Source organism: Camellia sinensis, chromosome 12 (assembly GCF_055761805.1).
Source record: "Camellia sinensis isolate YWXY chromosome 12, ASM5576180v1, whole genome shotgun sequence".
Lineage (NCBI taxonomy): Eukaryota > Viridiplantae > Streptophyta > Magnoliopsida > Ericales > Theaceae > Camellia > Camellia sinensis.
In genome coordinates this window covers 113,443,301-113,515,389 of record NC_138972.1, presented here as the reverse complement: position 1 = coordinate 113,515,389, position 72,089 = coordinate 113,443,301, and the positions used below count along the sequence as shown (strand labels likewise).

At 36.7% G+C, this 72,089-nt stretch overlaps 1 protein-coding gene across 1 annotated transcript; it reads right to left on the bottom strand.

Moving 5' to 3' along the window:
* Positions 1-33,877: 33,877 nt before the first annotated feature.
* Positions 33,878-45,763, bottom strand: LOC114277961 (cysteine-tryptophan domain-containing zinc finger protein 7). The gene is made up of 14 exons (XM_028219918.2): positions 44,948-45,763; positions 43,973-44,045; positions 43,737-43,867; positions 43,204-43,602; positions 41,753-43,092; positions 39,969-40,414; positions 37,971-39,874; positions 37,721-37,881; positions 36,913-37,073; positions 36,526-36,686; positions 35,490-36,180; positions 35,229-35,382; positions 35,076-35,137; positions 33,878-34,153 (listed from the first exon to the last, which is right to left on the bottom strand). The coding sequence occupies exons 1-11, from the start codon at positions 45,104-45,106 to the stop codon at positions 35,986-35,988; spliced, it is 5,130 nt and encodes a 1,709-aa protein (XP_028075719.2). The 5' UTR covers positions 45,107-45,763; the 3' UTR covers positions 33,878-34,153; positions 35,076-35,137; positions 35,229-35,382; positions 35,490-35,985.
* Between the last annotated feature and the right edge of the window lie 26,326 nt (positions 45,764-72,089).

The following is a 72,089-nucleotide window of genomic DNA, read 5'->3' as shown; positions in this document are numbered from 1 at the left end:
AGATATTTATTCAATTCAAACTAAACAAAATTTGATAGGTGTAACAGTACTGCACTAAATAATACTTTAGAAAGCACTTAGACATTTTTTACCATCAACTTAACCAATACTAACCTCAAGGTTTTGCCAGGTGAATAAGGCTGGGATTTGAGGATTTGCTCTCTTTTAAGGTTTTATAAGGTTTTATGTTTGACTGCCCTTGTTAGTATACAAAAACTTTTAGGTCGTGTTTGTTTAGCAAGGTAGGGGGTCGGAATGGATTAGTATGAGTGGGGTCCCACCTACACATTGTTTGGTGATAATTTGAGAGAGGGATTAACAGTGTGAGGGGCTTAGTAATCCCCCTCAAGAGAAGTATTAGTTTGGTTAGATTTTAAGTAGGATTAGAAAAACACTAAGTTGATTGAGTCTATTTTATATATAAAAAAAAATTAAAAATATTTTTTTTTTTATCAAGTGCACTTGTTTATTTTAATATTTGTTTTAGTTTTGTTTTTATATATAGAAATATTTTATTTATTTATTTTATATAAAAATAATTTAGCAATCTCATCACTAACCATTTGCTACACTATCATCAAAACAAACACATTTTTACTTAATTCCCTCACTAACAATCCTCACATTAATAATCTATTTACTAACCATCCTTTCATTAACAATCTCATCCAACCTAATCTGTCAGACAAACATAACCTTCGGGTCATAAACACTTTGCAAGGTGAAACTTAATATGGTGTAAAAAAATTTGATCATTAATATGGTGTAAATTGATCCAGAATATTCTATTTATAAAAGGGCAAATTACAAATAAAACCCCAATATTTAGCGTGTTTTGCAAATTAAATCCCAGGTTTTTAATTTTGACAATTAAAACCCTGGAGTTTATTCCGTGTCACAATGTAAGCCCCCTCGCCCATCTCCGTTTCATGAAGTAATGAAAAAAGCCATTTTTGCCGCCTAAACCAACCCAAAACGACATCGCTCCTTATTAGACCCATATAAAAGGCCCCAAATCCTTAATTTCACCGATTAGGGCTACAATTTGCCCTAATTTCTTTGATTTCATCAATTTAGGGCAAAGGGGGTTGTTGCAATTTGGAAGAAAATCTAGACCAAGGTTTGAAGTACTGCTGCTTACTGTTATTTGAAGTGTTGGTAAGTGATTTATATGATTTCTTTTGTTTCTTTCTTCTTGTAATTTGTGTATGAAGTTTTGTTTTTTCTTTTTCTGATTCTGTGAATAAAGTAATGGCAAACTCTGTGTTTGTATATTACTTTATTGCATGGATATGTGTGTGTGTTGATTACTTTATTGTCTTGGATACTTTATCAGATTTTTTATCTCCATTGATGGACCACTGCATTGACTGAGTGGTTGGACCACTACATTGACTAAGTGATGGACCAATGAATTATCAAATTTTTATCTCTATTGTTGGTCCCATGCCACATGTTCAGTCCACTGATTTTTTATGCATTTTTGTTTGTTTGTGATATATTTGTTTATTTGTGAATGCAACAATGGATGATATAAATATGAAATTGGTTTTACATCATAATGGGTACTTTATAGATAGTGATGGTGGGCCTAGGAGTTACTTTGGGGGTAAAGTACATGTGTTTGATACTATTGATGTTATTACCTTTTCTGTGCCTGAGCTGATATTTATGGTCAAGAAGTTGGAGATATGTGATTACAAACAGTTTTTTTTATAGGATTCCCACAGAAGATCTAGTTAAAGGGTTAAGAAGATTAGGTACTGAACAAGATGTTTTAGAAATGTTTCAATATCTGGGTTCTGCAAACACCTTAGAATTATTTGTTAAGCATCATGTGTCACACAATGTAAACACCCCTTATCCTGTTTTGTTCCTTACTGATGTCCCTGTAAATGAGGATGAAAATGCTCAACATCCTCAGTATCATGACTATGAAGATGAAGCAAACAGTGAAGATGAGGAAAATGATGACTCCTCAGATAGTGATTTCTTAGCTAGTAGTGAGGATAAGGATGACCCTATTGAGGATGATATCATGTTTGATGGTAATGTAGAGAAGGAACCAAATGGAGAAGGAGGCAATGCATTTGAGGAATGTGTGATGAATGATGGGGATTCATCTAAGAAAGAATTACTAACCCCTGAAGGATCTAATGAGGAAGGTAATGGGAAGCCAAAGTACCCTGAATTTAGGCTTAAGGTTGATATGGCTAAGTTTGAATTTAAAATTGGAATGTTGTTTAATAATGCCATTGAATTTAAAGATGTTGTGAGGAAATATGCAGTGAAAGGGGGTTATGATGTCAAATTCACAAAAAGTGAGACATGGAAGGTTCAAATCAATTGTAGTGATGAGTGTGAGTGGAGGCTTTATGGCTCTAAGATGAGTGGAGAGAACACATTATAGATTAAGACATACAAACCTACACATACTTGCAATAGAAGTTACAAGAACAGACAAGTAACTAGTGCATTTTTGGCATCTAAGTATGTGAACAAATTCAGGACCACCCCTACCTGGAAAATAAATGAGTTTAAGGACACTATGAAAGATGATTGTGTTGTAGAAGTATCCAAAATGAAATGTTACAGAGCTAGGAAACAAGCATTGGTGCAACTTGAGAGAACAAATGCCGAACAATATACAAATTTGTGGGATTATGCTACTAAGTTGATAAGGACCAATCCAGGTTCAAGAGTTGACATCAATATATAGAGGCCTCAACTTGAAATTAAGCCGAGGTTCCAAAGAATGTTTGTGTGCCTTGATGGAATCAGAAGAGGGTTTTTAGTGGTGTGAGGCCATTGATTAGCTTGGATGCTTGTCATTTGAAAGGACCTTGTCAAGGACAATTGTTTGTCACTGTGGGATGGGATGGAAACAACATGATTTATCCAATTGCTTATGTAGTGGCTGAGAGTGAGAATAAAAAAAGTTGGACTCGGTTTGTAGAGAATTTGTTTGAATGTATTGGCACGAGTGCAGAGCATGGATGGACCTTCACCACTAATCAACAAAAGGTATATTTATGTTTAATGGTTTTTTCATTACTCTGTTATGTTTCTTAATGTTTTTCATTAGTCATGGTTTTGACATTTATGTTTTGCAGGGACTGGTCCCAACTCTTAAAGAATTATGCCCTGAAGGCAATTATAGGTTTTGTTTCAGACATCTTTATGCAAATTTTAAAAAGGAGTTTAGAGGGAAGGAGCTAAAGAGTTGTCTATGGAAAGCTGCAAAGGAATATACAAGGGTTGATTGGAAGAAGCATATGACTAAGTTGCATAGTGTAGACAGTAGACAGTAGAGCATATGATTGGATGATGAGACTTAATCCAGCTCAGTGGTGTAGGCATGCATTCAATCCCAAAACAAAGTGTAATAGATTATTGAACAATATTTCAAAGTCTTTTAACAATTGGGTCTTACCAGCTAGAGATAGATCCATCCTTACCATGTTAGAGTGGATCAGGGTGGCTTTGATGGTGAGGCTACATGAATGTAGGGACAAAATGATCAAGTACCAAGGGCCAATATGTGCAAATATACAAACTAAGATTGAGAGGTCAAAGGTAAAATCTAGAGTATGGATACCTACTTGATCAAGGGGTGCTCTATTTAAAGTTAGATATGGAGTAAGTGCTTATGTTGTCAACTTAAAGAATAGGACATGCACTTGTTTCAAGCGGGATCTAACTGGAATCCCTTGTCCTCATGTTGTGCTTGCTATTTTCTTTCAAAAAGAGAGAGTTAAGGATTATGTGCATGTGGATTTCAAAAAAGAGACCTACTTGAGAACTTATGAGGCACTCATAAATCCACTAAATGGCCAAGATCAATGGCCTAAGACAGGTTGTGACTCTTTACTTCCTCCTAAGTTGAAAAGGCCAACTTGTAGGCCTCAAAAGCAAAGAATTAGAGACCCAAATGAGCCTCATAACCAATTCAAGTTGCAGAAGAAGTGTACCAGCCTGAAATGCTACAAGTGTGGTGTACATGGTCATAATCAAAGAACATACAAGGGGCCTGTCAAGGGTAAAAAGGATGGAGCTGCAAGTTCATCAAAGAATGTAAGTAATGTATTGGTATACTCTACTTATAATTGATCTCCATGTATGCTCAAATTGTGGTTTAACAATTTTTTGTTAACAAGTGAGGAGTCGACAAACTTTCATAGGATTCAGATCAGATACAATATCTAGGGAAGCATCAACTGGTGGACAACAGAAGCAACCACCACAGAGGGCATCAACAAAGAGGACATCAACACCAGTAGCAACCATGAGAAAGGATGAAGTTGAACAAGTCTTAGGTAGTCAGGTTAGTGTTAATAGAGACATAGTGAACTGAATGTTGTAATTATGATTTTTTTTTTTTTTTTTTTTTTTTGTAATGGTCATGTGACCTGAAAACATATTATGGATGGTGAACTGCTTATTTTTGTAATGGTGAAAGATGTATAGTGGTTTGGAGCAATATATGGATGGTTATTATTCATGCTTGACATCAATGATGTACCCAATTGGATGGTTATTATACATGCTTGGAATGTGTTGTATATTGGTTTGGAGCAGGTTGAACAATGGCTTCTAATCTATTTTTACATACTTGGTTTTTTACATGCTTGGAACAAGTTGAACAGGTGGAACAGGCTGGCCAATTGAATGGTTATTATACATGCTTGGATTGTGCTGTATATTGGTTTGAAACAAGTTGAACAATAGCTTGTAATATGTTTTTTACATGCTTGTAATTTGTTTTCCCTTCACTTGGACATTCTGTCAAACACATTCAGAGCATTGGCAAAACAAATGCATCAAATTCATTACAAAATGTATACAACCAAACAAACATTACCACAATCTAAACACACATTAAAAACAAAACAAGGATTTATCATTTCATTCAAAATTATACATTAAGTTCAAATTGGCAAGTGCATAGTTGCATTACATTTCCTAAACCAGAAACGCTAACTAACTAACTAACTAACCTACATTCCCTAACTGCTCACTGTTAACATTCCAATTACAATCACTGCAACAATTAATCCACATACAATCCATTTTGGTCTACAGTGATAAGTTTGTACATCTTCCTCCAATCTTGCAATCTCAGTTACCATTTCCTCCAAGATTGCAACCTTGTCCACCAATTTCGGGAACACTTATCTACCACGAGAACAAGTTGGTGGATCATACCCAAGAGAAGAAGCCACAAGCCCCATTTTTTTGAAAAAACAAAAAAAAAAATACATAAATAAATTACAAAATACTAATCAAAGCCAAGTTTTAGGGAACAATAATAAACACAAATTTCATATTATTCACGGGAGTGGGAAACTTACTCCACTTACTCCATAATTTGGACAACTAAGAAACCTCCTAGCTGAGTTCGCATGGGTCCATGAAGTTCGGATTTTTACTCTCATTCCATAACCGCAACGAGTCGATTCACCCTAATTGTTTCCACCCCAACTGTTTCCTTCACTCATATTTTGCAATGGCTAAAAATGGAGCTTCGTTCAGCAAAGGATTCGTCGTTCGTATTGCCCTAAATCGACGAAATCGAAGAAATTAGGGCAAATTATAGCCCTAATCAGTAAAATGAAGAATTTGGGGCCTTTTATATGGGTCTAATAAGGAACGACGTCGTTTTGGGTTGGTTTAGGAGCCAAAAATGGCTTTCTCCATTACTTCATGAAACAAAGATAGAGGGGGGGCTTACATTGTGACACGGAATAAACTTCAGGGTTTTAATTGTCAAAATTAAAAACTTGGGGTTTAATTTGCAAAACATGCAAAACTTTAGAATTTTATTTGTAATTTGCCCAAAAAAATAATATATAAACTTACTTTTTAGACTTAAAATATTTAAGTAATATGATTGATTGATAATTAAAAAAGATATAAAAGAGTATTATCTTTAATATTTTAATTAATTACTGCATTGTTGAACTTAAAAATTAAATTAAAATTTTAATTTTGAATAACATTTTTAAAACAAAAAATTAACCAAATACGCGATGTTCAGAAAATACGCGCTAAACCAGAGCGGTAGAATGGAGCACATCTAATCCTTACAGTTGTCACTTTACGCAACCTTTTTCAAATCCCAATGAAACCTCCTCCGACTAGGGGTGAGCAGCATATATACTAATCCACCCAAACTGACCGAACCTATAGCGATCCCGGTTTTACCCTGGCCTTTATTGCGTTCCGGGCTCGGGTTTCGTGGTTGTGTGTTGTTATCTTCATCTCATTTCCATCCTTTAATTCCTTGTATTTGAGTTTTGGGATGTGTTGGGTGAGTTTGGGACAAGTTGGTTGTGAGTTGGTTCAAATGGTTGCTGCCCAGGTTTTTGCTTCTTCACTCGAGCTAGGCTTTTTGCGCTCGAGCGAGCCTTGGGTGTTTGCTTCTTCGCTCGAGCGAGGGTGTGTACGCTCGAGCGAGTATTGTGGGTCTTCAGGTTTCTTTTTCAGACGCAGCTTCCGCTCGAACGAGCTTTCTTGCGCTCAAGCGAGCCTTGTGTCTTGTGTCCCTTCACTCGAGTGAGCACTCTTGCGCTCGAGCGTGCTTCTGCGTTACAGACCTGAAGCTTTGCATTGTTCACTCGAGCAAGGTTCTTTTGTATCTGGTCGCTCGAGTGACCACTCCTTCACTCGAGCGAGCCCCATATATATCAGCTCGTAGCAACGTGATTCTTTATCACTTTTTGAACTTCTTTTCTCTCTAAACCCTAGATCCAACTGCTTCTCTCTCTAAAGCACCCCCTCTCTCTACAAATACACATGATCTAGAGTGTCTCTACCCTACTCCCTTTGTAAAAAAGGTAGAGCATTGTTTGGGCTTCCTTTTAATCCGATTAAAGTGGGATTTGGAGAATCTTTGGATTTCTACCTTCTTCTCCTTTGTGCTTCTCCATTTGAGATACGGATAAACTACTCATTTCTATGAGTTTTAACATAAGTATTAGTTATTTTGTATAAATGGTGAGATTTGGAAATTTTGGGAAGTTAGGGTTTCAAATTTGAAATGTTTGAAAGAGGGGTTTTCTATTTTTGGGTCCCATTGTGTATGTGAGGTCTTGAAATGGGGTTATCTATGTATAATTGACAAAATTGGCCTTGGGAGCAATATTTGAGGAAAGGGGGAAAATGCCCTAAATTGAATTATATACATTATTTGTATAAAGGATAAAATTTATGTGGAAACATGAAATTGGTTTGAGAATCATGAAATTGAAGGAAATTGTGATTAAATGGTTTAGTTGAATTGATATATCGCTCACCAATTGAAAAGTTGATAAATGATCTGTTTGATAGATTTATTTATCGGTTTAGAAATAACTATTTTGAGCTATCGGTGGAGGATAGTCTTGATTGTTGTAAACACCGCATGATGATTAGGTAAATTGAAACTAATCAATTGGAGTATGTCATTGAATATGACAGTTGGATTCAAACGTTGAATATGTGAATTGTTGAGTCATTGTATATGCCAACATGTTTAATACATTGTATATGTATCTTGTGTGGGAGGAGATAGGGGATGTACTCCATTGTGTGGGCGAAGATAGGGGATGGACTCCATTGATAACTAAGTTGGCCGGAGTGTCCTGGGTGAAAGTCCCGAAATCTTATTTACTTATGGGTGCCGGTTCCCTCTGACGTAGTTCCGTAAAATGGCAAGAATATTGAAGCGTTGAATGATGTTTGTTATTGAAATATTGGTGTATGAGTTGTAGTCTCATTTTAAACTGTTTGGTTAATATTGAACTATGTCGATGAACTGATTTGGATAAATAATGGAATGTGGATTTGTTATGGAAATGGTGTATATTAGTTTACAAATGCTCAACATTTATCGGATGCTAATGTTTTAGTTGATTCTCATATACTGTTTAGCATATCTCTACTGGGCTTTGGCTCACCCTACTTAGGACATCATTTTTCAGGAATAGGAGACATGTCGCCTCCAAGGTCTTAGCTTGGGAGGTTTTAGAGTTGAAGACTCTCTTTTATTATTTTGTTTTTGATGTTAAATATAAATTCAAGCCGAGGGCTTTATATGTAAAGAGTTAGAACTCTTCTTTTTGCTGTAACCAAGTGTTTACTTGGAAAGTTGTAAGCTCGTAACGCATCTGTTTTGTTGTTAACATGTAACATCTTTTGTAAAGAACATTCTGATGAATGGAATATAATGCTTTTCCTATGTTTTATGGATCTTATGAATGAATGATTTATGTCTCTTTTTTTTAGGGCGTTACAACTTGGTATCAGAGCGTACCGGGTTTGAATACTTTGGGTATGTGGGAAGTGATTAGTTCCACAATGGGTTTGTCTCGCTTGTTAGAGACTTAAGTGTAATGTTATGTGCTTATATAATAATATATTTATGTGACTAAATGGGTATGGGATTTAATTTCTAGGATGTTGATTGGGTCTATGGGTTTCTGGGAGTCCTGTTGGAAAGGCACTTGATCATTGCCGTTTCTAATTGGAACTCTAGCAACGCCACGGGACGGTCATTATCCGGAAATGAAATTCGTAAGTGCTAATGTGGCTATGTACTTATGTGGAGTGAATCACTGTTGTGCATCGTATTAGGACGCGAGTGAAATAGCTTCGGCACATTTATAAATGTGCTAATGTCCTTATTACCTTTATTAGGATGTCAAGACGAGGTCGTGGTGGTAGGCGTGGTAGGCGTGGTAGGCAAGAGATGCCTGCACCGGATGAAATTCCGATGCAGGAGGAGGGAGTTGGTCAGGCCAACGTGGTCGAGCCAGCAGGCCATGGGCGCCTTAGCCCGTGAGATGGCAAGAGCAATGAGGGAGTCTATGGACATTCTCCAAGCTAAGAATCAAGTCCAGGCCCAAGTAGCTGAGGCAGGGCCGTTTTTTCTAAAGATGGAGTTCTTCCGGTCGAATCCAGATGAATTTTTGAGTGATCCTAAGGAGCCACTGAAGGCTAATGAATAGCTTGAGCAAATGACGAAGACGTTTGAGATGCTTGGCATCGAAAACGGGGGTTTGCGAGTGACCTTGGTGTCTTTCCAGCTGAAGGGAGACGCGGGTCAGTGGTGGAAGTATGTGCGGGGGCGCATTGGAAGGACTTAGGAAGCCTTTGTTGAAGCTTTCTTGGACAAGTATCTGCCGGCTACAGTGAGGGAGAAGTTGAGGGATCAATTCTCCAAGTTGGTGCAGCTGAACACACTAGTGGCAGAGTTCGAGGCCACCTTTACTAGCTTGTCTAGGTTTGCACCTGAGTTAGTGGCGACCGAGAAACGCTGTTGTCTGGAGTTCAAGAAGAGGTTGAGGACCGAACTCATGTTCCGAGTTGCCGGGTCCATGATTAGGGACTATGGACGCCTTGTGGAGGCTACAGCCCATCTTGAGACCATTATGCATGCAGAAAAGGAGAGGATAAGGGGCTCCAAGAGGAGTCAGGATGGCCAGGGGGACGGTAAGAGACAGAGGGGTTCTAACCCTCAGCAGTCCCAGGGAGCACATTCGAGATCTACCTTTCCAGTACCGAGTTCGGGTTCTAGGAGAGGCGGTCAGGGAGACATCACTTGCTTCAAATGTGGCCAGTTAGGCCACAAGTCTCTAGCTTGCCCGCAAAAAGGAGGAAGACAGCGAGCAGCTTCATCTTCGGCTCGTTCTCAAGGCTAGAGTCAGTGCAAAGGCCAGCCGCTCACTTGTTATCAGTGTGGGCATGCAGGGCACCTGAAGAGGTTTTGCCCACAGTTGGGTGGCACACCTGGTGCGTCTGGTTTGAGACAGACACTGAGTTATTAGCCAGCACAGTCAGTTCAGGCCTCGAGGGCCAATTAGAGAGCCTCTTCGGCTCAGTCTGTGCAGCAGTCTTATACTCCGAGAGGTGAGAAGGTGGACTAGAGACCTACAGGGCGTGTGTATGCTGTTACCACGCCGGATCTTGTACCGACACCATCTGTTATGAAAGGTACCTTTTTGTTTGCAACTCAGTTGCCAATGTGTTAATTGATACGGGTGCATCCCATTCGTTTATATCTTCTACATTTGCATCTATTTTGGGATTAGAGTTGGTGCAGTTAGCATCTCCTATTTGTGTTGTGTCACCTGTTGGAGGTGAGTTGATTTTGAAACAAGGGTATCGAGACTGTAATATAGAGGTCGTCGATCGTTGTCTTCCATTTTCGTTTGTATTGATGGATATGTCGAGGTTTGATGTAATTTTGGGTATGGACTGGTTATCGTCATACCGAACTGTTATAGATTGTTACCGCCAAAGGGTTATTGTATGTACCTTGAGCGGTGAGTGTTTCCATTTCTTGGGAAATCAGGTTGGTAGGGTTTTGCCACTGGTGTACAATCCACGAGGGTAGAGTGAACTTAGTTGTCTTCTTGCTAGCTTTATGAGTAGTGAGTGTGATGAGACCCGAACTGAGTTGCCAAGGGTGGTTTGTGAGTACTCAGACATTTTTTCCAAGGATCTTATTAGTTTACCACCCCACCGAGAGATCAAGTTCTCTATTGACTTAGTGCCTGGCACGACACCAATTTCCATGGCACCGTATCGTTTTTCCCCAGCTGAATCGAGTGAGTTGAAAGTTTAACTCCAGGAATTACTAGATAAGGGTTTTATTCGCCCTAGTACTTCGCCTTGAGGAGCACCGGCCCTCTTTGCTAAAAAGAAAGATGGGGCTTTGAGACTTTGCATTGATTACCGAAAGTTGAATCGGGTTACGATTAAGAATAAGTATCCTGTGCCTCGTATAGACGATTTGTTTGATCAGTTGAAAGATCATGTTGTTTCTCTAAGATAGACTTGAGATCAGGTTACCATCAGTTGAGGGTCAGGGAGGAGGACATCCCGAAGACGGCATTCCGTACGCGGTATGGCCATTATGAGTTTTTGGTGATGCCTTTTGGGCTTACCAATACACCGGCTGTGTACATGGACTTGATGAACCAAATTTTTCGAGAGTTCTTAAACCACTTCGTAGTCGTCTTTGTGGACGACATTCTGATTTATTCACCTTCTGAGGAGGAGCACAAGGAACACTTGCGAGTGGTGGTTGAGTTGCTTAGAGCCCATAAGTTGTATGCTAAGTTTGGGAAGTGTGAGTTCTAGCTAAGAGAGGTTAAATTCTTAGGCCACGTGGTATCCGGGGAAGGGGTGACTGTAGATTCATCCAAGATTGAGGCAGTGCAGGATTAGGCACAACCTAAGAATGTCTTTGAGATCCATAGTTTTCTGGAATTGGCCGAGTATTATCGTCGATTTGTAAAAAAAATTTCCAGACTAGCATCGCCTTTGACTAGATTGACGAGGAAATGGGTCAAATTTGTGTGGAGTGAAACTTGTGAAAAGTCATTCCTTACACACACTACCCTTCCTTTTTTGAAAACTTGAAGACCAAAAAACTTCCACCCACGTGAACTTGAAGACCTCCATTGAAGTAAAAACCTCCAATATCTAAAGTGAGTCCATTGAAGCCATCCATGGAAGACCTCCATAAAACCTCCAAAATAAAACACTGGACCCTTTAACCTCTGTTTCTTAGTGCATGTAATCTGGAAAAGAGGCGGAATTTTTTTTTAATTCGGCACTACAAAGCCGAATGAAATTATATATTTTGGCATTTGGTAACCAAAAAAATTAAAAATATTAGACTTTAAAAAAATCGGAACTAAAATACCGAATTTATTAATAATTTTCAAAATATAGATGTTGAAGAAGTAAATATATTTCAGCGGTTGATATCCGAATTTAATACATAAATTCAACACTAGTTCTCCGAAGTAAAATCGAAAAAAAATACTGCTCGAATAAAACTAACATTTTCATTACTGTTTTTCTGTCATCCGACATATTTGTACTTGGGTTTGAACTTCCATAAATTTGCAACTCTTCCATATCAAAATCAATTAAAAATTGTAGAATTGATAAGAAAACAATATAAATAATAAATTGTAAATCTAGAGATTAAAGCAATATGAAAGATGTTTTGAGAGTATTGTTTTGCAAGTAATAAAGGAGTATAGAGTATGTAGCAAGCAAAGTGACAACAATGAAAAAAAACTAGGGTTTATTTTTTAACTCAAAAGGTGTACATTGAGATTTTTTTATTTTTAAAAGATGTGTATAAAGAATTTTTGTATATAATATTATAAGTGTTGTTGGATGTCTATTATGGTCATTAAGGTTTAAGGTATAATTGCCATTAAATTAAAAATTCATTAATTCCCTTAGTTATTTAGGCTTGTGGAAATAGAATTTCCCCTGAGAGAGGCTTTTGAGGTATTCTTCAACAAAAATGTTTCTGGAAGCTCAGGTGCAGACATGCTGGCTTCATTTTTGTGATAATATTCTCAAGAAGGGTGGGAGTGAAAAATTCATTAAGGACAAAGTGGAACCTGTAACCTTCATGGTTAATGATTTCAAATTCATTTTTGTGGAATATATTAACTTATCATGATAGTTTTTTATCCTGTGCCTTTTATTTCTGCAAGTAGTGAAGTTGCTTGCTTATAGTAGCAATAAAGACCTTTTTGCTTGCTTCGTTTCCTTCTTTTATATGGTTTCAACTTCGTCATGGTTAATGGTTCCCCCGCCCAACACCGCCCCCCCTTCCCTTCTTGTTTTTCATCCTTCAAGGAGGCAATTTAGTACTTATTTTCTTGTTTTCGTCTGACTGCTGGCAGGAAAAAGCTTGCTTGCCATCTTCTTTTTAACAAGAGTACTAATGTTTATCTTGAAAAAATTATGCTATCAGAGCTGGATGCAGTTTTGTGGGTTGTTCACATCAATGATGAAGGGGATGGTGAGTTGATCATGATTCTTCAAGTTCAATTGAAATGTTTGGAAGATTTTGAGATCTTAAACTAAGCCAATTGGAAGACAAAGATGAACTTCAATAGTATTATACTGTGTTTGGATCATTGATTTGGATAGGAAAAGAGAAAAGGAAAATGGAAAAAAAAAATTAATTTATATTTCATTCACATTTCCTTCATCTTCCCCTTCTCCCTTTCCAAATTCTTACTCAAATCCATGATCCAAACTCAAGCATAATGGATAGTTGCATGATGATTCAAAAGGAAGTCTTGAATCTTTTCTTACATATTTAACATCTAAAATTGTTGACAAGTTTGATACAACTTACGTGGATTTGTTATATGTATTATGAATAGCTTACAATGTATAGCTTACAACTCCTAGATGTTGTTATTAAATCATTTAGATACATAAAACTAGGAATGGGAACTCGAATTTCAATAATTTTCGCCAAACCATAGTGAATTCATTTTGGTTCTTGAGTATGAATCAATAGATACGTGACATATTGAACTTATTCCCTACATAAAAGAGTGAATATATATGGTTGGGTACCATTTCACTTCACCTTTTGGATGGAAAATCTAAAAGTGGTTTCAAATATTCTGTTTGGAAATTTAATTTTAATGGATCCACCAATCAATGCCCCTTCTTCCCATCTGTTTCTATCTTTGAGCTCAATTTGCTGATGTGTGGTTCATTATAGTTAATGTTTAATTGAACTCTTTTTTTTTCCCCCTTTTTATAGAAAGTGCAAAATGAGTTGTTTGTGGTATACTGTATACAATTGCTTGAAGAGGAGAATTCTAGACGTCGTGTTTTGCTTAGAGATGATAAGGTATTATTATATGGAGTTGCATTATTTCATTGTTTAGAGAGTTAAATATGGCCATCTGAAATAAAGCCATATATGGTGACTGGTGAGTAATATCTCCATTTTGTTTTCTCTTCTTAGGCAGCAGTTCTCTCTAGGATGTATAGACTATTCCGTAATATTCCTAAAGGTTTGGTACCAGTTGCTAATATATTTAAACAGGTATATTTTTTTTATTTCTTCCTCTTCTCATTTTTTTTAATTTTTTTAATTTTTTATGTTTTGTTTTTTGCCATTATTTGTGGAGGCAAAGGAGCCTCTCGATATGATCATCTTTTCTCTTATTGACACTCTGTGTGGGATTCCTGATGCAGCATGTTATTGCTGAAAGTACAGCTTTGGTCCAACAGGAAGAAGATGCGGCAAGTAACAAGGTCAGTAAACCAACTAGGTCTAGCTTAGTTGGCCACCATGCCTTCCTTAGGGCTTAGTTCCAAGCAGGTCATGGGTTCAATTCCCCTTAGAGGGGTTGAATTAAGGTGTGCAAGCACTTAGGTGCTTTGCCAAGGGTGGAGAGATTTTTTCCCATAGGTGTTAATCTACCAACTAACAACTAACATTTGCCGATTAAAAAATGAAAAAAAAAAAGTAACAAGGTCAGTATTCTGTTCTATCTTTGTCTAACCAGTTAGATTGGTGTTACATAGGTAGGTAAATGAATCTTGTGCCCAATGAGTGTATCTGAAATGTAATATTCATTTTACATTAGTCGTAAAATAAAGATCACTTTTACAAAATAAGGATCCTCACAAATCGCCACAACTTGAGCTAGAAGACTATTCATCTCTCAAACACCAAATTATGAAATGTTATTCTCATTGTCGTGATACAATCAAGAATGAGACCAACTCTTGGGAACAAAAGGCACATGACCAAATGTCAATTTAAAGAAGATGCAGTCTTTCAAGTTGCATGATTAAACATAATTTTTTAATTTAGGTCATGATGTTGTTTAGGAGTCTTTGACACTAGTTGTATTTTTGTAAGTTTTCTTAATTTTAAGGAACTCCTTGATATCTTTGAGGTGGCTACTAGTAAGCAACTTCTCACCTAGTTCCCATTAATGTGATTGCATTTGCAAGTGCTAACAACTATTTCTCTCCTCAGGCAGAGGATGCGCTTGGCTCACAAGGGCTGGTAATTCTTTCATAGTCTGTACATTTAGGATTTATTGTAGTTGCAGCTAGGAAGCGTAGAAACTGATGCATCTCTTATTCAGATCTCTGTCAGAAAAGTTATTGAGCGGCATGACAAGTGTATTGCATTTGTAAATGACTGTTTTGGAAACCGCTCTCTCTTTCGCAAGGTTCGTTTTGGAGAGTTGCTTATGGGTTCTTTTGTGTCATTTCCCCCCTAAAAGTTCACTTTCTTGTTTTTTCCCTACGTGCTAAAGGAGGATTTTGATGTATTCAGCAACAAAAATGTTTTTGGCTTCTCAAATGCAAAGCTGCTAGCTTTATTTTGTGATAATATTTTCAAGAAGGGTGGGAGTGAAAACTTGAGTGATGAAGCCATCAAGGACACATTGGATGAGGTAATCTTCTTGTTCTCTCATTTCAAATTTGTTTTTGTTTAACTTATTTGATTTTTCATGGTAGTTTTCAACCTGCCTTTTGTTTCAGCAGGTAGGGAAGTTGCTTGCTTATATTAGCGATAAAGACCTTTTCACTAAATTCTATAGGTAATCAGTTTCCTTCCTTTATATGGTTTTAGCTTTGTCTTCGATACAGATTTATTTTTTCCCTCTTCCTTTCTTACTTTTTCATCTTCCAAGGAGTTAATTTAGTACTTATTTTTCTATTTTTTGTCCAACTGCTGGCAGGAAAAAGGTTGGCGATGATACGGTGTTATTATATGGAGTTGCATTATTTCATTGTTTGTAGAAAGTTTAATATGACCATCTGAAATAAAGCCATATATGGTGAGTAATATCTCTGTTTTGTTTTCTCATCTTAGATAGAGGATCTCTCTAGGTTGTATGGAGTATTCCATAAAATTCCTAAAAGTTTGGAACTAGTTGTTAATATATTTAAACAGGTATGTCTTTTCTTTCTTCTTCTTGACATCTTTTCTGTTATTGACACTTATTTGTGGGATTCCTGATGCAGCATGTTACCGCTGAAGGTACAGCTTTGGTCTAACAGGCCAAAGATGCGGCAAGTAACAAGGTGGTGGGTAAATGAATCTTATGCCTAATGAATGTAACAGAAATATAATATTCATTTTCCAGTAGTCATAAAATAAAGACGACTCAAAAAAAAAGACCTCGCAAGTAGCCGCCACAACTAAAGTCAGAAGACTATTCATCTCTTGCTCAATCACCAAATTACGAAATATATAGTTATTCTCATTCTTTGTGATACAATCAAGATCGAGGACCAACCCTTAAGAACTAAAGGCACAAGATCAAGCAAAAAGAGTTTGAGAAGCTGGATTTTTTTTCGAGTTGCATGATTGTGTGAGAATATGTAATTATGGAAATAGAATATTATGTAATTATGGCAATGTGTCAATTAGGTTGATTGTGAATATTCGATTGATTGTATAGGGGTATTTCTTATTATAGATTAGGTTTAGGATTGCTGTAAATATTGGTTGTAATCGTTGTATTACGTACAAGTTGAATATACAGATCATTCAGAAATCCTTACATGGTATCAGAGCCTGGTTTGCAGAATCGAAACCCTAGTCGCCGTAGTGGGTTTGCTCCATCTGGTTCTTCGTCTGACTCAAAGGTTTCATCTGGTTCGAAGACTATTCGAAGTCGACCCAGTGCTCTCTGCCTCTTGGTGCAAGCGTGACTCCTTGTCGCCTTTCTACTGTGAATCACGACTCTCTCTCGGTTCATCTACCGCGAATCACGACTCATTGTCACACCTCGTCGCAGCCATTGGTTCTTTCTCTGTCTGTGCTCCTCATCGCAGCCCCTGGTTCTTTCTCTCTGTCTCTGTGTTTTTGACTATCAGTTCTGAGTATTTTATTATAAAAAAAAAACAAAAACAAAAAAACATTATTTCTAGTTTGGCCCACTTGTTAGTTATTATTATACTTCGACCCGTTTATCTTTGATTTATTACAATGACGGACACCAAAATCCAAGCGATCAGATGTAAACTTACTGTGCCAATTATACTTATTGGGTTAGTGTTAGGAAGAATTTTTTCCTGGTCAAAAAAAATGAGGTTATGTTTCTGGTTTTGTACCTCGTCCATTGGACCCAAAACAAGAAGGATATATGACTTCTTGTGACACTTGGAATTGTGATAGTACCCAAGTTTTGACCTCGTTTTATAATTCTATGGATGACTGTATTGGAATAATGTTTTCCAAATATAGTACTGTTTAGGAGGTGTGGGGCTATTTGTTAAATGTGTATCAGCAATCTAACTTCGCCAAACGGTATGAATTGGAACAGCTATTTAGAGTGCTCGTTAGTAAGATCAATCTATTTAGGACTTCTCCATTGAGATGACAGGTCTCTGAGATCAGTTGGCTCTCATGGAACCATCTAGCCTCGAAGCACTAGACGATATGTTGAATTTCGGGAGCAAGGTCGTTTAGTGCAGTTCTTAACGGCTCTCTCCCCTCAATATGAGGCTATCTGTGGTGGCATCCTTCATCGGTCTCTTCTCCCCTCTGTGGATGCTATTGTTCATGAGCTCTTCTCCGAGGAAACCCGTCTTAAAATGGCCAGTCAAACTCTGTCTCCATCCGTCTTCTTGGCTCCTACTCAGCCTCCTCTATTGTTGACCCACCATCTCATCAACTTCAAGGCAATGCGAAGCCTAAGAAGGGGCCACTAGCCTTTGATGAGTGTGCTTTTTGCCATCAGAAGGGCCATTCGAAGTATAGCTATCCTAAGAAGAAACGTCAATTTACTCAGTCTTCTCAGCCGCCTCAGATACAGTTTCGACCTCCTACTGCTTATACTAAATCTGCTCTGGCTTTTGATCCTAACTTGGCTTCCTTGCGTGCCCAAATGGCTCAACTTCAACATCTCTTGTCTACCTCCCAATCATCTTCATCTGCCTCTGCTCTCACCTCTCTTTATTCAAGTTTATTTGGGTCCTCTTCAAGTATCTCCTCTTCTGTCTGGCTTTTTTACTCTAGTGTCTCTCATCATATGACTCACCACCTTTCCTTACTTCAAAATTATATCCCCCTCCCTCTCCTATTATGTTAATATTGCTAATAGATCTGGTATGCCTGTTCTATCTATTGGATCTGTCTTACCCTCTGCCATGTCTATCGTTACTATTCCCTCTGTTCTTTATGTTCTTTAGCTATCTGTCAGTTTATTATCTATCAGTCAACTTGATACTTCTGGTTTTGATGTTATCTTTTTCTCTTCTGTCTATTGTGAGTAGGATCGGGTGTCCAAGAAGTAGACTAGGACAGGCCGTAGAGTTGGAGATCTCTATGTGGTGGAAAGCTTGCATCTTCCTCTATCCATCTCTCCAGTTGCTTTTTCTTCATTTCAGTTAGATTCTCAGTCGAGTTAGTTTTACTTATGGCATTCTCGCCTAGGCCATTTATCTATTGACCACTTACGGTCTTGTGATAACCCTGGTCTGTATTATGCTAATTAATCTTAATTATGATTGTGATTATGTGTTTGATATAATTTTGGGTGCCATTTATATGAATATATGTGGTTTTGAATTTCTATCTGTTCACCGTAAGAAAATTTGTTTGATTTTCTGCTTTGAAAATTAAATTGAAGGCCCTATCGGCCACAAAACCCGAAATTGATTACGCCATTGTGATTAGCGTAATTTTTAGAGCCTATGGTGAAATTTAATTGAAAATTGATTCGAATCAAAATAATTAAATTCAGAACGATTAAACTAAGCTCAATTGCTTAGCCTTAATCAAATTTGGTTAGGCACACATATATAAGGGCCTTATTACACTTAATTTCTCCTCTTCAAATCATTTTGGCTGAAATTAACTCTCTAGAGGGAGAGAGAACCGACTTTGAGAGAGAGAGAAGACATCTTTGTGCATTTTGGCTCAAGATTTGTGAATTTGGAAGCTAAACTCAAGAATTGAGGTTCCTAGGTGAGTAACCAACCCTTAATTCATGGGTTTGAGTTTGTAACCATATGATTTCAAAAGGAATAGCTAACCAAGAACAAGAATTGTGTTATAATTGGTGAATTTGAAGTTAATATGCACATGCAAGTATAAGATCACCATGATTTTGCATAATCAAGCATGTATTAAGTTGAATATGGGAATATGAGTATTAAAGCATACATGCAAGCATGGTTTTGTTGATTTTCATGGTTATGAGCATCATTAGTGCCATTTGAAATGGAATTGGGGTCAAAGACTAACATGCATGTTGAATTGATAGAGATATGAATTTGGTATGAAGTTTGAATGCATGAGTTTTGATTACACAAAGGAAATGTTGGATAATTTGAGAATTAGATGATGATTTTGAACAATTTGGTTTCATACTCTTTCATCCTCATGTAGTGTGATGTATTTGTATGTTTTGAACCAAAATCATAAGCTTTGGAACCTTTGAAGGTCGAATTTGAGATAAAGAACAGTTTTGGAAAGCCCAAAATTCTTGAAGTCCGCTCGAGCGGGGGAACCGCCGCTCGAGCGTAAAATACGAGCTCCCAGAATATTTTGCAGACATTGATGTCCGCTCGAGCAAGGAGGTTCACGCTCGAGCGGGGAGCTATGTAGAGTGACTTTCAGCTCGAGCGTCTGACTTCATGCTCGAGCGTAAAAATGAGGCAACCAGTACTTTTGTAGACCTAATGGGTCTGCTCGAGCGGGAAAGTCCACGCTCGAGCGGGGACCCCTGTTTCAGAAAATTTGTAAAGGTGTTTTGTGTTTCATTTTCCATTCTCTTTCACTTCTAAGCACTCTTAGGCATGCATTGAGTATTATGAATAAATTAAAAGAATAAGAAAGAAGCCTAAGATGGATGTATGAACTAAAAACGGATTGGATTATTTGTGACCCATATGTCTTATGTAATGTGTAAGGTCGAGCTCAAGGGTGAATCCACCGGCAGAACACTGTGAGTAATATCTTAATAAGGATATTTGAACTATATTATTTGTCCAATTGCCTACTTCCATGTAAGTCTTATAAGTTTGTTAAATTGAATTTGGGACAAATATCTGTTATGCCGAATGAATGGGCCAAAGGCCGTCTGACATGAATGATAGTCTGATATGAGTGAATGGGCCAAAGGCCGTTTGACATGAATGATAGTCTGATACGAATGAATGGGCCAAAGGTCATCTGACATGAATGATAGTTTGATACGAATGAATGGACCAAAGGTCGTCTGACATGAATGAAGAAATAGATGGGCCAAAGGCCGTATGACATGAATGAATAGGCCAAAAGCCATATGACATGAGTGAATAGGCCAAAGGTCGTTGACGTGAATGAATTGAGCCAAAGGCTGTCGAACAGGAACGATTGGGCCAAAGGCCATCGGATATAAATGAATTGTGTGAGAACCCGAATATATAAATCAAATAGATAATTAAATAATAATAATTTTACAATCTTAAATATTTTGATGTTGAATCCTAAAGTGAAAATTAAAATTATTGGAGGTCTTTTAATTAATTTTTAAACCTAAAATAAATTTATGGTGAAAGTCTTTAATTTAGAGGCAAGATTTATTATTTAAAAAAAAAAAGAAGTGACAAATTAGTAAGCATATTTTAATCAAATAATATTTGTATGTTACTTAAATTAATTGAAAGAGAAAATAAAATAAAACAAAAGATAATTAACTAGAGCCTTTTGGTTAGATATATATATAGTAACCCTAGGTTGCTCAATACAATATAGCAGCAGCAAGCACAGCAGCCACGGGAGAGAAGGGTTGAGAGAAAAGAAGAAAAAAAAATGGTTGCAAACAATGAAGGACTTTTGGGTGTGTTCTCTAGCTTTCTTCTTCCTTTTGCTTTTTTTTTTTTTTTTATTCTCATTCTATTATTATTTTATTCATTGATGGAGAGGTTGTGGGTGTATGTATTATATATATATATATATATATATATATATATATATATATATATATACTGTTAAGAAATTTGAGAAGTTAAATTCATGTATAAAGAATGGTGTAATTTTTAGTCCAAAAATTCTACACAGAATCTCAAACTTTAAAAATCAAGAAACCATATCAAACGAATGAATTTTGAACTAAAATTTTTACAGTAGATCAATTACATATTGAATTGCATAGCTGAATGTTTTCATAATTTTTGGGAGTCAAAATCCATATAAATTGAGGTATTCAAATCTGTCCAGGAAACCAGTCCGAAACAGTAACTTTGGAAGTGTTGTTCTCTTTGGGTATAAATCCAAAAATTATCAAATCAGCGTCATTAGAACCGGTTACGAGTTTAGTTTCTTAGATTTTTGACCTTGCATTGATTGCTCATGTATACTAAGAGAACCGTCAATTTCTTTAAAGTGCTGCAGAAAACAACCTGTTTGGATATAATAAATTGTAGATAATTATTTTGATAAGCAAATCAAGTGAAACCAATTGGGTTTGAAACTTAGGATATATTAGTTGATATCTGGAGGGTTTTAGAATTTTTCGAACAACGTTGAGTGCGTTTTTAATTTTCAAAGTTAGCGAATAGATTGGAAAAACTCTGTTTTATCTTAAAGTCACTTTTAGTTAAGTTTCGATTGGAACCTATGTCTTGGGTGATTTTAGACCTTGAAGAACATGAACTTAGGTAATATTTAAGAGTAACAGTGAGTTGGGTTGAGCCGTGTTAGTGCGCTTTAGTTTGGGGTTACTTAGGTGCCGTTTGGTAACACTTACGTTTTCAGTTTTCTGTTTATATTTACAAAAATTTAAAAAACTCAAATAAAAACTTGTTTGGTAACATTTTTTATTTATAAATCAGTGGTCTCAGTTTATAAATTTGGCCAAAAAATGAAAACATAAAAAATGTGTTTCCATTTTGAGTTTTTAGTTTTTTTTTTTAACCACCCAACACTAGTCACCACCCGCCACCATTTTCCACCACCATCTTCCGCCACCACCTCCCACCCCCCACCTCCCACCCCCACCACCACCTGCCACCACCACCCGCCACCACCACCCACTCGCCGCTACCACCACCACCACCCACCCCTTGCCACCACCACCACTACCACCCACCTGCCTGTCATCCACTACCCACCACCCGCCACTACCATCCACCGCCCGCCACCACCACCCGCCACCTACTTGCCATCACCACTCACCACCCACCTGCCATCCACTACCTACCACCCGCCACTACCATCCACCACCCGCCACTACCATCCACCGCCCGCCACCACCACCCGCCACCTACCTGCCACCACTTACCACCACCAGCCACCCACCACCACTAGTCACTTGTCACCCACCCACTCGGCCCCACCACCACCACCACCGCCACCACCATCACCCACCACCACCACCACCCGCCACCACCCACCACCACCCGTCATCCGCCACCCACTTGCCACCACCACCAACCACTTGAAGCCACCACCGCCACCACTACCCACTCGCTACCACCTACCACCATCACCACCCGCCGGCCACCACCCATCACCATCCGCCACCCGCCACCCACCTGCCACCACCACCACCCACTCGCCACCACCCACCACTCGCCACTGCCATCCACCCATCCACTACCAGCACCCGCCACCTACCCGCCACCACCCGCCATCCGCCACCCACCTGCCACCACTATCCACCACCCGCCACCGTCACCACCACCACCACCCACTCGCTACCACCCACCACCCGCCACCGTCACCCACCCACCCGTTACCACCCACCACCACCAGGTACCCACCACCCACTGTCACCACTTTCCACCACTCGCCACCGCCGCCACCACCACCACCACCCACTCGCTACCACCCACCACCGTCACCCACCCACCCGCCACCACCAGCTACCCACCACCCACCGTCTTTCGCCGTCACTTGCCACCACCTTCTTTCGCCGCCACTTGCCACTACTTGCCATTTTTCACTCTTTTTTATATTTTTTAAATTTTGTAAACATTTTGTCAATTACCAAACGCGTTTGTAGTTTATGTTTTTCTAAAAATAAACAAAAAATAAACAAAAACCAGTTTATAAAATTTTTGTAAATATAAACTGAAAACGTAAACATTACCAAACACACCCTTAGTTCTTATTCTTTAGTATTTTTAAATTAGTAGTGACGTGTAGTTTTCATATTGGTTCAGGGCACTAGTTGGACTTTCATACTTTATTCGAAGATTATATTATTTCGTTTTCAGGTGAGTAGTTTCATGCTACGTATTTTTATAAATGTTCCCCTACCCTGAACTGTTGGAAAATTAAATTGTTATTTTAAGACTAAACTGTTTTGATAAATTATTATATTATCAATGGAATCAAATTATTTCTGAAACATGTGTGAACTTGACATACTGTAAACTATTTGTTTTGGTCTCATGTTTATAATGATGAACTACCATGTTTTGCGAAACTGATGTGTATTGATTGTTGGGACCATGTGTGTATTTAGTTCAGGAAAATTATTCCACTGTGTGTAGTGACTCTGGCCACTAGGGAACAGATCCGGGTTGGGCCGTGATGACTCTAGTGTTCAACGATTGTAAGGAAAAGACCTTAAAAAAAAGCTAGGTGACCTTCAATCGGATCGTCTTAAAGAAAAGGCCCAGGTTGCCACCCTGAGGATGACTCTTAGTTCGGTATTGGATCCAACGGGGCTTATAGCCTTGAGAACTGTGTGGCATATTATTTGTTTTTCTTGGTACCCAGAAAATTATTGGTGTTCATGTTATAATCTGTTTTAAGTGGAAAATGTCGTTTATCATGTTCTTGTGAGACATGAGTATTTTAAGTGTTGAACTATGGAACCTTCTTTTTAAAACAGATTGTATTTACCAAACTGTATGTCAATCTAGTTTCTGTGATATATATCTTATTTTGGAATTGAACCATGTTTTCAAAACTGTATTTACTATCCATGTTGCTACTCACTGAGCTATCAGCTGACTTAGTTTTTATCACTTCCAGGTGTTAGAAGGACTTAGAGTGGACTCATGGCATAGCGGGGACTCGATTGCATGGACCTCTAAGACATTCATTTATTTTGTTTTAGATTGTTATGTCAAATTTGTGCATATTTCTTTTTATTTTTATTGAGATTCATTTAGGATTATTTTGATATGTGGGTTGTTTATATCCCATAAGTTTGGATGGTTTTGATTACGGTTGGTTTTTCCGTTTATACTTGTGGCATGTCACTAGATTGAGTTTGGTTATTTATTATTGGACTTTTGCATAGTTGCACAATGTGATTATGGATTAATGGTTAGGCTTACGTGTGCCTTGGGCTGAGTCCCTGTGGGCCACCGCCAGTCATACCCGGATTTGGGGTGTGACAAATTGGGCCCGAGGCCATTTGATGTGTTTGGAACCGCAATCACTTGACTTATATATATATGTACACATACTAGGTAGAAATATGAATTAGGCCCAAGGCCGTCTGATGTATGTTGTTCTAAATACCGTTCGTGTATCTTCTTTATTTGATATTATTCACTGGGCTTTCGTTCACGCTCATTCATGTGTCTATAGGTGAGCCAAGGGAGGTCCAAACCCAGCCTCAGTGAAGTTTGTGTGGAACAACCAAGGTTTTGAAGAGTCAGCCCATACGTCTCACGCGTGAGATTTGTTTTCGCCCTTTTGCTATTTTGTTATATTTTTGTCATGTTGGCGAAAACTTTGGATTTCGGTTGTATATAGTTTTGATTGGCTGACCTAGACTTGAATGATCCTGTATGTACAGAACTTTGTGTTAGTACATATTTTGATGTGAGTTATTAACATGTATATGTATGGATTGTTATGGCGTGCCATATAAGCACAGCTCTATGGACAAAAGTTTGGAATTGCTTCCATTTGGTCCCCTTAACTCTATTAAAATATATCTGGTTGGGTTCAAGGCCGTAGGTAATCCTCGTGATTACTGGCCGGTTATGCCCTTAACTCATGGGGACAGGTTCGGGTCATGACAGGTCTTTAGCTCAATCAGGATTATTGGGTAAAGTTTTTCCAAGTCAAATTGATGAATGTCAAAGGTATAAACTTGCTAAAATGTCAACTTTACCTTTTAATAAAAGTACTTCAGTTTCTGTTTTTCCATTTTCTCTTGTGTATACTAATGTCTCCTGTTCTCACTAAAGGGAGTTCTGCATACTATGTGTCTTTTGTTGATAATTGCACCCGTTATACTTGGATTTATCTTATGATTCATAAATCTGATTTCTACCAAATATATCGTACATTTCAGTCTATGACCATTACACAGTATGAGGCTACCATTAAATTGTTACGATCTGACTTGGATGGGAAATATTTTAAAATTGAGTTCTGCGAGTATTTGGCCAATTTAGGTACCATTCACCAAACTTCTTGTATTGATACACCTGCACAAAATGGTCAAACTGAGCGTAAACACCGTCATCTCCTTGAGATAGCTAGGTCTCTTCTGCTCTCTGCTTGTCACGACCCAAACCCGCCCCTATGGGTTTAGCACCGTAACTACCGAAGGCCTACTTAACAGTAATACAGAGTACAGGGGCATGGCAGAAGCCAAAACAGTAAATAAACAATGTCCAACAAGCTGTGAGAGTCTGTATACAAAAAGGCTTTTCATACATATATACAATCAGTGCAAAACAATATGTACAACATTTACAAAACAGATACAGAGACAGACGGGGGAAATTAAAACACCCCTAAGCCATAGCTTGGCAGGCTCGGAACCTCGCAGTGAGGCACATAGGTTAGCTTGACAAAACTGGAGTTTACCCCGGCGCTTCTAGCAACGGTTCGGTGCCTATACACCTACATATATATATAAGCAGTGAGCTAAAACCCAGTGAATAACATAATGCGTAAAGAAGTTAAGAATGAATGTCCTTACAGTATTGAAAACAGTCACTTCAATCAGTATATCAGTTATTCAGTCATTACAGTCATATGTGGTACATCCAGTAGCAAAACAGTACAGTAGGTCTTATCAGACCAAACAGTCAGTTGATGGCCATCATATCAGTAAACAGTAGTTGTTCCAACATGGGAACCGACAGAGATCTCTGTGACAGTAGCAGTACAATACAGTAACAGTAGGTTGCTAAGGATGCCACAATACAGTTCACAATTAGGACATCATTCATTCAGTAACAGTATCATTTCAGAAAATAGTACAGTTCAATTGTTCAGAAGATAATCATATTTGAACATATCTTTACACAGTTGTTACTCACAGAATTCTGGGCTACAGTTAAGCTAGAGCGCGTCCTCAGATGCCAACCCTACACAGTTACAGAGTGAACACACACTAAGCTATACAGTTGGGAAAATAATAACTTAATCCCTAACTCGACTCGGTGTGGTCCTACATAACAGTCAAAAGTACTGGATGTGTGAAAATCACGCTCGATTAGACGCTCGACACCCGCTCGAGCGTAAGACACAAGGTCCCACTCGAGCGTAAATTACCCCACTCTAGCGGAATTCAAAACAGTATAAAGTGCTGGGAGCACGAATTTCATGCTCAAGCGTTAGTCACCCCGCTCGAGCGTGAGTTCAAAATCTAAAATTCCCAGATTTGAACCTCAAGCTCAAATTCAACTTCAAATGTAACAAATTCGATTCCTTTGGGCCCATTTCCTAGAAAACACTTGTAAATATATAGTATGACATGATTCAAAGCTCAATTTGTAAAATCAAGGCCCAAAGGTAAGGGAATTAAACCCAATTTCAAACAATACTTCAAGAACATGATGAATGTGTAACATGCAAGACTTTAAACCACTTTCAAGCTTTAAAAACTAGCTCAATTGAGCCAATCCCTTCCAAAACATGATGAAATCATGGACTTTAACATAAACATGAACATGCATGCACCAATTGCCATGAAATCAACATCCAAATGCAAGGATATAAACAAACATGCAAAGATTAAGCTTCCATTCAACAATTTAGCACCAATTCTAGACTCCACCCTCAAATGGACCATGAACCATGCAAGAACAATCTTAAATACATCAATAAAAGGTTGAATTTTCTACCTTGGGTCCCCCAATTACAAGTCTAGAAGCTCAATCAAGCAAGAACTCCTTAAATATTCGTAATTTCCAAGCAATACAAGATAAATTCACTCCAACTCCCTATCTCTCTCTCTCTAGTCGGCAATAACAAGGAAAGAGGCTGATGAAATGTTTTGTTGAATGTATAATAAAACTCAAATATATGTTGCCTAAGTGGTCCACTAAGTGACATATTGGTAATTAAGTCAACTATTGCAATTTAGCTTATTTTAATCTAATTTAATCATACCAAATCACATTTCAGATAAATATGCCATAAAATCTTATAAATTCTAATGATCATAAAACATCAATCGATTTCAGATTCGGCCACCAATAAGGCCTTCAATTCGCAATTTAAACATAAAACGTGGACAGATAGGTTTAACAGTCAACAGATAGATATGCATTTAAACTAGCACATTCAATCAGTCAGTTCAGTATTTCAGTCGATTCAATTACTTTTCATAATCAATCTCAGTTTAGCAGCAATCAGTAGGGTTATCAGTAATCAGTGGTGAGGGTTATTACACTACCTCAGTTCTCGCTTCGTTTTGAGGAGAGACAGTTCTTACTGCTGATTTTCTTCTATACCGCATGCCTACTCCCCTTCTTTCTAGTCAGTCTCCTTATGAGACCCTGTTCTCTCAACTTCCCAATTACTCCATCTTTCGTGTGCTTGAGTCTGTTTGTTTTGTCCTTCTTTCCCGTAAAGATCAAACCAAACTTAGTGCCCGATCTATCCTATGTGTCTTTTGGGGTTATAGTCTTACTCAGAAAGGCTATCAGTGTTACGACCTTATTTCTCGTCGTCTTTACGTTTCCCGTCATGTTTCTTTTCTCGAACGTTTGTTTTACTTTGAGCTTCCTCCTACCGCTACTCCAGTTTTCAAAGAGGATTTGGTTCACATTGATCTATTTCCTTGTAAGGTCCCTCCAGATGAGTACATCTCTACTGTTTCCCATGACCTTACTCCATTTTCTCCTCCGTCTCCCCAACCTGCTCATTTTCCTCATTTTTCTCTTTCTCTTTCTCCGTTGTTAGTTTATTCACATCGCCAGGCTCTCCCTTAACTAGTTGTCTCTACTCCTACTGATGATCCTCCTACTTCTAATAACTCTGATCCTGTTGCACACCGCTATCCTACTCGAGCGCGTCATCCTCCAAACAGGTTGGGTTGGTCTAACACATGTTTTTCTGCTTCCTATTGTACTTTTTTGTTTGCTATTCATTCTTTTTCAGAACCTCAGTCTTACAAGGAGGCCTGTTAGGATCCCCATTGGATTCAAGCTATGGAGGATAAGTTGTCTGCTTTACAAAAAACTAGTACTTGAGAGTTGGTTCCTTTGCCTGCTGGTAAGAATCTGGTTGGTTGCAAATGGATCTACAAAGTCAAGACTCATTCTGATGGTTCTCTTGAGTGCTACAAAACTCGTCTGGTTTCCAAAGGTTTCTCACAAGAGTATGGTATTGATTATAAGGAGACCTTTGCTCCTGTTACCAAGATGACTAATGTCGGTACTTTGATCTCTATCGCTGCTGTTCGTTCTTGGCCTCTTTATCAGATGGATGTTAAGAATGCTTTTCTTAATGGCCATCTCACCGAGGAGGTTCACATGTGTCCTCTCCCTGGCCTTCACCATTCCTCTGGACGGGTTTGTCGCCTTCGGCGTGCTCTGTATGGTCTGAAATAATCTCCTCATGCTTGGTATGATCGCTTTTAGACTGTTGTTACTACGCTTGGGTTTTATCCTTGTGCTCAAGACTTTACTTTATTTCTTTTCCACACCTCTGCTGGATTTGTTGCCTTATTACTGTTTGTAGATGATATGATCATTACTAGCTCTGACTCTTCTGCTAATTTTGAGGTCAATCAGCATCTTTTCTGCACTTTTGAAATGAAGGATCTGGGCCCCTTGCGATATTTTCTTGATATTGAGGTAACTTCTTCTCCCAATGGCTACTTTCTCTCTCAGGCTAAGTATGTCAATGAGGTTATTCATCATGCTGGTCTTACTGACATTAAGATTTCTGATACCCCCATTGAGCTTAATGCAAAGCTCACCCTTACTACTGGTATTCTTATAGATGACCCTACTTTATATCGAGAGCTCGTGGGTTGCTTAGTCTATCTGACGGTTACTCGCCCTGATCTTGCCTATGATGTTTAAGTGATTAGTCAGTTCGTTTCTGCTCCTCGTTCTACACATTGGGCTACTTTGGTTTGGATTCTTTGTTATCTCCGACCTACTATATTTCAGGGTTTACTATTGTCTTCTACTTCCTCTTTGGACTTGGTAGCTTATGCTGATTCTGATTGGGCTGGTGATGTCACTAATCGCAAGTCCACTTCTGGCTTCTACATATTTCTTGGTGATTCCTTGATTTCTTGGAAGAGCAAGAAACAGACTGTTGTGCGTTCCACTGCCGAGGCTGAGTATCGTGTTATGGCTCATGCCACTGCTGAGATTGTTTAGCTTCGTTGTCTTTTGACTGATTTAGGTGTCCCTCAGTCTTCTCCGACCTCCCTTTACTGTAACAACCGCAGTGCTATTCAGATTGCACATAACACTGTCTTTCATGAGCGAACAAAGCACATTGAGATTGATTGTCATTTTGTACGTCAGCATCTGTAGTCTAGCTCCATCTCGGTTCCTTTCATCTCTTCGGTATTGCAACTTGTTGATTTCTTTACGAAGACACACACAACTGCTCGATTTCAGCTTCTTCTTGGCAAATTCTCAATGTTTTCTGCTTAAACACTTTGAGTTTGAGCAGGGGTGTAAGGATATATAATTATGGAAATAGAATATTACGTAATTATGGCAATATGTCAATTAGGTTGATTGTGAATATTCAATTGATTGTATAAGATTATTTCCTATTATAGATTAGGTTTAGGATTGCTAAAAATATTGGTTGTAATCATTGTATTACGTACAAGTTTTAATATACAAATCATTCAGAAATCCTTACAGATTGAACATAATCTTTAAATTTAGGTCATAATATCCTCTAGTAGTCTCTGTCACTAGGTGTATTTTTGTAAGTTTCCTTACTTGTGAGGAACCTCCTGATATCTTTGAGGCGGCTGCTAGTTAGAAACTTCTCACGTAGTTGCAATTAATGTGATTGCATATGCCAAGTGCTACCAACTATTTCTCTCCACAGGCAGAGAATGGGCTTGGCTCACAGGAGCAGGTAATTCTTTCGTAGCTTGTACATTTTGTATCTATGGGTATTTATTGTAGCTGCAGCTTGAAAGCGTAGAAACTGATGCATTGTCTCTTATTCAGGTCTTTGTCAGAAAAGTTATTGAGCTGCATGACAAGTGTATGGCATATGTGAATGATTTTTTTGCAAACCACTCTCTCTTTCACAAGGTTTGTTTTGGGGAGTTTCTTGTGGGTCCTTTTCTGTCATTCCCCCCTAAGATTTTTCCATAGGCCCTAAAAGAAGCTTTTGAGGTATTCTGCAATGAAAGTATTTCTGGCTTCTCAAGCGCTGAGCTGCTGGCTTCATTTTGTGATAATATTCTCAAGCAGGGACGAAACCAGAATTTCATCACCGAAGGGGCCAAAAGATAAATAAAAAATTTTCACAATATACATATACACATGTATGTACAATATGATATATAAATTATGTATATACACAAAAAAATTCAAACACCATAGAAGTAATTTCTAATAGGATAAAGTTTTTTTGCTGCAAAATAAAAAGAGAGCGCAAGATAGGAGAAAAATGACATATATATTTTTTATACTGGGGGCCATTTTATGTACAAAATGAGATATATTTTTAAAATGCTATGACAAATCATATTTTTCACAGAAGCAGGGGGGCCATGGCCCCTTATAGTCTTATCTTAGTTCCGTCCCTGTTCTCAAGGATGGGAGTGAAAAATGGAGTGATGAAGCCAACAAGGACACATTGGACAAGGTAGTCTCCTTGTTTTCTCATTTCAACTTTGTTTTTGGTTGAACTTATTGATTTTTCATGGTAGTTTTTAACCTTTCTTTTGTTTCTGCAGGTAGTGAAGTTGCTTCTTATATTAGCGATAAAGACCTTTTCGCTGAATTCTACAGGTAAGCTGTTTCCTTCCTTTATATGGTTTCAAGTTTGTCTTGGATAGCAATTTTTCCTCCCCTTCCCTTCGTATTTTTTTTATCTTTCAAGGAGTCAATTTAGTACTTATTTTTCTATTTTTTTTGTCTGACTGCTGGCAGGAAAAAGCGTTCTCTTCATCTTCTTTTTGACAAGAGTGCTAATGATAATCATGAAAGAATTATCATGTCAAAGCTGAAGCAACGTTGGCAGTTCATATCAAAGACGGAGAGGATGGTGAGTTGCTCATGATTGTTCAACTACAATTGATCTTCCTTTCTTTTCCTTCTCTCTCTCCCTCTCTCTCTCTCTCTCTTGCACATTTGTGCTTTAATTGACATTTTGTTGTTTTCATCTTCCAGGCAACAGATTCGACATTGGCAAGTGAGAATCAGAACCATTTTGAGGAATATCTTAAGAAAAACTCAAATGCAAATCCTGGGATTGATTTGACTGTTACCATCCTTGCTACTGGATTCTGGCCAACGTATGAATCCTCATATCTAAGTCTCCCTGCAGAGATTGTAGGTTTTACTGCTTTCCTGAGTTTTTTTTTTATTGCAGATTGCATTAAGCTTTTGTGGCCGTTAATTCTGGTTTCCTGCTGATAAATAAAGATCTATCTAACCCAACTACCCCGCTCTCCTCCAACAGGTGAAGTCTGTTGAGGTTTTCAAGGAATTCTATCAAACAAAAACTAAGCATAGGAAGCTTACGTGGATTTACTCATTGAGTACCTGCATCATAAACAGCAAGTTCGAGCAGAAAGCTATAGAGCTGATGGTGGGAACTTATCAGGTAAATTTCTATTTGAAGTGTACGCTGACTTGTATAATGTGGGGATTTAAATTTGCCCTTACACACTTCATGGTTTTCAGGCCTCGGTTCTTCTCCTATTCAATGCTTCAGATAGTTTGAGTTATTCAGAAATCAAAATTTGGCTGATGATGATTTAGTTCGAGTGTTTCAATCTCTGTTATGTGCTGATTACAAAATTCTTCGCAAGGAACCAGACACTGAAACTGTCACTGCAATTGACTATTTTGAGTTAAACCCCAAATTTACTGACAAAATGAGGGACAATCAGGTTAGAGACTCTCTCTCTCTCTCTCTCTCTCTCGTTTGGAGTGTTTCTGATGATTCAGACCTTTCTGCCTTTCTGTTCAGATTCCTCTACTACCAGTGGATGAAAGGAAGAAGGTGGTTGAAGATATTGACAAGGATAGACGTTATGCTATTGACGCCTCAATTGTGCGCATAATGAAGAGTCACAAAGTATTGGGCTATCAACAGTAAGTGATGGAATGTGTTGAGCAGTTAATCCGCACAGAAGGTATAACATATTCTCTAATCCTTTTTCTTTCTTTTTTTAAATATTTTTTTAATAAATAAACAAATTTTATTGAAAAGTATCAAAACAATGCAAAGAATACGAGACCAATCCTAAAAGCTGGCAGCAAACATATAGGATTACTCTAATCCTATGACTGGAATGTAAGTAAAATGGAAAGAGTGTTCATTCCTTAATTTTTTTATGGAATGATCATTCATTTACAATGATAAATGATGATTCTATTTGTAAATGAATTTCTGCTATTTTTTTAGTGAACCAAGCGTGAAGATGGACATTCTAATGAAATAATCATTCTATTCGACTTTCATTCCAATGAATCAAACACTATGTTAACATTTTTTTCTTTTTTCTTTTTTTGAAACCCTAATTAAACAGGAAGATTGAGAAGCTGGCGACAAAGCCCTTAAATAATTTAAATGAAAAATAGTTTTTGATCGTTATGCCAACTGGCATACTAGTCATGTAGGTCAATAGTTGAGCAATTAGTTATGGAATAAGGTTGTGGTACAAGCTGCAAGTTTACTATTACCTGAATTGGTATGACTCCTATCTTCTAATTGATACTCACCGGTGCCTTTGCAGCCTAATCGCAAGGCAATCTAGGAGAGGATTGAAGATCTGATCACCCACGAGTTTTTGGAAAGAGACAAGGAGAACCCAAATTTGTTCTGGTATTTGACCTGATTCAACCTGTTAGTCTGCGACCGAGTGCCTACCATTGGGTATATATGAAATGCTTGCAAAAAGGACAAGAGAGTGAATATATACAGTGAATTTGTATTACAAAATACCATGATTTTCCTTTAACTAGCTGCTTCCTTTGGTTGTGCTTTGGAAGTTTTTTTGCTCCAATTCAGTATATATTAGGAGGAATTTGATTCCATGACAATTTCTGGCAATAGCCGACTTTATTGCTTTCTGAATTTGATTACTCGACAATTTCTGGTCATAGCCGACTTTATTGCTTTTTTGTGCTCAACAATGATTCATCCCACTAAAAATATCACCACTAATAGCACTAATGCATTAAAAAAGTAAAAAAAAAAAAAAAAAAAATACAACTCCAAGACCAAAACATCGCATCATTAATGGCGGGACCTACTGCCACCTAATTAGTGGGAGCACTAATTAGTCCTCCCAAGCATTTTTCTTTTGTGCTTGACTAAGTTATTGTATACAACTACCCCCCTTTGGGTATTTTATTATTTGTCAAAATAATATCTGTAGTTGAACTCTGTTAGCAGGTAATTTTATTTTCACATCAAGTGTTTGATTGGAGAATTTGTGAAAAATTTGAAAAAAAAAAAAAATAAGTGCAATGTCAATAAAATATACTTACATTTCACTTAATTTTACACACATTTTTCCTTTCTCTTTCCAAATCTCCCAACCAAACACAACATTAGTGCACACACATACTGAATACCTTCTCAATACACATCAAAAAAATTAAAAAATCTCAGTACACAATTTATATTTTTCTGCTGCAATCCGGTATTTGAATAAAATTTCAAAGAGCATAGTCATTCATTTCATTACATTGCTATTCTAATACCCGCATGTAAGCAACCTCGAGACGTAAAATTTTATTGCTTAACCGAAACAAATGGTTCTATTGTTGAACATGTTAAAGCGTGTAAGCACAAATTACATGTACAGGGATTATGTGTTTATTTACCCTACTGTACAAATTATAAATTACAAAATTTCCTGAAAAGAGCCGAAGAAAATAAACATCCACAGAGACCAAGAAAATTGAAGCAAATAACTCAAGATTGCTCTAATTATTCTAACTCAAAAGCTGATGCTGATGCCACGGTTACTCCATTTGTTTACACCTGTAAATCAAGACACCCTTTCAATTAACATTGAGTAGTGAAATGCTAGAAAGTGGTGTCAGGGTAAAGAGCTTTTGGTCAAATTTTATACGAAAACTTTCCCAACTAAATTCCAAAACTGATGACTGTGATGGGAGAAAGGGGTTTTGTTTATTGTTTTATTGTTTTTCTTTTTGGGGGGAAAATGCATTGAGTTTGATGTGGGATTACAAAGATAAAACTCCTAATGAAGTTCAAGATCCCAAGGGAGATGTCATGGCAGTTGAGAATAAATTATTTCCAAAGTGGCAAATGGCAATCAATATATATATATAAAACATTCATTTTGGTAATAAACAGTATAATTGTGACAAAACTTACTAGGGTAACTACTTCCTATAAATGTTAAGGAATCGATACATCAAAAGCAATACACACCTACGATTGCTTATTGCTAAAACCAAGTTCAAAAATTAAAAGTTCTGAGATTTCAAAAATGCATATTAAATCAGAGCAATTTCAAAACTCTTCACTTGTTTGCTAACCAAATTAAAACAAAAAGGAACAGGTCCACCATATTTGACATATATTGTTGATATCTAAAGTCCTAAAAGATATTAAAGAAATTGACCTCTTACTGAAAAAGGGATTTTCCAATATAAAATATAAAAAGAAGATTTGATAGAACAAAACATAAATGTTGTTTTGCAACATCAAAGACAACTATAATTTAAAAAAGATTTTCCATTCAAAAAAAAAAAAAAAAAAAAGACTTTCATTATCAACGTTCGACAATATGGAAAATTTAACTACGATTCCATTAGGAAAATAGATTTTTTTTGATAAGATCTGAAACTAAGAATGAAAGAAAATAAGCAAACAACTAAGGAAAAGTTTCATACTAGCAGCTAATGTACTAAAGAACTAACTAAAAAGACTTTACCTGTTAGATCAACAAGAAGGTAGCATGAAGCACTGGAACAATTTGTATATAAACAAAGATCACTGCCACCAAATCAGAGAGAACAACAAAATTAGTACATAATTTAGTACAAACAACCAAGAGTCCAACATAGGTACTATGAATTCCACAAACCTTTTAAAAAATAAATCAGGGAAACCGCTAACCGGAACTATATGCACACTATTATTTCAATTTTGCACTATACATATTCTCTTCCTAACTGCTGCCTACTTCTTTCTATTTTGAGCAAACCGTCCCAAATTGCAAAAGCAGAAAACTGAAAAAACTGCAGGCAAAAAACCAAAAAAGTGAAAAAACAAGAAAGTTAAAAAACATTTAAAACGGGATTACTGAATGATAAATAGTAGAATGTACAATAAGCATATAATATACCTGAGATTGCCATCTCTTCAACTCTCCTTAGAATTTGCTTGAACAAGGTACATCACAGTGGGGTCATTTTTGGTATCCATTCATTAGATTTCCCCATATGAACATTAAAATAACAAATCAACAACTGCCTCGTGAAAGGAAAAAAATCTAGAAAGATAAACAAATCATGGCATTAGATTTCCACTATTGTTTTTTACAAATATTATTTCTTCAGCTGTAGCTGTAGTTCTGATCACCCGTGTAGTATGTGGCATTTGTATTCCTGTGAGTCTCTGTCTGAAGCCTCAATCAATAACATCACTACCGTGCCCTTATTTGCATGAGAAAGTAGCTGAAGCATTGCTGTTCAAATATGAAATTTTGATTGGTATGCAGCAGAAAGATCCAGGCCATCCAATTTCCTTTCTTCCCTTCCAGATTGAACATTGGAGGGAAAAAAACCAAAGAAACAAAATATGTTCCTGGGATCGGCATAATCTAAACTATGAAAAAGATTTTAACGGCTAATAGCTTCCATCGCTAGTCGTACCAGCCGTAATAATCCCTCAACATCTTGGAAATTGAAATCCAGAGCCCTTTTAACAGAAGTTAAACCCTCCCTATGCTGAGCCTCTTCCATTCTTGGATTTGCAGCTGCAAAAGCACTTCGGGATTTTCTTGAAGCTTCCATTGCGTAATTTACATCCTGGGCCTGCAGATAATCAATCACCTTTTAAAATGCTAAAAGCATAAATATAAATAATAATAATTAAAAAAAAACATTGAGCCAAATTATAAACCTTCTTTTTATGAGATAACAATAAGAACTCGTTCTGGCTTTCTTATACGTGTTTCCTCAAAAATGGCATATCAGTAATCTATCTATCTCTATCAGGAAACGCTCCGGGATACTTCCTAACATTATCCCTATTTCTGAGATATTCCAAATTTTTTACGATCTCATTTACTTTTAGATGTACTTGTGCCAAAAGCCAAATTCTTCCTTTCAGAATACAGAAACATTTAAAGATGAAACCGAGTTTCTATATATACTCACAAAGTTGAGCAGCCGCACAAAGCTGGGGCGATTTCGTGTGGCAGTAACATGGTTTCCGGCAACTTGAGGAGAGCTAACACCTTTAGATAAGGGAACCTTGTCTACTGCTGTTGGGTTGTTTAAGTTATCAACATCGGAAGCAGAGGAGGAAGGAGATTCACCTAATAAAAGCAATAATGGGAAGCATGTCAGATCAACTAAAAGTATGGTGGGAGCCTAGCATCTCATTTACCCACCAGCAAATGGCCATTTTTTGATGGAATGCCAAAATAAAAGATTGCAGAACTGCTTATAGAAAAACAATAAAGTTCACTACTGCTAGATTTCTTTGCAACTAATCATTGACACATACAACATATTTTGCAGATCAAAGTTTATTCTAGTTACCAGGCTGTACTATTTGCAAAGTCGCCTGCAATTCATGTCGATCTCTGCTTGCACTGTTATGTGAGGAATAAATTACCCTCATGTACGCCACCTCCGTACATTTGTAGGCCAGAGCAGCAGCAGCCATGTCCTTAGATTTCTCATATTCGTGGGCACAAAACCTATCAATAGAAAAAGACAAAGAAATGAGAGTTAAATAAGCCCTTTCACATTCCAAAAATTAGAAATCATCAAAAAAAATGGCACTTGGAATTTACTTTCCAACCCTAGTTTTAGGTAAGGTTCTCAAAAAGTATGGTGCATTATAGATTGTGGGAAATGATCCATTAGCACCTTGAATATATTAAAGGGAAAAAAAAGGTTCCTTTCCCCAGATGGGTTGAACAAGATATGCGCATCATTATACAAGAGGGTTTAATGAAACAACAATAATTAGGTGTTAATAGTAAGAGAAGAACATAGAAAATAGTTGTGAAACCAGCATGAGGTTTGGGGGGGGGGAATGCCTGTTCAAGGTGCATTGGCATTTTAAGCATTTTGACCTCAATTGCAAAATATAGAATCCCACTTTAAGGTTTAGGAAAGAAAGAAACAAAACCTAAATTTCAAGGGGCGAGATTTTGATCTCCATGTTGCACAAAATATTTATCAAAAATATATATATATATATATCACCGTGTTACACAAAATGCACTTCTTAGCAAGATGGTCACCGGGTCAAATTGTACAAACCACTTCAACCAAGCACACATAGAGCATACATCTCAATAACAAAAAGGTCCGTCATAGAGCTTTGAGTATAACTTACTCGCAGAGTTTCGCAGTGCTACTATACATTTGCATTGACTGGATCATCTCGCTTTGCTTGGCACTCTCGCTGTTGGAAGATTCTAATAAAGAGGCTCCATGTAGAAACTTGAGGGCTGCCTGGAAGTAAAGACCTGTACTTTCAGAATTTGATCCAGAATTCTGCAGAAGACCCGCCAAATAGTGCCAAGAATTAGAAGAAGAATAACAGCGATTCCATATTAGAAGAAAAATACAAAATATGTGCGGACCTTAAGGCGATCAGCCAGATGCTTAAGATCCTTCGCCTCTTTTACGGCATTCGTGGCAGCCTGACTGGAGGATTCTCTTCTGACAGGACTTGGGGCATCCACATCCCTGACCCTATGGCCATTGGTTGTGGGATGTCTTGATTTAATGGGTTGATTTCCATTCTGGTTCTCTGACTTTTTTATGTTCTTTGGAGCCTTTAAAGCATCATCAGCTTTGGAAGCATCAATTAACAAACTATTTGCTCCATTCTCTTTCTGGGATCCAGGAACTAAATGGACAGAATGTGTTACTGTCTCATTTTGACCTCTTCCAGACGGTGGCAATGAGTGTGACTTCCCTCTCCCAGAGACTTCTATCCTATCTGTTTTGTTGGAAAGATACTTCTTTGAAGATCTTTCATCACGGTCAAGCCGCAGATTCTGCTTCTGATCCTGGCTGGAAAGAGCATCTACTTTAACATCCAACCCATCATCCCCTCCAAATTTTGATCGACTCTCTCTTTTACTATTCTCAGCTGCAACTTTACCTGCAGATACTTTCTCACCAACGAAATTCTTTTCAACTCTATCTGAACCAACCCGAGATTTCTCCTGAACCCTGTTTTTTCCAGCCCTTGATTTTTCTTCATAAGGTGTATGATCTGTATATTCATGGCAAGGATCAGAAATCTTGACCTTACCCTTATCAGGATCAGATTGAGAAGCCCCATTATTTTCTTTCGACCGTGATGAGGATCCCTTCCCGGACTTCCTTGGACGAGACACATTAGCATGATACTGCTTGTCATTCCCTCTTTCCTCATTATGGCATTGATCCGAAGTCTGTGGTTTGCAAGGGTATTGAGTACCATTGCCAAGGGTGTCAGTACCGCCATTAGCAAAATGGCGATTAGAGATTTCAGGAGAATGTACAATCTGTATTTTTGCTTCACTACCAGCTAAATGAACCATATTCCTCTCCTGGAAATCAAGCACAGAGGATTCAAGAGACCCACGATGAGCAGCAAAAGTTTCATCCTTCCTGACTGTACCGGATCGATTGCTCCCCCTGTCATCCTCACCATCTGAGCATCTTCTTGGAGTACCTGTGGCAAATAAACCAGCATCTCCAGAATCATCTTTCCCCTCAAGGCTCCTTCTTGTTGATGCAGACTTATCTGGATTTAAAAACCTCAGAGGAGAAGAAGAAACTGACTCTACTGGTGAGCCTTTCACTTCCTTCAGGCTAGTTTGGTTTTTATGGGAACCAGAAACTTTTGAAGAGCTTGATGTGGCTGCCTGAGAAGGTTGTACTGACCCTAAATCCACCAGATTACTCCCTATATCTGGACCCAGTTGCTGGTCCTTTGTACTTCCACCTTTTTTGGCTGCTCCACCAGAGGATTTGCTGACACTGGTTTCTTTCCCTTCAGAATTGGAAACTCTTGCCTTCTTTTCCCTCCTGTGATCATTTTCACTAGTCTCTTCCAGAAAATCCCTCCTATCATGAACTTGATTGTTACTAAGGAGGGACGTGGTATAAACATGTGTATCCTGACTTCCATTCATTTTCCTCTTCCTAGCAACTTCTTTATCATCAATTTTTTCCATATGTGGGGATCCACCATCTGAGGTAACCAGAACTTGGTCTTTTGGATTACTAACAGGACCTTTTGAGCTGTTATTTGCCTCCCACTTTCTGTCCTTAGAAGGATGGTCCTCATATTTTTGCCGATCTCTCGCGGATGCATTTACTGACAAACCATTACTTGAGCTAGGACCCCCCTTCCCCACAGGTCTATCATGGTTAGGCATCCAATCTTCATCAGTGCGATGCATACCATCTACCTTAGCTTTCTTAGAAACTCTGAAACAATCTTGATCAGTGTCCCTTTTGCTTTTGCTCTTGGAGGACCTAATTTCACCTGTGCAGATTACATCAAGGAAATAAATTACAATCCTTCTTCAGATAAATTAGTTCTACAAAAGCAGGAGAAATGTCTACTTAAAATGCAATACCTCCATCAGAATGGTGTTCGAGTAGTCTATTCTTGTCCTTCTGCTTATGTCTGTGTTTCTCCACCACACGAGACTTGCTTAAATGCTGAGATTCAATTTCATTTGCTGAAGGAGAGTGGTTCACACCATTTAAGCTTCTACTTCTCACTGATGCCGGAAGCTTCTTCTTCGTAGAGTTAGAAAACTGTGCAGGACCATCTTGGTTCATTGCAGCCGATTCATCTTTTATTCCGTTTTTCTTCTTTCCACCACTAGGCACAGCTTGGAAACCAAGATTTGGCTGGTTTTGATCAAAACGACTACCATCAGTCATGGACAGTCGAGGTAGAACACCACCAGGATAACCATGCTGATTATTTTGACTCTCAAGAGCTGGAAATTGATAACTTGCGATTAGCGCTGCAGTTGTCTCCTCCTCACTAAAAATACACCGGTTCATTCCAGGCCTAGGTAAATATGAAGTCAGTGAAATGATCAAGAACCACGAGTGAGTAGCATTTGAACAAATCTATTATTTTTTTCACCATATAAGAAACACTTTTAATCAAGATCTCTTATGCATTCTCATTAGTCAAATATCATTGCCCTAGGCATACTAAATTGTGACTGAAACCAATCCACAATGTTGTCAATCATCACTACCATGCTGTCTGATGAGTTAAAATAGTAAAGCAATCAAGCTTCATCAGAAAGAGAAAGTGGAACCAATTTATTGTTTTTCTATTTGTTTTGTCCAGCATAATGTTGTAACTAGCAGCTTTTTGACGTATTCTCCTTAATCTGATTTTTGTTTCTCCAGCTATGGTAAGTTACTACGCACAAACCCATGAAGCACGGACACCTCTCTGAGGGCCGCGTACCAATGTCGGGCACGGACATGCGGCGGACACGTGTCTGACACGCTAAAGAGGGTGTCCCTTTTTTTTTTTTTTTTTTGATTTTTTTGCAGACGGACATGTAAGGGACACGTTTGGACATGTTCGGGACACCGCGGGGTTAGAAATATAATTTCTGAAACTTCAAGTGGGGATCAATTTGTAAAAAACAAAAATTAAACAAATGAAATCAATTGCTGACCTAGGATTTGAACACAGAGAAGAGAAGGGACTGAGAGAAAGGCTCGTCGCTGGTCGTTGGTGGCTTGTTGCTGGTCAGTGCTCGCTTGTCATTGCTTTCGCTGTTATTGAAGGTATGTTGCTCGATTCTCTTCTTCTTTCGATCTTCTTCTTCTTTGCTCTCTCTCTCTCTCTCACTCTCTCTCTCTTTTATGTTCTGTCCTCTCCTCTCTTCGACTTTTCTTTTTTTTCTTTTTCTTTTATGCTGATTCTAACCCCCCCCTCTCTCTCTCTCTCTCTCACTCTCGCTCTCTTCTATTTTTTATTTTTGTTCTTCAATTTTTTTTTTTTTGGTGGCTTTTCTCCCAGTCTGTCTGTCTTATTTATATATATATATATATATATATATATATTGTTGATTAGTTTATAAGAACAATTTTTTTTTGTTAATTTTAATGATGTGTTTATTAATTTTATGACATATAATAAATAAATTTAATAATATATATTGAACGTGTCCCCAGCACATCGTGTCGCCATTTTTTGAAAATTTGCGTGTCCGTGTGTCCGTGTCGTGTCGCATGTCCGTGTCTATGCTTCATAGACACAAACTTTATGGCCAAAACAACCAAAACGATTTAGAACAAGGGTTCCTAGGCAAAAATTAGTGCAGGATTTAATCAACTATCACAAGTATAAATGGTTAAAATCTGATGTGATAGAACTTACAGCCAGTCAAGCATGCTGCAAAGCCACTTCTCAGGAAGGCTGTCAGGATTTGTCCCACGTGGAAGAAGCCGCCATTTCTGACACTTGTCACAGCACACCCAATCTTCTTTGTCATGGGGGCCCGCTGTTCCGGAAGCTGCATCAGAAATGAGTCCATTTCTATTGATTGGAGCTGCACTCAAAGGTGCTTTCGAATATGCCTCTGATATAGATGGCTTGTCCATTTTCTTCCCATTTAGCCTTTCTTTTGATGTGCTATTAGATGCAAATGTGTTTTTCTCAACTGCTTCAAAGTCCTCCGGCCTATCAATCGAAAGCATATCTGCTGAATCCACATCATTATCTCCCTGTTCTAGTTCTATGTCCCCGAAGAAATCTCTGTATGTATTTCTTGCCTTTCCATAATCCTTCTGCAATTTGGAATCCTCCACTTCACCTTTAGACAGATAATTATTGGCAAATGTGCTCTTCCTATTTTTGGGCCCCAAAGCAGAATCCATCCTTGAGCTGTCTTTTGGAACCTCTGCACTTTGACTTCCTTTCGATTTCTTTTTGCCCCCCAAGGATGAATGCTCCTTCCCGGTAACCAATTGTTTGTTATCCTCATCATGAGATGTAGCTCTCTTACTAGCCTTCTGCTCCAAAGGATCAATGGGTTCAGCACTTTGCGCTTTCCTCGCCTTAGAGACATTTGAGTCATCTTTGGCAAAACCATCAGCTTTTTCTACTTTGAAATTACCATCCTTCCTTGGATAGGCTGAAATGTCATTTCGAAAATTCGCTTTCTTCTCTTCCCAAACCTTAACATCGGGCACCGCCTTTCCATTAGGCTTCTCAACCAAGCCAATCTCTTGGTTCGGTAATCCCTCCAGGGTCTCCACTTTAGCTAGATCAGAGAAAGATTCTTCCTTCACCTTATTAGCTACCATAGAGTTATTAGCCGCTCTCGCAGTACCCTTGTCAGGGTTGGCAACATTAGAATATGAATTAGATAGAAGTGGAAGCTTCAGAGTATTAGCAACAAGTTCTTCACAAGCCAAAGTGTCAATGTCTGTTTCTTTCTTCAACGGAACACCAATGCCATTTTGAGTGCCCTTATCAATGTGATTCTTCAATTCCACTGAAAAGGCATTTCTCTCAAATGGCTTAAGTTTCTTGCCTCCTAAAACTTTGTCATTGCCCCTAGCAGAATCAAATCCATTTGAACTTTCTTGGCTACTCTTGATCACACGTCTAGGTTTAATTTCTCCTTTAAGCTTTTCCTTTTCAGTCATGTAAATCAGATCATCCGGAAGAGGGGACAACAATAGATTTCCATGCACTGGAAATGATGTCATAATCTGCTCCAACATATAAGCCAAAACAAGTAAGATAATCTGATAATTTTCAGGTCAATTCAGGAAAAAAGAAACTGGAATACTATATTAAACTAATACAGCGACATGACTTACCTGAAGAATACTAGTTGGGGATTCTTCTGGGGCATCCAAAGGTTCGTGTGAAAACCCTTCACTGTCGGTGGGGCTTTCATTCAATGAGGAAGAGGGCGAGATATCAAGGCCAAGACCACTGTAGATTTCAGCATTTTTTTGCGTCGACAAATTATCAGAACCCACTTTGATTCGAACCTTCAGTGTTTTTTGGTCAGAAGGCTGAGCACAGTTTTTCACAAGTTCACATCTTGAATTGGATTCCTCAGCACAATGTGCTGATGACATGCCTATGTCTCTTTTTGATGAATCATTATTGGAAGACCTCAGCAAAGGGAGCAATGCGGCATTTGTAGAAGACGGCCCATGTCTCGCTGACAGAGATGCACTAGATGGAACTACAGAGTTATGACGGCCACCCTGTACAATGAGACAACTCAAAGTGCTCAGGTAAACCAGAATTCCCATTTTAACCAAGACAGTCCTACTTCCTCCTTAACAACAAAGAACAGTTCACAAAAACAAAAGAAGGCCCAAATTCATTAATTTTCTACCTCCAGGTGCAAATTGTTTGGGGATTTAGGCGTGCTGTAGTCATGATTTTTTGATGGAGATCTTGGACGAGACCAAACAGGAGAGCGCTGATAGGTGGGTAGAAATGAACCATAACCGCCAAATTTTGCCCCTGTTAAAATGAATAAATCCTCAACGCATCACTTCATAGCATAGCTCCACATAAATGCGGGTCTTTGAATACGACAAAATTTTGTAGTTTTTGTGTCTGACTTACCCAAGTTCTCAGCTGAAACTCCACCTTCAAAATCTTTTTGAAAATGTCCCAAAACATCTTGAAGTTTGTCATCCTTTAAAAGGGAACAGTAATCATTTAAATTAAAACATAGAGCAAGAAAAGTAAAATATAAATAAATAAAAGTGTGAGAGATAGAGACACTCAAGCAGTGATAGCAGAGATTGAAATCAAGACAATCTAAACCTTTGAATTACATATGCAGGAATATAGATATATAGAGATCCTACATAGTACAGCCACCAACGCTTATACCAATTTGCAGTTACATATAACGACCCCATTACAAGTGAACAGATATGCTAAGTCTCATCCCTAAGGTTCCGATATGCATTTGAATTGATATAAATAGGACAAAGTTTTCAGTTCTTACATAAATGGTACTTATACAAAGTACACATTCTCTCCTAAATGAAAGGAAAAGAAGTGGCATTGAATAACTCCAAAACTCGAGTGGTCAAGGGACACACTACACACCCCATCAGTGGTAATTTGAACAAGGAGTTATAACCAACAATTTATCACATTTATTGACTAATCACGCATTCTTTCCAGCCTCCATAAAAATATAGACTAATTATTATCCATAGGTTTGGGACCAAAAAAAGGTTAGCGGTGATATTCAATCAAGCGAATACAGACAACAAAACCTTTACCCCTTTTATAATCAACAAAATCTGAGTACTGAAAGCAATTCCTCTCTTTCCCGGGCCAAAAAAAAAAACTTCTAGGGTTTTCCGACACAAATAAATTGCACAAAATTTATGAATAAAGCAAAGTTACAGTATTTTAACCAATACAGTCTCCTAAAACTGAGATTTACAGGTTTGATCTAAGAACAAGGCGGTCAATACAAAAATTAACAAGAAATACAGAATTAAAAAAACAATTTCTCACAAGATATATATATAAGATCAAAAACTAGTTAGAAAGTGAAGAAAAAAGAAAAAGTCTTACAAGGTATGAGAGAGCAACATCAGGGTCAATGGTTGAATCATCATCGTTCTGGTAAGAGCAAGCCTCGCCTTCTTCAAGTTCATTCTCTTCCATCTCTCCTCCAGAATCAAACCCTAGACCTAACCCCTTCCTTGCATCCCTACTCCCCACAGAAATCATCCAAAAAAAAAAAAATTTACAACCCCAAGACCTTTCAAACCCTCCCCTGACCAATACCTTCCTCCGCAACCCTACCTCGAAAACCAGAAATCTCTTCGACCCATCTCAAAAAATGGAAAAAACGCCAAAACCCATGAATGAATTCACTGAATCGATCGAGATCGTCGATTTCACCGAACAAAACAAACCCAAACAAACCTATTGAAGAACAAATCGAAATAGTACTCGGTCAAAAAACTGGGTTTCGCGATCTATGATCGAAATTGGTGGATTTTGAGTTTGGATCGTCTTGTTCGATCTCTGAAGCTGAAATCGGTGAGCAGAGACAGGAATTGGACAGGAAGAGGGAGACTCTGGTATTGGTGTATAGCAGCCGCGTTATTTTTTTTTTTTTAATTTCATGAAAATTAAAAAATAAATAAATTTTTAAGTCCACAGATAAACTGGTGAATTAAAATTTTATTTTCTGAATATTTTTTTATTTATTATTTTTTGGAAGTTAGTTTATAATAAGTAATTTTTATTTATTCTGAGAGAAAAAATGAGTAGTGAGAGAGTAACGTGCAAGCATTCCCGTGAAAAACACGCGGTATTAATGTCTGAAGACTCTTGTGATCGCTCTTGTTCTTTTATGATGATGACAGTCAGGTAAATTGTGATCAAGGTAAGTGAAAATAATGTGATTTCTTAAAAGGTAAGGCAATTATTTTAAAAATAGGGTATAAAAACAAAAAGGGTAGATTAGACCGACACCACTTAGATTTATATTTATTATAATTTTTTTTTATTTTTTTGAAAATTACCTCTCTTCTCTTGAGATTTAAAGTTTCATTACAAATTCTTCCTTTCGACAATTTAATTTTTTTAAACACTAATTTTACCCTCACTGGATAAATTACATTGACACCCTTTACATTTTAAAAATTACAATCTCTTCCCTAAAGTTTAAAGTAGCATTACCAATTGTCTCCTCGGTTAACATAAGTTGGAAAAAAATTCATTGAAAAACAAATTAGTTTAAAAAAAAAAATTATTAGTAAAATTTTTAAATTTCTATTTAAAAACTAGGGTAAACTCATTTTTTGAATTTACGTTTTTTTCTCAAATTTACAAACTGAGACAACAATTTATAAACCAAAAAAATTATCAAACAAGTTTTTATGACAGTTTTTAAAATTTTTGTAAATATAAATTGAAAATTGAAAATGAAATAGTTACCAAACAAGCCTCAGATGATAAAAATGTCGTAAAATTAACAAATAATTAAATAAACTACCAACATAAGAAATGACTTATCAAAAGATTCTTAGGTTATGTATGGTTTGATTTTTAGAAATTTTTTTAAAAATTAAAAATTAATTTGGTTTGAAAATAAAAATAAAAAAATAATTATCATTTTTATATAATTTCTATCTTTCGAATGGCTAAAAATAATTTTTTATAAATTAAATTGAAACAGTCATACGTATGTATATAGCCTACTCAAAAGTTAAAATGATAATTATTTTTTACCCTTAAATGATAATTATTTTTTATTTTTTATTTCTTAACCAAATTAATTTTTAATTTTTAAAAAAAAAATTCTAAAAATCAAACCATACATAGCCTAAAAATCTTTTGATAAGTCATTTCTTACATTGGTAACTTATTTAATTATTTGTTAATTTTATGACATTTTTACCATCTGAGACCTGTTTGGTAACTATTTCGTTTTCAGTTTTCAATTTATATTTACAAAAATTTTAAAAACTATTATACAAACTTGTTTGATAATTTTTTTGGTTTATAAATTATTGTCTCAGTTTATAAATTTGAAAAAAAAAACGTAAATTCAAAAAATGAATTTACGTTGGTTTTTAAACAAAATTATTAACAAAAAAAATTTCAATTAATTTTTTTTTTTCAAATAAATTTTTTTTTTTTCCAATTAATTTTTTGTTTCAATGAATTTTTTTTCCAACTAATACTAACCGAGGGGGAAATTGGTAATGCTACTTTAAACCTTAGGGAGGGGATTGTAATTTCTAAAATGTAAGGGGTGTCAATGTAATTTACCCAGTGAGGGAAAAATTGATATTTAAAAATTTAAATTGCCGATAGGGAAATCTGTAATAAAACTTTAAACATCAGGGAGGGAGATGTAATTTCCAAAAGTTGAAGGGAGAGCTGTAATAAATATAAACCTCAGGGATATCAGTGTAATTTACCTAAACAAAAATTACAAAGATGTGAAATTTACCAATTCAATGACCAAAATACCCCTTCTTTCCATTTCTTTTCCCCTATATTTCACCCCCCTCCTCACCCTTTACAATCACTAGTGACCCACTTCCTTACCTCCCCATAACTGCTATTAACCCCATCCTTACCCTCTCTAACCCTCTCTAGTCTCAACCCATTATCCATAGTCATCGCCAACTCTTGCTCTATCCTTTCCAACATTAGGCACAATTTCTTCGACCACCTGTTCACTTTTGTCAGCCCTATCCTAACTGCGTTCGCTCACCTCCACCTCAGTCTCGTCCTTCCAACGTCGAACCACGCTTTAGTCATTGCCAAAAAACAAAGCACACATAAAAAGATAAAGAGGATATAAAACAGATTTGAAGGTTATGGTGGTACTAATTGCAGTGGAGAATATTCCTATAGTGAAAGATCGTAGTAGTAGAGCTATATTGTGGTGCTCAATCTAGTAAAATAGATCCCAATGATGGAGTATGCGGTTGTGAGGTGGCGAAAGAAGGGCTATCGATAGTGGGAAAGCGTAAAGGTGGTAGTTACGATGTCGAAAATGAACTGTTGTGGTTGAAAAAAGGTGGCAATGATAATGGTTGGAAGAGAAGTCCATGGTGGCGAGTTGCAGAAGTAAGAAATAAATGAGCAAGTAGACAGGAGATGAAAGAAAGAAGAGTAAAAAATGAAAGGAACAAAAATGTTTTTAAAAAATGTAAAAGTATGTATAAATTCTCATGATGTTTACATTTTTTTTTTTTTTTGTTGCGATCCACCTACTATAATTAAAATAGATTTATGATCATTTTGTAATTGATTGTCCCACTTTCTATTTTCAGTAGTTGTTCCTAATTTTTACATATTATTGAATATTTTTAACCTTCACCTAATATTATAAAATTTGCTCACAAATTTTAGACAGAGTTATTAGTTTTTTTGTTTTTGTTTTTGTTTTTTATTTTTTGTTTTTTGAAATCAACTAGTTTCTCTCTAACTTGGAGTAAATGATTGCCTAGTTGGTTATGTGTGTTGTATCATTTTATCTATCTTGATGATTAATTCGTTCATATTTATAAAAAGTTATAATAGATTGATCTGATAAAAAATAAAAAATTTAAATTTAAATGGAACAAACAAAGTGTTCTTTATATTATTGACTTTTTAACAGTTCAACAGCTTGTAAACAAGTCATTTCCATGGCATTATTAACTTAACAATCTAATCTCCTACTTTGCCTAGATTTATTACTGATAAATTATGTAATGACGCTTTAGGCACGTTGTATCCCAAACTTGTATTTAACTTTGTTTAAGGGATTGTTTGGGGTGTCATAAATAAGTATATTTTTTTATCTTTTTAGATTAAAAAGTTGAAGAAAAAAATATAAAAACTTGGGTTAACTTTTTGATTTTTTATGAAAAAAATGTATATTAAAAAATTGTATAAGAAAGTGTGGAAGAGAAGGTTGGGAGAGTAGCAGGACGGCCGACCTGTCTAGCAGAGAAGTATGACATAAGAGTTAGTTGCATACTTTTCGGGCATTACATTGGACGGTGCTATTCGGCTCGTGGGGGCCATCATGGATCCCATTTTGATAATCTGAATCGTTCAATGTGTAGAACTCGTCGAGTACTATACGCTTACAAACAATCACGTTGATCGGATATCGATAGTTATCTGATCGGATTAGTTTTTTTTCAACCATTAACTATAACACTATCCATTTTTTTATACAAAACTATTTTGATCATGTAGTTAGCGATATCCGATCAACGTGATTTTTTATAAACACATAGTACTCGACGAGTTCTACATATTGAACGGTTCAGATTATCAAAATGGGATCCATAATGGGCCCTCATGGGCCGAACAGGACCTTGTTATTTGTGAACCGATCCTATGCAATTTTTCTATAAAGTTCATTTCAAAAGTCTGTGGACGGCATAATGTGTTGCAATAATTTTGTATAAAATTATTATTATTTTTTTTCTTAGTAAATAATGGTAACTTTTTAATAATTTTTTAATTTTTTAAATTATTTACAACATGTCAAATTAGGCCTAAGTATCTATAACATCTTATTACCCACAAAAAAAAATAAATAAATAAAATTTATCCCCACGTTTATTTGTGCTAGTTAGATCAACAATAATCTGTAACACCAACTACCAATCATGCCCTGGGCCCACTATACTCACATTTGTTATTCTTTTCATTAGTTAGGTTCAATTTTCGTAATTGTTTTCTTTAATGAAATATTTTTTTCTCAAATTATTTTTCTGTAATATGTATAAGATTATACATTCATTTTGAAATACATAAATTTTCTTATATACTAAATGATTAAGAAACGTAAATTATTTGTATTTTCTCATAATTTTTTTATTATATTTATATTCATAAATTGAACGGAACATTTAAATAAGTAACTGTATAATATTTTTACATGTATAAAAAATAATAATAATGTAACATCAACAATAGTACACTACAAAATATAAATTATAAAATTTTTGGACTTGTTTGGTTTGTTTTTAGGAGAATTGTTTTTGAAAAAAAATTTAGAGAGAGAGTTTAAAAATTTTTTTGGTTTGTTTGGTTGTATATTTTGAGAGAGTTATTTTTTTAGGAGTTTTGGATGATTTGATATTTTGGGAGAATTTGAGTAGATGTGTGTGAGAGAAAAAATGATTGATTGATGTGTAAGAGAGAAAGTGATTTTGAAATTTTTTTGAAAAAAACTCAAACCAAACAATTTTTTAGAAATTTTTTTCTAAAAATCATCTCCCAAATGCAAACCAAACATACTTTATCTTGTGACGTCTCATCACGGTTTCTTGAAAATTTAAAATTTTAATTTATAAGTTATTAAAAAAAATAATATTGTATGTATTAATTATTATACCAATTAATGATGTGACATAATTTAAGAGGTTTTTGTTATTTTTAATTTGTATAATGAGTGAGGTCAATAATAATCTCATAACTAGTGTTGGTATACTAGTTAGTATACTAATCGGTGCATGTAGCACTACCGATTATGAATAACGCTATATGCACTAATTATTGTACACACTAGTATACCAACAGATGATGTGACATAATTTTGAATAATGTTATATGCACTAATTAGTGTACACATTAGTGTACCAATAGATGATGTGACATAATTTTAGAAATTTTGAGTATTTATAATTTGTATAATAAAAAAGGCCGTTAATGATATCATAACACTAGTTGGTACACTAATGTGTACGCTAATTGGTGCATGTAACACCACCGTTATATTACATAAAGTCATCAGCTTAATTTAGTTTAAACAACGAAAAATAAATTGTCACAAATTCTAGTCAAAATTGTTCAAATATCACAATTATTTTTAATATTTTTTATTAGTAACTATTTTGGCAAAAATAAAAACAATATCTCTCCTTATTTTACTGCATTATCACCCCGATAACAAATTTAAGGGTTGTTTTAAATGTTCTAAATAAGTGCACTTTTTAACTTTTTATAAAATATGAGTTGGGTTTGAAGTGATGTAGTAAAGAGGTGATATGACTTAAATAAGATAATGTGACTTAAATAGAATAGTGATTTTTTGACTGTTTTAGAGTATATCAAACTAGGTCTTAAGTTAGACATTCTAGCTTTTTGCTTAAATAATTTGATTTTACATCTCACGTGACATGTTCAAGGAGGCTATTTTAGTTACAAAATGTGTATGGAGGTGAGATTGTGAGTGCATCCAACCATTGAATTTTGTGTATTAATTGCAATTAAGAAGAATTTTGATTTTGTTGTTTTGCATTGCAATGGCAGGTAATTTATATCATGCATGAATATTGTGGGGACATAATTTTTGAAAGACAACATGTGGCCGAGGTGTCACCGAAGTACTAGCCGAGGTGCCATGTGTCCTGGTCATAACGCCAAGATCATCTCGGCTAGGTCGGGATTATCTGCGAAGACACCGGAATTCGGGATAAGTGGATAAGGGATAAGAGTCCTAGAATGAGAGAGGACTTCTGTCACGACCCAAACCTGCCCCTATGGGTTTAGCACCGTAACCGGTCAGTAATTCAAACTTATAAATATATATAAAAACAAGCCAGTCCAGATACACAGTATTTACAAAATATTTATAGAAGTGAACTTCCCAAGATCTTATTGTACAATGCTTACACAAAGACTAACATGAAATACAAAAACAGCCTTGGCGTTAGACTCGATCGGAACCTCCTCGGGAGGTACAGCGGTTGGCTGACAAAAACGTACAGAGGGCCGTCAACTCTGGCCCTGGTCACATGCCGGCTCACCTACATATATAATATAAACTGTGAGCGAAAGCCCAGTGAATAATAACAGAGTAAATGGGTTATATAAATGATGTCCATCACAAGTTAGTATCCAGTATTTAATTCAGAGCATAATCAGACTTCAAAACAGAATCAGATTCATATACATTATCATATTCAGATTTTGCATAAGATCATACGTGGTACACCTATTAGCTATCAGATCAGATTGGTCCAGAGACCCACATAGATAGTTGGTACCAACGACCATAAAGGTCCATATCTTGCGCGCAAGTAGCCATGGTATTGTTACCCCCAGGCAAGGGCCACGTGCAGATTGGCCGCGATATTGTTACTCCCGGGTGAGGGCCACATGGAGATTGGCCACGGTATTGTTACCCCCAGGCGAGGGCCACGTGAACTAAGGGTGCCACAATTACTTTTCAGAAAATTGGACATTCATTCATAATTCATAAGATAACATTTTAGAAAACAGATTATACAATACCAGTCAGAAAATACTTAAGTTGAACATAATTTTACAGAGTTATTACTCACAGTGAGCTTGGAGACAGACAGAGAGAGCAGATCGATCAGACAGGGCGTGGCACGTGACCTACACGACACATAACAGATGCACACTTGAAACACACGTTCTAATTGTACAAAACTTATTTCGTTGGCTCTTAGTGTGTTTCTAATCTCTTATCCTCATTATAGAGTCTAAAACATGGCCTAGGAATGCCTAGGATGGAATGAGGATGCAAAGATGCGCTTTAAAACACTTTCCAGAATTTTACTGAAACAAGGGTCCCGCTCGAGCATGGCCTTCTACGCTCGAGCGGACATGCAGACAAAAGGAATCCGCTCGAGCATGGATTACTCCGCTCGAGCGGTGTAACAACCCCCATACTGCTTACCGGAAAAGAATTTCTAAATTACCTACTGATTATTGCTAAACTGGACTGCTTATGACAGATAATTGAACTAACTAAAGTACTGAATGGACTGATTGAAAACTGGAACTGAATTGACTGAGCATATCTATTGTATTGCATTTTTATCTGTTCAATTGTTTGATTATCTGTTGGTATTTTTATGTTTAAACTGCAAATTGAAGGTCTTATCGGCGGCCGAACCGAAAATAGATTGATGTTTTGGGATCATTGGAAATTATGTGATTTTGTGGTATATTTATCTAAAAACTGATTAGGTATGATTAAATTAGATTAAATATTGACTTAATGTAAGGTTGCACTTATTTACCATTTTGCCATGGTGAGTGGCCACTACCTATACATCTTTGAGCTCATTACACTTAACCAAAAACCATTTCCTCAGCCCTTTTCCTTATACTAGCCAACCAAGAGAGGAAATAGGAGAGAATTGAGTTCATTTTGTTGAATTGGCTTGAACTGCTTGGAATTGAAGTGTAAATTGCCAAATTGGACTCCTAAACCTTGAATACAAGACTAAGGTAGGACATTCATCTTCTGGTTGTTGTCATAGAATTAATTCTTGCATGATTCATGCTTCAATTGCAGAGTTAAGTCTTGTTTTAGTTCATACATGTAGGATTATAACATAATTCATGCATGCATGTTTGAATTGATGAGTTTTGAGTTGAATTCATGGTAAAATTGTACATGCATGTTCATAATTAGGCTTGAGTCCATGAATTCATCATGTTCTTGAAGAAATGAGTCCATCTGAACAAGCTTTGAAGGTTGAATTTGGTTTGAATCCATGCATGTTTGCATGTTTATCTTGTTCATGAAAATGGTTTGAAATTGGATTTGAATTAAATACCCTTGGGCTTTGATTTCTTAAAATTGAGTTTTGAACGATGTCATTCTATATGTTTACAACAGTTTTCTGGAAATTCAGCCCAAGAGGGTTGGTTTTGATGCATTTAAACTTGGTTTTGAGCTTGGAGATGCAATCTGGAATTTCCAGATTTTGCATTGCCGCTCGAGCGGGGGAAGTGACGCTCGAGCGTGGAATCCGAGCATCCAGTATTTCTCTGCACTGTTTTACAATCCGCTCGAGCGGAGGATTGGGAGCTCGAGCGGAGGATTGTGTCTCAAGCTCGAGCGGGCGTCGGACGGAGATTTCACTTATCCAGTACTTTTACAGTACGCTCGAGCGGGAAAGTCGACGCTCGAGCGTGTACCTTTGTTGCATGACCGCTCGAGCGGGGAAACCTGAGCTCGAGCGGGACTCTGTTTTTCTGAAAATTCTGAAATGGCTTTTTGAGTACATCTTTGCATCCTCATCCCATTCTAGGCATTCTTAGACCTAGTTCAAGACATCTTTGATAGTATAGATGTAGAACACACCGAGGCATTAGGGATTAAGTTATTATATTTTCCAACTGTGTGGCTTAGTGTGTGTTCAACCTGTGAACTGTGTAGGGTTGGCGACTGGGGAGACACGCTCTAGCATACTGTAGCCCAAACTCTGTGAGTAACAATTGTGTAAAGATATGTTCAACTGAGAATGTTTCTGACTGTTTAATGAAACCGTTTTCTGAAGTAATTATTGTTAATTGTTTGAATGTATGTCCTATATTCTCAAATGTATTGTGGCATCCTTAGCAACTGTTGTATACTGTTACAGAGATCTCTGTCGGTTCCCTCGCGGAACCACTACTGTTTACTGATTGATGGCCATCATTACTGTTCGGTCTTTAAGACCTACTGTTTACTGCTATGCTAATGGATGTACCACATATGACTGAATAACTGTTCTGACTGAAAGACTGAAGTATTGTTTAATGAACTGCTTTCATTACCGTAAGGACATTTCATTCTTAACCTCTTTACGCATTATGTTATTCACTGGGCTTTAGCTCACTGTTTATATATATATATATGTAGGTGCTCAGCCACCAGATCGAAGCTAGGAGCGTGGGTTAGACTCCAGTTTTGTCAAGCCAGCCTATGTGCCTCATTGCGAGGTTCCGAGCCTAGCGTGTTAAGGCTTAGGGGTGTTTTACAATTCCCCCTTCTGTACTGTCTTAGTGTTCTGTATAGACTGTCAGCTACTAACTGTACTGTTATCAAGGGATTAGGTCCCTGTACTGTGTGACTGTAAATTTTGTATAGACTGTACTGTTTGTATGTATGAATGCATAAAAAATCTTTTTGGCATACAGACTGTCACAGCTCAATGGACATTATTTATTTACTGTATTAGCTTCCGCCGGGCCCTGCACTCTGTTTTACTGTACTACTGTTAAGCAGGCCTTCGGTAATCTCGGATTACTGGCCGGTTACGGTGTTAAACCCATAGGGCCGGGTTTGGGTCGTGACAGAGTGGTATCAGAGCGATACTTAACCACAAGTCATACCGCACACACGTGTCCAAATGAGCCATAGGGTGTCCTAGAAAAGTGATTAGGGCATTTCATGAACTTGAAAAGTGTGTGGCTATGTTATGACTGAATACATGTTGATGTGATAACTGTCTAAATATGCAACTGTTTATGTTACAATTGCTATAACTATCATAACTGCTTATAGTGAAATGGACAATGCAAATGAACCTGAATCCTCATCTACTGAGGCAAGAATGGAAAGAATGGAAAGAATGATGGAACTGATAACTGCTAGACTTGAACAACAACAGAGCCAACAGCCTCCACCTCCTCCTCCTCCGGTACAACCGGAACATAATGCGGATGTGAATGATGGGGATATTATTGCTCTCACCCATAAATTCAGCAAGATGAAATCGCCATCCTTTCAGGGAGGACTAGAACCGCTAAAGGCTGAAGCTTGGGTGCTTGAAACAGAAAAACTATTTGAAGTGTTTCCGTGCTCAGAAGCGAATAAAGTATTGTTAGCTACCTTCACCCTACAAGAAGAAGATAGAAGGTGGTGGATGTTGATCCGCGATACAAATACTGTTATGACTTGGGCTCAGTTCAAGGAGTCCTTCTTTGAAAAGTACTTCCCACAGTGTGTCAGGGATAGGAAAGTGACTGAATTCGAACAACTAAGACAAGGTACAATGTCTGTGGCTGAATATGAAGCAAGGTTCACTGAGCTCGCCAGATATGCACCACATATGGTGGACACTGACTACAAGAAGGCTAGAAAATTTGAGGGTGGCCTTAATGTTGCAATACTTGACCGAATAAATGTTTTGAAACTACCGACTTTTGTGGGTGTTCTCGACCGGGCATTGATGGCCAAGTCGAACATTGCAGCAGTGAAACAATCTGAAACACCAATAACTGAATGGCATGGTAAAAGGCAAGGTTTCAAATTCAAGAAAGGCAAGCACAACCCGGCCAACAAGAAACAGAATACGGGGTCGACAACTAGCCCCAGCCAAGGGAGTGGGTTCATTCCACCCTGCTCTGTATGTGGCAACAAGCACAAAGGGGTTTGTCATAAAATATCCCGAGCTTGTTACAGATGTGGCAAAGTGGGCCACATGGTTAGAGACTGTCCCTCCGCTCCGCAAGTTAGTAGCAAAGCTACGCCAAGCGCAGCAGCGTCAACTGTAGCACCAAAGCCTAACCCCAAAGCTACCGGGAAAGAGCCCATGAGGCAGGGCCGAGTGTTCGCCCTAGTACCGAGAGACGTGCAAAATATTAAGACCGTTGTGTCAGGTGTCCTCTCTATTTGTACACAAAATGCATATGTATTGATTGATTCGGGGTCTACACATTCTTATGTATCGCATGCTTTCTCACGGAAATTGAATAGACCCTTAGAACCCATGAACTATCTGCTAGCCGTATCATCACCAGTAGGAGGATCCATGACATGTGCTTATATATACCCTGCATATGAAATCATTGTTGGGGATATGCATCTGTTTATTGATTTACTACCATTGAACATTGATCATTTTGATGTAATATTGGGGATGGATTGGTTACAAAAATATCATGCCACTATTGATTGTGTGACCAAACAAGTTATTTTCTGTCCACCTAGTTTGCCTGAATTTGTGTTTAATGGGAGTAGTACCTCCTCCGTATTTGATTTCGTCAGTGAAAGCTGTTAAATTAATTAGAAAGGGGTGTAAAGGATATCTGTGTTCTGTGCTGACTGTGTCTACTGATGATAGTGTTAAAACTGATGTGAATTGTATTCCTATAGTCAGGGAATTCCCAGATGTATTTCCAGATGATCTGCCAGGGGATTTGATTGACAGGGAGATTGAATTTACCGTTGATGTGATTCCGGGTACACAGCCGATATCGAAAGCCCCTTACAGAATGGCCCCAACTGAACTGAAGGAGTTGAAAGTGCAATTGCAAGAACTGTTAGACAAGAAGTTTATCAGGCCCAGTACTTCACCATGGGGTGCACCGGTTTTGTTTGTAAAGAAGAAAGATGGCTCGTTGAGACTGTGCATTGATTACCGTGAATTGAACAAGGTAACTGTGAAAAATAAATACTCATTGCCACGTATTGATGATTTATTTGATCAGTTACAGGGTGCACAAGTGTTTTCCAAGATTGGTCTCAGATCGGGGTATCATCAACTGAAGGTTAAACCGGAAGACATTGATAAAACTGCTTTTAGAACGAGGTATAACCATTATGAATTTTTAGTTATGCCATTCGGAGTCACGAATGCCCCTGCTGCTTTTATGGACCTCATGAACAGAATTTTTAAACCATACCTTGATGATTTCATTGTAGTATTTATTGATGACATATTGATTTACTCCAAAATTATAGAACAACATGAACATCATCTGAGACTTGCCTTGCAGACCCTAAGAGAACAGAAATTGTATGCTAAACTGTCTAAATGTGAATTTTGGCTTGACCATGTTATGTTTTTGGGGCATGTGGTTAGCAAAAATGGAATTTCTGTTGATCCACAGAAAATTGAAGCTGTAGTGAACTGGCCTAGACCAACAAATGTGACTGAAGTCCGAAGCTTTTTGGGATTGGCTGGATATTACAGAAGATTTGTCAAAGATTTCTCCAAAATTGCCCTACCATTGACTCAGTTAACTCAGAAGGGGATATCATTTGACTGGACTGACCAAAGGGAATCAGCATTCCAAGAGTTGAAAACTCGACTTGTGACTGCACCGGTTCTGACTTTACCTTCAGGTATGGGTGGTTATACTGTATTTAGTGATGCTTCTCATAAGGGTTTGGGGTGTGTTTTAATGCAGAATGGGAGAGTTATTGCTTATGCTTCCCGACAGTTGAGACCACATGAAAAGAACTACCTGACCCATGACCTGGAACTTGCTGCGGTGGTGTTTGCACTGAAAATTTGGCGTCACTATCTGTATGGGGCGACATGTGAAGTATACACCGACCACAAGAGCTTAAAATATTTCTTCACACAGAAGGAACTAAATATGAGACAGCGCAGATGGCTAGAACTGATCAAAGATTATGACCTACAGATTCTGTATCACCCGGGAAAAGCCAATACCGTTGCCGATGTACTGAGCTGAAAGTCAATTGCCAACTTAGCTTGTTTGCTCACCGAACAGAAAAAGCTGCTTGGTGACCTTGAAAAATTTGAAATTGAAGTTGTTTTGAGAGAACAAAGTGGAACGCTAGCCGCTATTTCTGCTCAACCAGCCTTGATAGAAGAAATTAAAGAGAAACAGCAACAGGATGACTTCTTGAAAAAGATCATCGAAAAAAGAGAGTCTAAGCCAAGACCGGGTTTCAAATTCGAGAACAATGTACTGAAATTTCAAAAAAGACTGTGTGTGCCGAATGACACTGAACTGAAACGAAGAGTTTTGCAAGAGGGCCACAATTCAAAATTGTCTATCCACCCGGGGAATACGAAAATGTACCAAGATCTGAAACAGAATTTCTGGTGGCCGGGAATGAAGAAAGAAATTGCCGACTTTGTGTCCAAATGTCTTCATTGCCAACAAGTCAAAGCTGAACATCAACGACCTGCCGGATTATTGCAACCCCTACCCATACCAGAGTGGAAATGGGAGCATATCACGATGGATTTTATCGTTGGGTTACCTCGCTCCAGAAAAGGTATGGATTCAATTTGGGTTATTGTTGATAGACTAATCAAATCTGCTCATTTCTTACCTGTTAAGACAATCTATAATGCGGACAAATTGGCTGTTATCTATATTGATGAAATTGTGAGACTGCATGGAGTGCCTGTGTCTATTGTTTCTGACAGGGATTCGAAGTTTACATCGAGGTTTTGGCAAAGTCTACAGACTGCATTGGGTACTGAATTGAGGCTGAGTAGTGCCTATCATCCTCAGACAGACGGACAATCAGAAAGGACCATCCAAACTCTGGAGGATTTACTGAGAATGTGTGTCCTTGATTTTCAGGGAGATTGGGAAAGTCATCTGCCATTAGTTGAATTCGCCTACAACAATGGCTACCATTCGAGTATTGGTATGGCGCACTTCGAGGCATTGTATGGCAGAAAATGTAGATCTTCGATCTGCTGGGCAGAAGTTGGAGATGGGCCTTTACTTGGGCCCGAGATCGTATATGAGACGATAGGAAAAATAAAACTGATACAGCAAAGACTGAAAACTGCACAGAGTAGACAGAAAAGTTATGCGGACGTCAGAAGACGGGACAGAGAGTATGAAGTGGGTGATCACATTTTAGTGAAAGTGACACCAATGAAGGGCCAGACTCGTTTTGGAGTCAAGGGCAAGTTAGCGCCAGGATACGTCGGACCGTATGAGATTATTGAGAAAATTAATCCGGTGGCGTATCAAGTTGCGCTCCCTCCTGAAATGGAACACATGCATAATGTTTTCCACATTTCGATGTTAAGTGATTATCTCCGGGATCCCTTCCATGTAATTGAGCCTACTCGGGTAGTGTTGAGTGATGACTACACTTACGAGGAACGGCCTATACAGATTGTAAACAGACGGATCAAGAAACTGAGAAACAAAGAGATCCCGCTAGTGAAAGTTGACTGACAGAACCATGGTGATGTGTATGCCACTTCGGAAAGGGAAGATGACATAGCTAAGCGATATCCTAATATGTTCCCGCTTGATCCTGTTTTCACCCAGAATGAAGGTAACTCGAGTCCTTATAAGAAGGGGAGACTGTAACAACCCCTATACTGCTTACCGGAAAAGAATTTTTGAATTACCTACTGATTATTGCTAAACTGGACTGCTTATGACAGATAATTGAACTAACTAAAGTACTGAATGGACTGATTGAAAACTGGAACTGAATTGACTGAGCATATCTATTGTATTGCATTTTTATCTGTTCGATTGTTTGATTATCTGTTGGTATTTTTATGTTTAAACTGCAAATTGAAGGCCTTATCGGCGGCCGAACCGAAAATAGATTGATGTTTTGGGATCATTGGAAATTATGTGATTTTGTGGTATATTTATCTGAAAACTGATTAGGTATGATTAAATTAGATTAAATATTGACTTAATGCAAGGTTGCACTTATTTACCATTTTGCCATGGTGAGTGGCCACTACCTATACATCTTTGAGCTCATTACACTTAACCAAAAACCATTTCCTCAGCCCTTTTCCTTATACTAGCCGACCAAGAGAGGAAATAGGAGAGAATTGAGTTCATTTTGTTGAATTGGCTTGAACTGCTTGGAATTGAAGTGTAAATTGCCAAATTGGACTCCTAAACCTTGAATACAAGACTAAGGTAGGACATTCATCTTCTGGTTGTTGTCATAGAATTAATTCTTGCATGATTCATGCTTCAATTGCAAAGTTAAGTCTTGTTTTAGTTCATACATGTAGGATTAGAACATAATTCATGCATGCATGTTTGAATTGATGAGTTTTGAGTTGAATTCATGGTAAAATTGTACATGCATGTTCATAATTAGGCTTGAGTCCATGAATTCATCATGTTCTTGAAGAAATGAGTCCATCTGAACAAGCTTTGAAGGTTGAATTTGGTTTGAATCCATGCATGTTTGCATGTTTATCTTGTTCATGAAAATGGTTTGAAATTGGATTTGAATTAAACACCCTTGGGCTTTGATTTCTTAAAATTGAGTTTTGAACGATGTCATTCTATATGTTTACAAGTGTTTTCTGGAAATTCAGCCCAAGAGGGTTGGTTTTGATGCATTTAAACTTGGTTTTGAGCTTGGAGGTGCAATCTGGAATTTCCAGATTTTGCACTTCCGCTCGAGCGGGAGAAGTGACGTTCGAGCGTGGAATTCGAGCATCCAGTATTTCTCTGCACTGTTTTACAGTCCGCTCGAGCGGAGGATTGGGAGCTCGAGCGGAGGATTGTGTCTCAAGCTCGAGCGGGCGTCGAGCGGAGATTTCACCCATCCAGTACTTTTACAGTACGCTCGAGCGAGAAAGTCGACGCTTGAGCGTGTACCTTTGTTGTATGACCGCTCGAGCGGGGAAACCTGAGCTCGAGCGGGACTCTGTTTTTCTGAAAATTCTGAAACGGCTTTTTGAGTACATCTTTGCATCCTCATCCCATTCTAGGCATTCTTAGACCTAGTTCAAGACATCTTTGAGAGTATAGATGTAGAACACACCGAGGCATTAGGGATTAAGTTATGATATTTTCCAACTGTGTGGCTTAGTGTGTGTTCAACCTGTGAACTGTGTAGGGTTCGCGACTGGGGAGACACGCTCTAGCATACTGTAGCCCAAACTTTGTGAGTAACAATTGTGTAAAGATATGTTCAACTGAGAATGTTTCTGACTGTTTAATGAAACCGTTTTCTGAAGTAATTATTGTTAATTGTTTGAATGTATGTCCTATATTCTCAAATGTATTGTGGCATCCTTAGTAACTGTTGTATACTGTTACTGCTACTGTTACAGAGATCTCTGTCGGTTCCCTCGCGGAACCACTACTGTTTACTGATTGATGGCCATCATTACTGTTCGGTCTTTAAGACCTACTGTTTACTGCTATGCTAATGGATGTACCACATATGACTGAATAACTGTTCTGACTGAAAGACTGAAGTATTGTTTAATGAACTGCTTTCATTACCGTAAGGACATTTCATTCTTAACCTCTTTACGCATTATGTTATTCGCTGGACTTTAGCTCACTGTTTATATATATATATATATATATATGTAGGTGCTCAGCCACCAGATCGGAGCTAGGAGCGTGGGTTAGACTCCAGTTTTGTCAAGCCAGCCTATGTGCCTCACTGCGAGGTTCCGAGCCTACCGTGTTAAGGCTTAGGGGTGTTTTACAATTCCCCCTTCTGTACTGTCTTACTGTTCTGTATAGACTGTCAGCTACTAACTGTACTATTATCAAGGGATTAGGTCCCTGTACTGTGTGACTGTAAATTTTGTATAGACTGTACTGTTTGTATGTATGAATGCATGAAAAATCTTTTTGGCATACAGACTGTCACAGCTCAATGGACATTATTTATTTACTGTATTGGCTTCCGCCGGGCCCTGCACTCTGTTTTACTGTACTACTGTTAAGCAGGCCTTCGGTAATCTCGGATTACTAGCCGGTTACGGTGCTAAACCCATAGGGCCGGGTTTGGGTCGTGACAAGCGGACTTCAAGGTACAGTGAAAGTGATGGATGCAAGAAATTCACGTTCGATGGGCGCTCGATTCCCGCTCGAGCGTGAGACACAAGTCCTCGCTCGAGCGTGTATTACCCCGCTCGAGCGGACTGTAAACACAGGCAAAGTACGGAATACACGAAATTCCCGCTTGAGCGTCATTTTACCCGCTCGAGCGTACTACATAAACCCAGTATGTACGCTCGAGCGTGGAGTTCCCCGCTCGAGCGTAAATCCAAAATCTGGAATTTCCAGATTCGAACCTTAAGCTCAAAACTCAACTACAATGCATCAAATTCGATCCTTTTGGGCTAATTTTCTGAAAAACACTTGTAAACTCATAATATGACATGTTTCAAAGATCAATTTGAGAATCAAAACCCAAAGGTAGTTCAATTAAACACAATTTTCAAATAAACTTCAAGAACATGATGGATATGTAACATGCATGAATTTAATCAACCTCAAGGCTTCCAATTCATGCTCCTAAGAGCCAATTTTTTCAAAAACAAGATGAAATCATGGACTTCAACCAAAATGTAAACATGCATGCAAGAATTTCCATGAAAACAACTTTAAACTTCAAGATATGCACATGCATGCATGATTTAGCTCTAAATTCAACATTTTCAACCAATTCTTGTCTTAAACTCTAAACTTCCATGAACCATGCAAGAATTAAACTTAAATGCAAGCTCAAGAAGTTGGTTCTCCTACCTTAGACCTTGAATGACAAGATATACAAGCTCAATTTGCACAATTAACCTTCAATCCTTCTAGTTCCCAAGCCAATACTTTGTTGAACTCAATTTTCCCTCTCTCACTCTCCTACGTTTCTTCTTGGTCCCAAAATGGCTGAGGGAATGAATCAAGAGCTCCTAATCAAGATTGGACAAAGTGGCCCACTAAGGGGCAAAAATGTAATTACGAGCATTCACTAAATCTATGTTTCATCAATTATTATTTAATCTAATTTGATCGCTCCGAACTGAATTTTAATTAAACCTACTATAAAATTCCATAAATCTTAACTAGCACATAAATCAAGTCAGTTCCTGATTCGGACACTGATAAGGCTTTCAATTCGCAATTTAAAGTCAAAGACATAAGCAAATCTATGTTTCATCAAGTATTATTTAATCTAATTTGATCGCTCCGAACTGAATTTTAATTAAACCTACCATAAAATTCCATAAATCTTAACTAGCACATAAATCAAGTCAGTTCCTGATTCGGACGCTGATAAGGCTTTCAATTTGCAATTTAAAGTCAAAGACATAAACAGATCATTTTATCGAAAATAGATAGAAACACATAAATAATGCAATACACATGCAAATAAATCCCAAATCCTTCATAAATTACTAGTAAGCATAATAAATCATGAATTAGTATTAATTGCATGGTTCGGGGTCATTACAACTTCAGTTTGGGTAAAAATAAGACTCTTAGACAGTTTATCCCAATCTTATTGGGAGTCCAAGATTAGCAGTAATTCTAAGTCCATTAAAGTTAGGCTTCTATTGAGACTAAGTCCAAGGTATGCTTTTTATACTCTAAATAGTGAGTTAAGAACTTTTGCTATCTTTGAGAGATAACTGACTTGATCATCAGAGTGCCCTTGGGTGGACGAACCACCGCCAGAATCTCTTCTTTTTATGACAGGTCGTTCGGGCTTAATCTATTCTACCAGTGTTCTCCAGCTGAGTGTTTGATTGGCAGTGTGGTCGGAAATTGGCACACACAATTTGGCGTCGTCTGTGGGGAAAAAAATGAGAATAGATAGCCAACGACGAACAGAAAGATGCCCAGAAAAAGGGGCAGAAAACGGTTCCTACAGTCCCTCAGCATAGTGAGACCAAGGGACATTCTCACCGGCCTTCGCGAGAGGTCAGACATGAAGAATCAAAGAGGGCTGGAGAATGATGCTCGGGAGTTGGAATTTACAAGCTAAGGTTGGTTTAACACTTGTTGAAATTTAAATTTACAAGTTAAAGTTAAACTGAGGTCATGTTTAACAATTGTTGAAATTTAAATTTACAAGTTGAAGTTAAACCGATGATGTGTTTAGCACTTGTTGAAATTTAAATTTGTAAGTTGAAGTTAAACCGAGATCATGTTTAATACTTGTTGAAATTTAAATTTACAAGTTGAAGTTAAACCGAGGACATGTTTAACATTTGTTGAAATTTTAAGGAAAATTTACAAATTGAAGTTAAACCGAGGTCATGTTCAACACTTGTTGAAATTTTAAAAAAAATTTACAAGCTGAAGTTAAACCGGGGTCATCATTAAAGGAAGGAATGATATAGGTTTCATCACCTCGGGATGCCGAGGTAATAGAACCTAGGGGGCAGTTGTGGGGACATAATTTTTGAATGACAACATGTGGCCGAGGTGTCACCGAAGTGCCAGCCGAGGTGCCATGTGTTCTGGTCATGACGCCGAGATGATCTCGGCTAGGCTGATGTTATCTACGAAGATACCAGAATCCGGGATAAGGGAATAAGGGACAAGAGTCCTAGAATGAGAGACGACTTCAGCTTGGGTAAAGATAAGACTCTTAGAGAGTTTATCCCAATCCTACCAGGAGTCCAAGATTAGCAGTAATCCTAAATCCATTGAAGCTAGGCTTCTATTAGGATTAGATAAGTGTTGACTATAAAAGAGAGGCACCACCATGGGTCTAAGGTATGTTTTTTATGCTCTGAATAGTGAGTTAAGCACTTTTGCTATCTTTGAGAAATAATTGACTTGATCGTCAGAGTGCCCCCAGGTAGACGAACCACCACCGGAATCTCTTCTTTTTGTGACAGGTCGTTCGGGCTTAATCTATTCTGTCGGTGCTCTCCAGCTGAGTTCCCCTTTTGGTTGTGTGGTCGGCAATCAACACCCATAATTTTTAGCACCGTCTGTGGAAAAAAAAGGAGAATAGATGACCAACGACGGACATAAAGAGAAGGTTGGGGACGACACCCCTACTGAGAGTAGGAAACATATTAACCTTGACGTCGAAGAAGACAACTGCAATAAAGAGACTCGCGATAAGAATCACAGAGAAAATGACGTCGGCCAGGAGAGCAGCGTACTGAAGAAATCGGACCGGAATGGGTATTATAATGAGGACGACCTCCAAGTATGAAAAGATAGATGCCTGCGGAGGGATGACGAGATGAAGGGAATGACGGACAAATTGCCGAACCTGCAAATGGTCGTCAATTTCATAATGCAGAACAACGTCATGCAGTCACCGTTCCCTTTACAAGATACGCAGATTCCAGCGGCCAAGAAAGATGCCCAAAAAGGGGGCAGAACACAATTTATGCAATCCCTCAGCACGACAGGGCAAAGGGGCATTCTCACCAGCCTTCACGGAGGTCGGGCATGGAGAATGATGCTTGGGAGTTGGAATTTTCAAGCCAAGATCGGTTTAACACTTGTTGAAATTTTAAAGAAAAAAATTTACAAGTTGAAGTTAAACTGAGGTCATGTTTAACACTTGTTGAAATTTTAAAGAAAAATTTACAAGTTGAAGTTAAACCGATGACATGTTTAACACTTGTTGAAATTTTAAAAATTTACAAGTTGAAGTTAAACCGAGAACATGTTTAACACTTGTTAAAATTTTAAAAATTTACAAGTTGAAGTTAAACTAAGGTCATGTTTAACACTTGTTGAAATTTTAAAAATTTACAAGTTGAAGTTAAACCGAGATCATATTTAACACTTGTTGAAATTTTAAGAAAAATTTACAAGCTAAAGTTAAATCGGGGTCATGATTAAATGAATGAATAATATAGGTTCCATCACCTCAGGATGTCGAGGTAATAGAACCTAGGGGGCAGTTGTGAGGACATAATTTTTGAAAGACAACACGTGGCCAAGGTGTCACCGAAGTGCTAGCCAAGGTGCCACGTGTGCTGGTCATGACGCTGAGATCATCTCGGCTAGGTCGAGATTATCTGCGAAGATACCGGAATCCGAGATAAACGGATAAGGGACAAGAGTCTTAGAATGAGAGAAGATTTTAGTTTGGGCAAAGATAAGACTCTTAAAAAGTTTATCCCAATCCTACTGGGAGTCCAAGATTAGCAGTAATCCTAAGTCCATTGAAACTATGCTTCTATTGAGACTAGGTTTGTGTTGGTTATAAAAGAGAGGCACCCTCTTGGGTCTAAGGTATGCTTTTTATACTCTAAATAGTGAGTTAAGCACTTTTGCTATCTTTGAGAGATAACTAACTTGATCGTCGGAGTGCTCCCAGGTAGACGAACCACCGCCAAAATCTCTTCTTTTTGTGACAGGTCGTTCGGGCTTAATCTATTCTACCAGTGTTCTCCAGCTGTGTGTTTGATTGGCAGTGTGGTCGAAAATTGACACACACAAATATAGATCTTGAGAATATTTGTCACCCATCAATAAAAAAATAGTAATAATAATCTATCACAAGTATGATATTATAAAAAAATTTCCTGATGTTAATAAAATATTACAAGGTTTTTTTTGTTTTTTTTATTTTTTATTTTTTTAAAACAAAAAAGGAAAACATATGGGTATTGGTACTCTATAGAATTTTAAATATTGAGTTCTTTGTGTTATTTATCATTCGATAATTTTTTTTTTTTTGCATGCTATGCAATTAATTAAGTTTATATTTAGGATCCGTTTGTTTTCAGAAATAAAATAGAAGGGATTGATAGTGAGGAGATCAATAGTGAGGAGATTAATAGTGAACAAATTAGTAAAATTAAGTTTGGTTTGATGATAGTTGTTAGTAGCCTTATTTTGTGTAGCTATTAAAACAGATTATAGATTGGCCTCGTTTGGGAAGTGGCTATTTTAGTTTTTGGCTATTTTAAGTAGGCTAGAATTTTTGTGTTTGGGAAGATGATTAGATTTTTTTGTGGTTGGATGTGATGTTTGTGAGAGAAAAAGTGAAATGATTATAGGTTTGATGTGATATTTTGTCTTATTAGCTATTTTAGCCTATTTTGTATTTTTGTGATTTTTAGCCTAAATTTGGCTATTTTTTTTCTTCCCAAACACCCCCAATATGACTTTAATCATAAGTTGTTAATTTGTTTGGTATAACTAATGGATTATAGATTTAAGTTGCTGAGTAGTATTTGTTAAATAAGCTGTGAAGTAGTTTTTTCAATTAACTTTTATTTTTTATTATTTATTACTTGTCTACATTTCTCTTAAATAATAATAATAATAATCTATAATCCATTTGGATTTTTTTTCTATTTTTAAAAAAATAAAAAATACAAAAATCTAAGAGTATAACCGTAATTTAACATGTCTACAGCAGAAACTAATAATCAGAAGTAAAGGGTGAACAACTTCTCAGAATCAATTTTTTTGAGTTAAAATAAGTTGTTAGAATCAGAAGCTGTTTGAAATAAGTTTAACCAAACGGTCCAAAATAGCTTTTCGAAGCTAGAAGTTATAAGTTGGCTCACAAAACCCCAAACAAACACCCCCAGTGTAGGGATTGTTAAATTAAATAAATATAAAATAATAAAACAAATTAAATTATGATTTTTACTTAACCAAAAAAATAAAAACTTTAACATTAATGTTCAAAAAAAAATGGCCAACATGTAAAAAAAAAAAAATTGTAGTTGACCGGCCGGACGTCCAGCCGAAAGTCTGGATGGATAACCGGTAACATACTAAACCAAACGGACTATTTTCTAATACCATCTTCTCGCCTAGAATATCAATTCCCTCGCCCAAGGCCTTTTAGAAGGGACTACCAATTCGAAACACCATAAATAAAACAAACATGATATATTATTACTGTTCATTACCAACAGTCCGTTTTGGGCTGCTAGAGAGCAAGACAAACGAGCCCTTAATGTTTTAGGATGTATTTGTGACTCTTGTTAATTGATACATGGCATATTATATAATTAATTACTGGAATGGTACTTACGCTCGATTTTAAACTATTGAAATTTTTTTTGGAAAATATTCTTTCAACTATTTGTATTTTGATTAGTCTCTCAACTATTTGTATTTTAATTAGTTCATAAAATATTATTGTACTTCAATAAATCATGTTATTTTAGATATTTGATCCATCAAATCCTAATTTTCATATTTAAGATATTTTACAAACAATTTTATCTTTACAAATATTTTTATTTTACCCTTACAAATATTTTTTAAATCTTTAGTAACTTAGTGATTTAAACATTCACATTAAATAAATTTAATAGTATGAATGTTCCATTGACAGCGTGAATATTTACATCATGGAACATTCACATTGTTAATGTGAATATTAATACACGCTTCACCCTAATATTATTAGAGTTATTTTAGTAATTATTGGAATATAAAAAATAGTTTGAACTAAGTTGAATATAAGGAGATGAAGAATAATTTATAAATAAATATCTATTTTTTTATTTTTTGTTTTTCTATTTTAGCCTCAATTAAAAAAATATAAATTTTTTTAAAACAAGTATAAATATATAATTTTTTAGGCTTCGTTGGGAAAGCCCCACTTAAAATTTTTTCTTTTATTATTTTAATCACAAAAAATAAAATAAATGTTTTAACTTAACAAATTAATTTAGACTATTAAAAAATATATCACTAATAATATTAATATATTAAAAATAATAATAATAAAAAAAAAACATAAAAAATGAGCAGAGCCCATCACCACATCATTAACGCTCCTTCCAATGTTCCCAAGGATTTTTCATTTTCTGCTTGATCAAAACAACTTTTCCTGTGATAGGGCCAGCTTATTTCAAACGTGATGTGACTCACTTTGTAAGAGCCTAGTAAGCCAAAAATGCGGTCAATTACTTCAATCATTTGTTTTTCTTAGTAAATTATAAATATTAATAAACACATCATCTCATATTTATTATTCTTAGTAAATTATAAATATTAATAAATGCATCATCTCATATTTATTAAAAATATAAATTTTCCTTTTATGTTTGAGAAATTTCATTCACTTTTTGAAGTTTCCAATAAATAGCCCTCTCTATACCAACAGAGTATGACGTAAACAACAAAATTTTTTCTAAAATATCAACTTCTATGAAGTTAAAATATTTTATTTTATTTTTTATTTTCTTATTTCATGTTTCTTATATCTCATATTTTCTCTAGTAACACTATCTTACCCAATTATCACACAAGTCACTCCTACTCTCCATTAACGCCATCATAATTAACCATAGTTTAGCAAGACTAAATAAGTATACTTTTTTACTTTTTATGAAATATGAATTGAGTTTGGGTTGGGTTTGAAGTGATGTGTTAGAGAGGTGATGTGACTTAAATAAGATGATGTGACTTAAATAGGATAGTGACTTTTTAACTTTTTGTCTTTTTTTCATCTTCCCAAACTAGGCCTTATTGTCTACAAGTATTTGATATGTCGCCAAGAATAATTGAAAAATATTATAATGATGTAGAGAGAAATTTAGTGGTGGGTATATAAAAATGAAGGTATTATGGTAATTTCATTTTGGTATCAAAAGTTATTTGGGTAAATATTTTTTTTAGGAAAAACTATGATTAGAAAGTATTTGTAATTTTTAAAACATAAAAGGGGAATTCATATTGTTGGCAATTCTCAATGATATATTTGTTATTTACTTCTCTTTTTTTTCTATGTGTTTTGTTTTTTCAGCATATAATTGTCCAACAAGAAAATGCTTAACACTGTTAAAATATTATTCTTAATTTTACTTCTAATAAGATGGATTGTTACCTATGAATTGTTGACCTGTGAAGAGTAAATCAACTAACTCAACTCTTACCATATAAATACAGATAAATTCAAAAACAGATAAATTTAAAAATAATATTTTAAAAATCTCTAGTCTCACTCTTTTCTAACATTTTTGTTAAAGGGGTAATCACACCCCAATGGGTGTCAAAGTAAAATAATACAAAATCATAAAAAAAATTATAATTATCATTATAATTATTAATTTGTATAAAAATTTACACTGATTTATAAATAATTTTGTAGAATTATTTCCTTTGTTAAAACCCATTTTTGAATGTCTCTGTGACATCCAGACCAGAAAGCGCGTGGGGATAATTAACTGGAGCTGTTTGTCTGGTGGCACAATCTATCATGTTAACTTCTTCCTTTTTTATTTTTTTCAAAGTATTTTTTAATAGTATTACTTTCTATTTAAATTACCAATCACTCGTTTGTCAAGTGATTTTTTTAGTCAAAAAATTTAAAAGTTATTAAAAAAATCAAAAAATTAATAATTCATACTAAAAAGTTAAACATTATTTTTTTTCTCTACTTTTTGTACATCTTTTCGTAAAAAGTCAAAAAATCATCCCAAATATACTAATTTTTTTGACATTACATTTTAGTTAAAAAAATTACTAAAAAAGTTTGTTCCCAAACGAGGCGTTACTCTTTATAAATTCCTCCAAATTAGTTCAAGATTCCACAATTGTATATTATTTAAGGAAAAATTACAAAAAAAATTACAGAATTTAACCCTTATATACAAAATAAATTCTAAAATTTTAATTCTTATATTTTTTTGGTAAAAAATAAATGAAAATTTGTTTCTTATTTTTTATAAACTGAAAACTATAAACGGTAATAAATAAGCCCGGAATTATGACTTTAGAATATCTGTTTCCTTAGAAAATGTTAATTTGAAAAAAAAAAAAAAAACATTTTAGCCAAACTAATAAGGAATTTGGTCAATATTTTCTTAGTCCAATTTCTTTTGTTGATTTTTCTTCTTCTGAATCTTTCAAATTTGTGTTTGCAACTCTTTACTTCTTTAAGTCATACTAGATTACCCTTAGACTAGATAACCATTAAAATAAAATAAGATTACCCTTAGACTAGATAACCTTTAAAATATAATAAAAGGAAAAAGGACTAATAAATTTTGAAAAGTCTATTAGAGAAAATAAAATTTTCCTTTTTGTTGTTAACAATTTTTTTAAAAAATTTGTTTTTTTTTTTTTTTTTTTTTTTAAGTTATACACCCCCACAGTTTGTTAAAGGGAAGAGTCCCATAGAAGAGTGTCCTTGTTAGACTCAGAATGCCACGTGTTACAAAACTGCCGTCATTGATGTGGGGCATGTGTGGCCCCCGGTGTTGACCATAGATGCAAAATCAGGAGTTGATATCCGCTCGTTCGCTTGCCTTTCTATTTATAACAGTGAAGATACATTTTGAGTTAATTTAATGATCCAGATTTAAGAAAGAAAAGAAAATTTGAATTTTTTTTTTATTTTTAAATAACTAAATTTGAACCGTTGAATCAACTCAAAATACACCTCTACCATTACAAATAGAGAGACAAAGAAAAAACTTAAGGAGAGAATCTCAACTCCAAAATCAAAGGGTAGTGGTGGTGTTGTAATCTCAACTTTGCTCTGTAGATTTATTTATTATGATAATAACTCAACTGCTCCTTTTAGCAAAATTTTGTGAATAACCCCATAAACTATAACCTATTTTTTACTTCGCCCCCTAAAATTAAGATTCTTTCACTTTAATCCATGAGCTATACGGTGGATACCGGCCACCCGAGATTTATTGGGTTTTTAGAATTATAGTTTAAGCCCCATTGAATAAAATTTTCAAGCTCAATTATGATACGGACCAAGTCTTAAAAGAGTGCTTTATACGGTTATCTTATTTCGTCAACAAACTATATTGTACAATGTATTTTTACAAATATATGTTATGTATTATTTAGTTTTATTTTTTATAAGCATAAATTATGTATACTAGTTGTACAGGAAAGAAATAATCTTTTCGTATAATTTTGTTGATCAAGTTCGCGCTCTTCCAAACGTCGTCGTTTTACTCCCTGAAAACACAAACGTGAGCTAGCCGGCGGGTGTGTGCCGGATACCTCTCCGATGCCTAAATCAGCAAAATAGACAAATAGACAAAAGTTCTGTGTATTC

Excerpts from the sequence above, each read along its gene's own strand:
- LOC114277961 (XM_028219918.2), bottom strand. The coding sequence starts at position 45,106 with ATGATTTCTGTGGGGAGTAGGGATGCAAGGAAGGGGTTAGGTCTAGGG. Across the intron at positions 37,882-37,970 it reads ATCTGGCTGATCGCCTTAAG|AATTCTGGATCAAATTCTGA; the intron begins GTCCGCACATAT and ends GGTCTTCTGCAG. Across the intron at positions 36,181-36,525 it reads TTGTGCGGCTGCTCAACTTT|GCCCAGGATGTAAATTACGC; the intron begins GTGAGTATATAT and ends GATTATCTGCAG.